Below are 72089 nucleotides of genomic sequence, written 5' to 3'. Positions count from 1 at the left end.
AAACGGTCTTGCCGAGCACACATCCGTAACGGCGAAGAAGATATACGCCAAGTAGCGTCTACACTGCCGGGGAGAAATAAGACGAGGAAGATGCAAGGCAAGATGAATGTAGAGCAGCTGGTCTCGTTGGTGTCGGAACATAAAGAACTTTATGACAAACGCCAGAGCGACTACAAAAATCTTGATAAAAGAGAATGTTATGGAGTGGTATTGCAGAGTAAATGGGCGCCATCTAATGTCAGGGAATGAATTTGCATGTTCACTCGGCTCATCGTCAGCGAAAATCGCTTGGGTGTGAACACAAAAAACGCGTTGAAAAACGCTGACGAATAACGCACGCCGATATTCGTCCCGGTGTGTACGAGCCTTAAGGTCACGGTTCGGTTTGATTCTTGATTTTTACATTTATTTTTTTAAAGCACAGGTTGCTATGCCATTTTTAGAGATTTGAGTCGGTTTCAGATTTTAGGACCCAAGAAGACCTCCACCCCACACAAGTAGGGCCAGAGGAATTCATGCATTTATGTCCATGACTTTCAATGCCCAAATGTCTGATAAATGCCTGAAAAGGTGGATTGGTCTAAATCATATTTTTTCTTTATGTATAAATAATCTAAAAGCAATTCCGTTCTTCTGATTGAAAGCAGAAATGCTGCAGTCTGACAGGGACCAGAGATCGACAGACTCTCCATCGAGCGAATGCTCAGTGGTGCTGTATAGAGGTTTAGATTATGAACCTCATCTAAAACTTCACACCGTAGCCATGGCAACGACGAGAAATCTGGCCCTTGAGGAACAGGACATTTCCAAAAAGCTGTTCTGGGGTCAGTTTTGTGCTTTAATACACAACGACACAGCCTCGAGCCGGCTGAGATTGGAAGATGCTTCGTGAATGTTGCACAGCTGCCTGAGCTGGAAAAAACGTAGATGTTCTGGTGCAACAATACACAGCATGACAACAGACCCTCTGCCTTCATCCAAAATGAAACTTTATCGCATTCATACACAAAAACAAAATGGAGGACATCTTTGTGCCTCCAGGATGGATTGATTACCACAATAAGTGGTGGAAAGACAGCAGCCAGACATTATCTTTTGGGAGTTTTTCCGACGACTCTGAAAGGCTTCTCAGACAGACGTGAAAACAGACACGAGCTCTTGCACATTTCCTGATGATCAGAAACAGCCCACATGTTTAGCAACTGCTGAGTCACCACCAACTGAGCAAGAATTCATTATTGTTCTCGCTTTATTAAAATCTCTGAAGCCTCATTCCTGAGAATGAAAAACCAGCAGGTTGTCAAAACTCATGATAAGCAGATTGACATTTTTGAAAGGCAGTTTAAAGTCAGTGTGGTGGGAATCGGGATTATTATTTTAATTTTTTAAACACATTCAACTTCCTAAATTTCCTTCCTAAAAAGCATTTTTAAAAGTCCTCATATTCAAAAGTTTGAGTTTGTAATGTTTTTGAAAGAACTCTCTTATGCTCACCATGGCTGAATTATTTGATAAAAAAATGTAATATTGTGAAAATAACGTTTTTCTATTTGAATATATTTTAAAATGTAATTTATTCCTGTGATGCAGAGCTGAATTTTCAGAAGCCTGATTTACTGATTTTGCGCTCAAGAAACTGATTTGAAAAACATTCAGGGTTCTTTGATGAACAGAAAGTTCGACAGAACATAATTTTTTTGAAAAATAAATCTTTTGTAGCATTAGAAATGTAATTTACTGTCACTTGTGATCAATTTAATGCATCCTTCCTGAATGAAATGAAAAAAAAAAAAAAACAGAAAATGCATTTAACTGAAGCACCACTAATAATTAATGTTAACGTTCATTTATATATTCAGCAGTATTGCGGTATATAGAGCATAAATGACAGAGGAAGTGAGTTTCTTTACCCAAAAAAAAAGAAAAAAAAGCACATGATTTATGGCCAATTTGACGATTTAAACGCAATTCTGCTGTAAAAAAAATGAAACACTTCAATTCAAGTGTGTAAAAGACAGATACACACCTTTCTTAGCAGTGGCCATTCTGGCATCAATCTGGACCGAACGCAGGATTAGCTTCTGTTACGACCTCATCGTAGATATCATCCGACCTCAAAACAACCCTGAGAGAGACAGAAGCAGAACGACAAAAAAGAAGTCAATAAACAGACAGAGATGATATAGAAAAAAAAAACCCAATTGTGTATAAATTGATTTTTTTAAACCAAGAGAGGGGGAATATCATACACTTCTGTTCTAACACAATTAAGAGGCTTTTGTTAAATCTGCCGCATGTTTCCATGACACTCAGCCAGCTGTAGCCTACGGACCATAATGGAACAGGACGGACACACCATAGAGTAGTGAATTATGAAGAAGAAGAAAAAACACTCAGAAAGAGAGCTGGATTAATGTCACTGAGTTGTTCTTCTGATTCTTATGCCCCGGTACACATTATATGATTTTGGGCCGTCCCAGACGAAACATGACCAATCGTGGCGATTGATCTCTGTGGTCGTGGATCCTAATCGGTGGATCTACGTCGTACAGTGAGAGAGACTCACAGTCTTGAGACCAAAGATAGCCTTGATCATTTAACACTTCATCTCAGTGTGTGTTTGCTGCTACGACCATCGTGTTCTGACTACCCAATAAACATGCAACATGAAATGGCGTATTGATCAACGCGACATGCGCTACAACTTCTTTCTTGAGGAAAACTACTTTCCTCAAGCTCCATTTGCAAGATTGACATGGTATTTCCCCAAGCCATGACCGCGTCCACATTCTCCTCTTTCGCTTCCTCTTGTTTTTCAGCGCACATTAAAACCACAATTGCCAAAGTGTGATTCATCTTGCTCTGTTTGTTCACCACTAGCTCACGCTGATGCCGTTTTATTCTTCTATTAACTTGCGTCGTAGTCTACGATTCAACAGCTGTCATCATCGTACAGTCTACATACATGTCGTACCCGAGATTATTAGATCCATGTCGTACAGTGTGATTTCGTATTGATCTTTGATTGTTATGCTTGATGCCTTCCAACTTCCAGATGCTGTTTGAACAGTCAGCGTTTTTTAAGTTTTAGTCTTTGTCTTTCAATTACTCCACCCTTATTCCTCTGGGTGATGAAAGTGCCTTTATCAGATCTCATATTTCTGTAACTCGTTAGAAAACCGCTGTGACTGGAATAAAAGAATATGGAGGGACTTTCTGAGAAACCCGCTAGCCTAATCTGCAGAAGAGAGATAGAGAGCCAAACCTGTTTAGTATCGTTCACTAAAGCCTTCAACTCTACTGTCAAACACATACTGCAAGAAGCAGGGTGTCAAGATGTTAAATGCACATCAGAGAGAAGAAAGCTTGATGATGTAATTAAGTGGCAGAGAGCTCAGATCATCATAACCACAGCAGAAATCTCATTGCTATTCTCATTATAACAAAACACTCAATAGTAGCCATTTAAGAACGATTGCTCCTGCCCGTTCATCCGAATAATGAAAAATATAGAGAGACACTGCAGAAGGTAGACAGTAGAAAACAATAAAGTAAATAATGTGTTACTTTTCTAAGCAATCATACTTACATTTTCCCCCAGGCAGACGATACAGCTGACAAACATATCATGGAGACTTGATGGGCTCTTTTAATTTTACATTTAGCAACCACATAGCAACACAGTGGCATTGTAGCAGTGACTTTTGCATGGACCGAACACCATCACATTTTCTTATGAACGTAAAATTTGTATTTATCTACTGCATTTGGTGCACACCCAGGTGAAGTTATTGTACCAAATGCAATAATTTTTTTTTGTACACCAAATGCAATAAACTTGTTTTTAATGCACCAAATGCAATAGCTAATTATTTTATGCACCAAATGCAATAAACATTTTTATGCACAAGATGCAATATTATTTTTCTGTGCAGCAAATGCAATAACTCATTTTTATCGTGCACCTATGCAATAACCATTTATGCACCAAATACTATGATTATTTTTGTGCCGTAAATGTTATAACTATTTTTGTGCACCAAATGTAATACATATTGTTATGCACTAAATGCATTAACAATATATTTTGTAAACAAACTGCAATAAACTAGTTTGTGCATCAAATGGCAAATGCAGCAACAATTATTACATTTGGTGCACAACATTTTTTGTTATTAACTAATATTTCTGTGCTCCATGCAATAATTAAATCATACTTTTCAAAGGGTGTGGTTGCTAATTCCAAAGTCCACAAAAATGCTAGCCTGGGAAAACCCAGACAACTTCTGGCAAATTTAGATTTGCTCATTCTAGCCCATTTCCAATCCGTCGAAATCGAGGCACCAATCAGAAACGTTGGGGCGGGCTTTACACGATGACGACAGCGCTGGGATTTTGAAGCAGATTTTGTAGCCTACATTACAAAGATGGATGCCACCGTCAAACATCACTCGTTCGAATCAGCTATCGCGTCTGTTTTAAAGAGGCTATATGTAACTTTTTCCCAAAAATAAACGTAACAATAGCCTTTTCATTTGACCATTTATGACTCAAATATCTCCTGATGAGCATACTGACACCTTGTCCGCTCACATTGGGTGCACCTATAAGCCTGTATTCTATTTTTCCTATTTTCTGTCGGGTCGGATTTCCCCTCGCTGTCTGCGGATGTGACGTCAGGCGCGTTCATGTTAAACGTTTCAGACCACTCTGCCACCACCGCTAGTCAGCAAGTAGCCTACACTCGCAAGCAGTGCAATGGATTTTGCGATTTTGTGACTGTTCTTACCTCTGTAAACAATGTTGACCTCCTTGCAGCAGATGACTTGTGAAGTGTGCACGTACGTACGAGCGCTGCGAGAGCGAGCAGAAAGGAAGAGCAGTTCTGTTTTTTGGCCACAGGTGTCAGTCGCGAGTTTAAATTTCAGAAAAACGCATATAGCCTCTTTAAGCGATTTGAACGTTTCCTTTTTGTTAAAAACCGAGCAAAGAAAGAACAACACTCGGAGATGTTTCTCCGCCGCTCTGCATACGTCATCTCCTTCATCGCTCTGATTGGGTTTTGGTCTATCCGCGACGTCCGTTGGTGACGCCCCTCTGGAAATGATTGGTCTATGATGCTTTGCCAGACCATAACTCAGTTACAACTGAGGTTTTAACCAGGCTACAAAAATGCTATCCTTGACTTTTTACTTTTATATTATAATAGACCCAACTAAAGTTTAAGATGCAAGGAAAAATATCCTGTAGAAACTACAGTAAAAAAAACAAAAAAAACATGCAGCTTTGGTTGGGTGTGCCCCTTAATAAATTATTCTTTCTTCCTCCCCTGTTCTATGTTCACAAATGACTTGATAATTTAGAAAAAGAAGTGCAGAAATAATAAACAATTGCACACAATCCGATATAAAAAGCACAGATTTCCCTCCATCACACACTTCTGCTGAAGTGTCAACACAAGCGCTGCAACAGATATGAAGCAGTTACAGTCTGTACTAACATGGCACATGAGAGAAAACTGGGTCAATGTCTCACATGGACTGCTTTAGCGAGGACATTTATATGCTCATGTTCACCCTTTACAACTAAAACATACTCAGCATGCATCTTAATCCTGAAAGCCATCTGGAAAAACACGAAATCCCAGGAGAATCTGCTGTGGCTTGCCGTCATGCATCCTTCGCTAATTGTACACTGTAATTATCCTGAGGCAAAATACTTTAAGAATGAGCCCTAACCTGAATTTATAGGTTGCAACTTGCAAGTAGCATATAATAAATGTAAATCAAGCTTCTTCAGTTGCATTACAAAGTGCTTGATGAAGCTTTCAACCCCAGCCTGATGTTGAGACAGAAATGCTGCTCTGTGGGACTCCACGGACAGTTAAACAATGAAACACTGACTTCTGTCGCGTTTAAAGCTGAACTGATGGAAAGAGAGCGATGCATGGATCTTCCCGAGTCCTCTTCTGGCACACAAACTTATGCAACATCGATCATTTTTAAAAGCAAATGGCTTGAAATACTCACTTGTTCTCACTGATAATGGGCTTCTGCTGTGGTTGATTACAGTCTATAACTTCTCGAGATGTTACAGAAATAAAACAGAACCTGAACCCGCAAAAAACCCAAACCTCCAGTCAGAACCACCCGACCGCTGGTCTGCGAGTGACTGATCCACTTCACACACACATACACACACACTTAACAGAGGCGTAACTTCCGCGTTAATCACGTGGTTTCTGCTGTTGCACTGTGTTAACAACGCCTGAGTTGTGACTTTAGTGCTGGGGATTTTTATTCATAACACGGTAATAACTCGGACTTTATAACGTTTGTATATCACAAAAAGGGTAATTTCCTGTTATTCGGTGCCTTTTGGGCATCATAAAATGTAGAAAATCAAACTCCGTTTTTAAAAGAGGTTTCATGATAGGGTGATGGAAAACATTTGAAAAAAATAGCTTATTTTGGTAAAGCTCGGGTAAATGGGGACTAAATGTAACTATTTAATGAACAAAATAAATGGAAGATGTCAAAAATGTGCACCCTGTTAGGGACAGATAAAAATGGCTAAAATGAATGTTTGTTTAATTTTTAAAGTACTACATTGTTGATATTATAGTAAATTTGAATTTGTCACTGAATTATTAGGTGGGGTTTTTTTGTGCTGATTTTATAAAAATTATTGTTAAAAAAACAACAACTGCTTAACAGGGTGGACAAACTGATAACAGTGTTGACAATGGTATAAAGAATAGATGGATGGATGATCTCCTATCGCTCACATACAACCAGTAACAATTTACCTTTCGTTTGAACTGGATTTAGAAGGGAAACAATATGTAAAACATTGCCAACAAACTTTAAATGCACTACTTCAACTTTCCAAAGTTTTTTTTTTTTTCACAAATTACTTTCACAATCACTATGTAAACTTTCACTGATATAACAGGGTGGACAATCAGTCCTGAAATCAGCCACTTCACCGTGTCTGAGCAAAAACAAGCTGACTTATCAAATAAAGAATTGCATTGTCTTTTAAAACTGTCATTTTAACTTTTTTCATATTGTCCTTAAAGGGGTGGACGTACCGTCAGATTTGAAAGATAAAACAAGATAAAAAAAATAAAAAAAAAATAGACAGTTATAATCGAGGTTGTTTCCCTCCAAAGAAGAGATGGCTGTTTTATGATATGATGTCATTTAATTTTCCAACGTTCATTTAAAGGGATAGTAATCAAAATTTACAGAGGGACAAGCTAAAATTATGTATAGTAAGTGTTTATGATGAAAATAGGCTACACAGGCCTGGGGGAATGGGAAAATTGTGATATATGGCGGTTCAAAATGCTGTAAAATGTTTCAAAGATATGCTTCAATATTATTGGAGTTCAAATGGTGTTAATTAAGACATTAAAATTGATATTGTACAAGATTTTAAGGCAGTAATATCATGATCTTTACTCAGGACACAAAAGGCACAGAATCCCAGGAATGACCCAAAAAGTATTTTCTTTTACTTTTTTAATAAACTCGCAATTTTTACTTTTTCAGAATTGCAACATATAATAAAAAAACTTCACAATGTAAGGACTGGGCTAAAAGGGTGAATCTGAATAACTAAATACATCCTGCTAAAGACCCAAAAAGCCTGGAATGTAAATTTACACACACACACACACACACACACACACGCATCCCCCACACGTGAAGACCACACTCAGGACAGAGCGTGGTGTCCAGTTACGAGACATTTTTATGACGGACTGGAATGTCCCAAAGAAGGTGATTCTAAAGAGAAAGAAACTTCTCTTTTTAAAAGACATTTAACCAGATATATTTGATGTGTTTTTATGTGTGTCCAGTTGCCCATGTCACATTGGAATGACTGTGATTCTATCGTAGCTTAAAGTGAATTATAAATACCTTCATTATGCATTTTAAATATAACTGTCTATTTCCATAACTTATACACATAGTTCTGGACACCTCCCGAATGCTTTCGGTGTGATCAATCAGAATACGTACAGTAATATCCAGTAAAATATAGTTTACTATGTTTTCCATCTTTGGAGTGAAAAGAGACCAAAACTAACATCACTGGTGTTCTTAGATAACAGCGTTTACGACCCAAAGGAATGTTCACAGAACTGTGGCTCTCTCTGAATTCTAACCAAGGAGGAGAAATGAATCCTGTATTCATATATATATGCTATTATATATCCACTTGAGAATTGTATGAACGATGTATCTAAGTTCCCTATTTCATGAGTTGCCTTTCTGTGGTTTGGTCTATGTTTCTCGACAACTCTAATGGGATAATGTTTCAAACTTTGCCAACTAATGTTTAACCAAATCCATTTGTGGCAAGTTTGGTCTCGATAAACTCCAATCTTCGTTCCCCATTTGTTAATTGACATTACATTTTGCTAAACTTTGTGACACATTAGTATTATAAGAATTGTGAAGATTCTTCTCTTAAACACCCAATGAAACTAGCGATTTAAATGCATGGTTATAACACAAAGGGTCATAAAAACCTCCCTCCAAAGGGACAGCTCCTGATTGGACCCTCTTCCAAAAGAAGGCGGAAACGTCAGGTCTTCAAAAGGACAAACCGCAGGCTAAAGCCCTCTCTTACTCCGCTGGGCTCCTCGTCTGCTGAACAATGTAGTCGTAGACTCGATTTCCCCTCGGGAAATCCCTTTTTGCTCTTTTGTTTCGTCTAAAAGTTTCGTCTTTTTCTTAAGTGTCCTACCAAGTTCACCTCCCAGGAAAGGAGGCGAACTTAGCCGATCTATTTTCTTTGGTAATGTTACCTCCAAGACTTTAAACCTCTGTTCAACACGCGCGCCAAGCAGCACCACGTGACGCTTCCACACGAAGGACTCCGTTCACGCATGCGGCCAGACAGGGCCGTACAGGAATGCCTCGACACAGAGAGACCATAACATAACTTGTGCAAGTATAATCTCTTTATAGAGCTTCTAAGAAGCTTTAAGATGATGTTTCGTGTTGTAATCGGAGAGGTGAATGTCTTAGGAGCAATCCTGCCAATGTTCTCTCTTTCCTCCCTTTCTCTCTCTCTCTCTCTCTCTCTCTCTCTTACTCGCTCACGCGTGTAAGTTATCCATTGTCCAAACTTTACGCATTTCTCGTTCATTGATGTCTTATTGTATTGTTCGTTGATGTCTTATTGTATTGTTCATTGATGTCTATGTGTTTGTAAATACATATATATCCCGTGTAATCGTAGTAAATACATAAGTAGTCATGCCTCTATTAAATTAATTATATATTCATTTGATTGATGTGCTGTCTCTTTGCTCAATTTCAAGTCCCTTAAGTGCAAAAGATCTTATGCTACAAGCTTACTAAAATTAAAAATACCTTAAAGAGTATGTGTTGTGTTTGTAGGGCGGGAAACCCAATTCTTCTGGCCAGATAATTGCGTTTCCTGAAATCCTATAAAGTAAGATGATATTGTGGATCCCACAAATATTATCCTGACAATTGAGCTAATTCATTTGACCTGTTTTGTGAAACGTGGTCCGTGTAATTAATTGCAATCAACTTGTGGTTAATTTCAAGGATTCACATGCATGCAGGTAAAATGACAGATCCTCCCTTATCGGGAGATTTATTAACATGTAAGACTGATCTAATCCAAACATGTATGAATAATTATTAATTACCAATTATTAATTATGATATGCAAATTCCCCACGGATTAGATCCGCCCTGAATCCTTACAACAATTACCTTTTTTATTTTTTATCCCGTGACGAAACAAGCTTCCATATTACGCCAGTAATGTGAAATGAATCATTATTTCCTCCTTTATTCATTTTGCGTAAATGCCATTCTTCCATCCTTGTATCGCAGCAGAACGACCTGAAACGAACAGCAGCTCGTTACTTAAACGCTATTGGCCTGCGCTAGTCAGTCCTTGCAAGAATCAACACTAAATTCCACTCAATTCAAAATATTTTCAAATAATTCAACCCATTTATTCATTCACTTGAACTGTGCATTTTCAACAGCACTATTGTGGTGTAAACTGTGGTTTAAGATTTTTGTGTAAGACAAACAGAACCTCGGATACTTTGATCTCCTGAGATATAGAAACCACAAACACACACTGCCATTTGTCTCCATAGAGTGAAGTTGTGGGAAAGCTTCTTTCCCTCCTGCCCTTCCTTCACATTTGTTCCTTCTCCCCCACTTCCTTTCCTTTACACATCCTTTTCTTCACTCAGTTCACTTAGAAAGATTATATAAAAATTATAATGTTCGATCTCAATAGAAGTGAATTAACAGTCATGTTTGGTATCATTTAAAATGTCTCAGTGCGACTGGAACAACGGTCTCATCTCCACAGAAGTAAACCAAATGGTAATAAGGGTTTAGAGATACTTTGCTTACTGGGTGTGCACTTTATCCCAGAGTCCTTCATCCAAATTACCTCCTGTTCCTCGACAACGTGTGAATTCCCTTTGTCTATAGTCAATGCAAATTCCTATTGTAAGTTCATTCCCCACATTGGGAGATCTTTTGCCTTGGTCTGAGTATATAAAGGAATATCTCAAGAGGCTCGGGGCAATTTTGTAGCCAGATCAACCCGTAATACTGAATGTCCTCAAGATACTCAGCATTATGTATCTTTTCAGGTCAGGTATACATCTTTTACTCTTTATCTCTGAGCATTTGATGTTATTGTATTGATTATCTTTAAATTGATTATGTAATTGTCATGATGATACATTTAACTGACCATTAAAAATTAGTTACTTTTGGATTTATTCTGACTTACTCTGAAATGATTTCCTCCAGTAGATTACGTTAAGTCCATAACACCACAATTCTACGACCAGGTTAAACGGACTGAAATCCAGCTTAGGTGGAGCAGAGGAGCACACCGACTGAAATTTCAGAGATCTGACTAACACATCAGTACAATGTCAAGTCAAGTCAAGTCATCTTCATTTATCTAGCGCTTTTAACAATGTAGATTGTTCCAAAGCGGCTGTACAGTGATAATATTAAATTAAAGTAACAGAGATTGTTTTGGCTTTATGGCAGCTCTAGAATAAAGTTATTTTCCAGCTAAAGTTAGTTTTGATTGATTCACTTCCGTCACAGAGATCATTGGTTATTAACTTAGGGCCCCTAAGTTAATAACCAATGATCTCTGTGACGGAAGTGAATCAATGCTAACATGACACCGTTTTAACAGAAAACTCTTAAGTTGTCTCTACGCAAACTTCAAAAAGGGGAAGCATGTACAGAGTGAACAGCAACAGTCCTAGTACTGAGCCTTGTGGTACGCCATACTTGTGGTATGGCCTTGTGGTACGCCATACTGAACTTGTGATCGATAAGACATCTCTTCATTTACTGCTACAAACTTCTTCTTCAGATAAGTGATTTAAACCATGCTAATGCAATTCCACTGATGCCAACATAATTTTCGATTCTATTTAAAAGAATGTTGCGGTCAATAGTATCAAATGCAGCACTAAGATTGAGTAACACCAATAGCGAGATACAACCACGATCGGATGATAAGAGCAAATCATTTGTGACTCTGATGAGAGCTGTCTCGGTACTAGTACGGTCTAAATCCTGACTGAAAATCCTCGCAGATATCAGTTCTTTCTAAAAAGGAACATAGTTGTGAGGATACTGCCTTTTAGTATCTTTGACAGAAAATGTAGATTCGAGATCGGCCTGTAATTTACTAATTCTGTAGGATCAAGTTGCGTTTTTTTAACAAGTGGTTTAATCATAGCCAGCTTTAAAGTTTTTGGTACGTATCCTAATGACAAAATGAATTAATGATATTGAGACGAGGATCTTTGACCTCTGGAAGCATCTCTTTCAGTAGCTTAGTCGGTATAGGGTCTAACATACATGTTGTCAAATTAGATGATTTAACGAGTTTAGAAAATTCTTTCTCTCCTATAGCAATGAATGAATCGAATTTTTCCTCAGTGAGACTACAATGCACCCCCTGATGCGATGCTGTAGTAGACGGTTGCATAGTTATCATTTTCTGATTCAATCTTATAAGTGAAGAAGGTCATAAAGTCATTACTGTTGTGCTGCTTGGAAACTTCTCGGCTTGAAACTTTATTTTTCGTTAGTTTAGCAACTGTTTCAAATAAATACCTCGTGTTTTGTTTATTTTCTTCTAATAGGGTTGAAAAATAAGCAGATCTAGCAGCTTTTAAGGCCTCTCTGTAAGCAATCGAGCTCTCCTTCCATGAAATGCGAAATTTAGTTTTCTTCCAGTTTCACTCCATTTTTCTGGCCGCTCTCTTAAGGGTCTGAGTGTGCTCGTTGTACCACGGCGTTGGGCTATTTTCTTTTATCTTCTTTAAGCGCAACGGAGCAACTGTGTCTGAAGTGCTGGAAAAGAGAGAGTTAAAAGTTTCTGTCGCAAAATCTAGTTCTTCTAAGCTATCTGGGATGCTGAGATGATGAAACTGATCAGGAAGATTATTAATAAAGTAATCTTTAGTGGCAGAAGTCTTGGTTTAACATTTGTAACACGGAGTTGCCTTTGCAGCCTTGGCTAAATGAAGTTTACACGAGACTAGATAATGATCTGAGATGTCATCGCTCTGCTGCAGAATTTCAACGGCATCAACATTGATTCTGTGTGATAATATTAGATCTAGAGTATGATTACGACAATAAGTAGGTCCTGACACGTGTTGTCTAACTCCAATAGAGTTAAGAATGTCTTTAAATGCCAATCCCAATGCTTCTTTTTCATTATCTACATGTATATTAGTATCACCAACAATTAGGACTTTATCTGCAGCCAGTACTAACTCTGATAGAAAGTCAGCAAAATGTAATCATAACATTAACAAAAAGTGCTTTTGAAGAAATGGATCGAATATTCAGCAACCCAAGCTTTATCATTTGTTCATTTGTATTAAATCTGTATTAACCTTAGATGGGTTTGGTAGTTTTTTGTATTTCCTAATTCAGGGAACAGACACAGTCTCTATATCAGGGATGGGCAACTTCAGTCCTGGAGGGCCATTGTCCTACAGAGTTTAGCTTCAACCCTAATCAAACACACCTGAACAAGCTAATCAAGGTCTTCAGGATTGCTAGAAGGTTACAGGCAGGTGATTTTTTCAGGGTTGGAGCTAAACTCTGCAGGACAGTGGCCCTCCAGGACCGACGTTGCCCATCCCTGCATATGATGATATCTAGGTGAAAGAGGCTCTATGTGATGGGATTTATCTGACCTTGGTGACGTGAGGCCGCTAGCAGACGGTCGGTTTAGCCAGTCTGTCTGCTTCCTGACCTGAGCCCAAGATTGTCATGTTTGAGCTCTAAGACTATGTGCCATATTACTAGAGAGAAGAGCAGCACCATCCCAGGAGGGATGAATACCATCTCTTTCCAACAGGTCAGGTCTGCCCCAAAAACTTTACCAATTGTCTATGAATTCTATATTATTTTGCGGACACCACTTAGACAACCAGCCATTGAGTGAGGACAGTCTACTAACTATCTCATCACTCCTACGAACAGGAAGGGGGCCAGAGCAAATTACAGTGCATCGTACTTGCGAGTTCACACACCTCCTTAACATTAATTTTAGTGATCTCCGACTGGCGAAGTCAAACATCATTTGTGCCAACGTGAATAATAATCTTAGAGAATTTACGATTAACATTAACCAGCACTTTTAAATTTGTGCTTAAATTTCTGGCTCCCGCCAAACATGTGTCTATGGTGGCTGGTGTCTCTATTTTCACGTTCCGTGTAATAGAATCGCCAATAACTAGGGCACATTCAACAGGATTCTCAGTGGGTGTTTCACTGAGTGGGGAGAATCTTTTTGTTATGGTAATCGGAACGGAAGAGCGGTGTTTTGTCCCGCGACTACAGCGCCTCACCGTCACCCAGTTGCCCTGCTGCACAGGCTCTACTTCAGCCAGAACCGAACAATGTAAGTTCACTAAGCTAGTCGCATCCAAGGCAGTATCTAAGGCCCTTGCACTCTTACAATTAACCTCAATTAATGTTTGGATGCGTGTATGTAGTTCTGAAATACTTGTATAATGTAGAAGCTAATAATGGGTTTTCCGTTTAGAACAACAGAGTGTTGTTACATTTATGCATTTGGCAGATGCTTTTATCCAAAGCAACTTACATTGCATTTCAAGGTACACATTGTTTTAGCCTCAATCTCTAATTATTGTATAGTATTGTTCTAATTTTAACGATTTACCGATTAACAAACATCTATTGACCTTTTTCATTTTTGGAGTCAGATGAAACAAAGAGGTAATTCAATTAATTTGCCACACTGAAAAGACAGTAACCTTTAGTAAGTAATCTTTCACCCGCTCATCGGAAACTGTTGTTGGATCGTTTGGGTGGGGGGCCTTACAATACTGTTTTTCACAATATGTCTCATGGCAAAATTAAATTAAAAAAATTCATTAAAATAAAATTGCTGAGGTAAGACTGCACATATTTATTTTACAGAATAGAGAATATACAATATCAATACAATACTTTTTACAATAACCATTTACAATGACACTGTTTTAAAGAACATAACACTTAATAATAATAACAGAATAATAAAATGATTGAGCTTAATTAACATTTCTTGTAGTGTACTTGTGTATCCGGATGGATATTCCAGGCATTATTTAGGCATGAATCAAGTTCACTGTGGTTCCTCCTCGTAGACCATAATGGTACACTGTCTCGTTCACATCCAGATATTTTCCTGAAAATAAATAATGCCAGCAATTACTGATTTGCTGGCTCACTCGTCAAACTGAAGTTTTTAAGTTTGGTGCATCAAATCAATCTCAAGAAACAATTTACGAATGCTGTGTTTACCTTCATAAACCAGAGTCATTCGCTCTGGTTTCTTCCCTGCCCTGTCACAAGCATCCTTTAGTAAAACGGAGATTTTTTCCATTGGGAAAATGTTCACTTCCATGATATTCGCAGCCCATTTTACATTAAGGTTGATCTTTTCCACTTTGGCAATTTCATCAGGATCGATGTTTGGGTAGTACTGAGACGGGATCTGATGAACTGAAACGACAATGATATAATGATATAGTAAAACAATGATATAATGACCTTGAGAACGCATTAGCACTACATCAAGATCCCAAAAGGACATAGTTCATCATAAATCAGAGTTCAGTTCAACAGGTTTGAACTGAGGCCTCTAAAAAAAGTTCAAGTCAATAAAACATGGCATTCGTAATGTGTAATATGGGACATATTTCTAAGTGATACTCAGTCTTGATTTGATCTATTGGGAATTCCTCCCAGAGTAACAGACCTGAATGTGAGTTTACGTTGGGTTGTGCGGGACTGTTCCCCTCCTGGACCACCGACACCAACACTTGAGCAGGTTTTGTGACTGGGATGTCATCTGAAAAGAGAAACTTTTAGATTCAGGATTCTGAGGATAAACCTATTTATTTGGAATAACATAAGACTGATGAATTGTACACAATAAGGCCATGAATTATGAATTCATGTCAACTTTAATACTGCAGTTTCAGGGTCTAAACTGCTGAGAAATTCAGTCCAGCATGTCCAAACCTTTGACTGGTATAGTATTATGCACAAACACAACTAACTATGAAGATAATAAGCTATAAGTGTATGGCCTAGATGTGCACCGTACGTTTGTCTGGACTCTCCGATGGCTCCGTCTGATCAGGTGTTGAACTGCTGCTTCCCCACCAGACTCGGCTGATCTTCTCCCACTTTAAAGCATATTACAAATCAAAGGTTATTTTAAAGTAATGCTTGAATGAAAAGTCTATAGGCTTCTACTTTTTCAGTAATCAATAGGCTTGGACAGAAATGTGAGAACAGATTTCAGATTTCCACAGAATTGTAGTTTTCTCTAAATTCTACACATGCCCATAACTTGTGCATCTTTGTTTTAAATACTGTTTTAAATACAGCCCACAAAGCTGTCATCATTTACTCACCCTCAAGTTGTTTCAATCCTGTATTGTATACATTTCTTTGTTCTGCTAAACACGAAGATATTGTGAAGAATGATTGCAAGTAACCAAATTTATGGGTCCCATTGACTTCCATAGTATGAAGAAAAAAAAATATGGATGTCAATGGTGCCCCACAAGTTCTGTTAGGTTACAAACATTCTTCGAAATATCTTCTTTTGTCCAGGTTTGGAACAACTTGAGGGTGAGTAAATGATGACTGAATTTTTATTTTTCGGTTAAACTCTGATCTGACAAAAGCTTTCATGATAAAAGTCTCTCATCAGAAAAACAGATTTACGTTTGTTGTCGTTTCTTTGACTGGAAACCCCGCTACCCACCAGTTAAGAAACACTGATATACTAGGGATGGGCAAATGAAGCCTCGTGAAGCACTGAGGGAAAGATTTGAAGCATCAAGAGTGTCGAAAACAGCGCCATCTTGTGGAAGGTCAAATTTATAGCAGGCATGTTTATGAGCAGCTGAGTGCGCAGCGCCGTTGTTTTATCAAATAAAAGCCTGGCAACGCTAAATGTTCAGTTTTCTGAGAATATAATTCACCTATTAAAGTGTGCCAATAAAATCAATGTAACAATTTTACTAATTATAAAAAATACCAACAGAGTTGCTTGATGCAAGTAAATGTTGGTCTAATTATTTTATGGTTTCTATGCTGTTTATGTGTCAGAATATAATGATCGTGTAACAGTCTATAGGCTTATTTATGTATATATATTTTTTAAAAATGTTAGTAAATGGACTTAAACTTTCAAAAACCTGTAGAGTAGGCTAGTGGTCTGGGTTCACACATTCAGACACGCAAAGTGAAGCATTCATGTGACTAGGAAGAAAGTGAGGCTTCATTTCTCATCGATCACGTGTTTCTCTGAAAACAATACGCGCTCCGGCACGGAACTTCGTGAGAAATTGCGCTGCGTAACATCATCATATACTTTCTATTATATTATATGATGTTTTATGACTTTTGTCATATTACACACCTTTTTTAAAAATGTAATTAAAACGTATTTTTAATCGTTACCACCATAGACTGTATAACACAAGGTTACCACCACCTAATTTTGCAAGTTGTTAGTTGTAGCTAGCTACCACTAAATACACTCAATTCTGTTCTACACATTTTACCATAGTTAAATACAATGCAAACAATCTTGTTTGAGATTCAAATGTCTTACCAGACTAGTGATAAAGCTGAAGAGTCCGTCCATGTCTTCTTATACAGTCTGATCCTCACTGCTGCACGCTGCATGCTCACCTGTATATATAGCTTTCACTTTCAACAAATTCTCCTCCTTTCAGAAAGCCCGGGAAAGCCCTTAACACGGGCTTCCCCTTAGAAATACCCTAGGATTCTTGGATTCTGCATAACTTCTTTGCATTCGTATTATGCCTGCAAATTAAATGTCTAAATGGAACAGTTTACCCAATATGATTTTATTTATTTTAGTGTATAAAAAGGATCACATATCCTTTCCATAAAACTAGTTTATAGTGACCACCACATCATTAATACTCAAAAAAGAGTTTGCAAATTGTTTTTACAGTTTCATAAAGTGAAATCATTATGTAGAGGTTTATCCTTATGGACATTTTTGTCCTTTTCAGTTTTGTGTTTTTGATCACTTAGCCTGTGTTAATGCTAACTGCATAAAATTTGGCACAGGTGTGTATTTTTATTGGAATTTTTCAATTTCACTGCCATTTTCTTAAAAAAAAAATCTTTTTTGCACTAGGTACACAAAATACTCCCTCTCAGCGCCTTTTGGACAAAAATGTCCCCATTGAAACCCATTAAAACTGCATTTTTTTAATCCCAGGTTCATTTATCTATAAAATGATGCAATCTTTGTTAAGAGGCTTTCATTTCTGTTGGCAAGGCTTCAAAATTTTAATTTTTACCATTTTTTTATCAGATGGTGCCATTTTTCCAGGTTTGGCCTATAAAGCAAATACTCGCTTTATTCCTGTTTTCTGCTTCGGCATATTATAGAGCCAATTGGATAAATTGTGCAACGATAATTGTGTGGGTGTGTTGGTATGGATGTCTGAGTGTGGTTAGTATGTGTGTTATAAAAAAAATGTGTGTGTGTGTGTGTTTGTAATATTGAGAGAAAAACTCAACTGCAAATAACACATACAATCACTGTGTGACCAGTGGAGTTTTGCTGGCACCCAATGGGGGAAATCTGTTACTGCGCCCAAACAAACTCTTACTGAAAGCTCATTTTTTGAGATATCAACCTCAAATTTGGAACACAACTTATTTAGATTTATGGCTTTGATTTTCTTGCTGTTTTAGAGTTCAGCTTGTTTTATAAAATATAGATTTTATATAAAATAATTTTATATAAAATAATCTGCCAAGGCTCTTCTTTTAAAATGATACCAAACTTATCTCTGTGCTCCCAAGCTTCACATTTGTATGACAGTTTTTCGACACGGACATTTTTGTCCTCTATGTACCTATGTGTAACTTTTTTTAATTGATGCACAAGGGTTAAGTATTCAAGATACTTTTTAAATCATCTTCATGTTTTCCATGATATATGGAATATATGGATATATGTTTTACATGATTTTCATATTTAGAGGATGTTGTTGTCCAAAAATGTGTTTTGTCCAGCCGTAGAGTGCCTGAAATAGGAGAATACGAAACAGTTTTAGTTTGAATGTCCTCACAGTTTTATATTTTTTATAAATTAATCTCCCAAACCTGAAGTTTTCAAACTGGAAGGCCTTGAGTATGTTAATTTCTATGGACATTAAAATTGTTTATACTGACATTTTGTCACCATGATAAAGGCCCAAATTCACTTTGGTATATCAATAAGGCGATTCACGCAGTATTAAAACAACACTAGCTATTGAAACAGAGAAAAATGTACGTCTTCAAAACAACACTTGCTTGATCTGTTTGGAATTCACCTAATTTTTATGACATCTTTTATGACATCTTCTCAGGTTTTACTTTCACTTCATTGTGAATTTGTTTGTCAAGGTCATTACAGCACACTAGTTTATTGTCAAGTGAGAACCCGGTTCCTTTTCTTCTGCCTGTACCTATAAGAGCTTCTGAAGTATTTAGCAATTTGTGGTTAAAAATGCTGTCTAGTTGAGGAGCTCAGGAGGTCTTTAAAAGCTTTGCGGTTAGCCCGGCCCTAGCTCAGCACGAAACTCTTCCTTGTATTGTTAATCATCCATCAACAATAAAAGGAAGAAGGAAACATATAAAAAAAAAGAGAGATAAATGTGATATATCATTCACATTTATTTTGGGATTTTGAGTTAACACAGACAGATCGTCAGCCCGGCTAGCTCAGTCGGTAGAGCATGAGACTCTTAATCTCAGGGTCGTGGGTTCGAGCCCCACGTTGGGCGCATAGTTTTAACTTCTTAGTGCATTAAACATTTGTTATGTAAACACTTAGAAGAAAAAAAACACCAATCGACCCCTATAGAGGCACATTGGCCTCAATAATAATTCCCATAAAAGATATGATGCACAATGCGCAAGGCAAATTCACATGCTTGAAACTTAATTTCATGTGCACAAAAAAAAGAGCACAAAAATCAATTCACGTGCGCAAAATACAATTATGTTCATAAAATACGTTTCACAAATGCAAAACAATTCACAGATGTACAACTGTCCACAATCCTTCATCACTCGCGAGACAAAATTACCCGAAGCCCTAAAATTATACTTACTCTATTTTTTTTGTCCAGAAAGCTTTTATTTCATTTTAATAATATTTATTTTATTTTTTATTTACCTTTAAATTACTATATTCAATCAATGAAATAAATAGTAATTTAGTCATTTAAGCACATTCCTCACATTCTTTCAACTTAAATCCAAAATAACTTACAATTTCATGCCTAAACCTTTTAATTCAGCCCTTTTAATCGAGGGTGTTTGTCGACCTCTTGTGGAAAAATAATAATATAACATGATATTTCATGACTCTTGCCACTAGATGGCCTTATAGCTCCATATGGAGCAAATGCGCCGTTTCCCCTGGGTCCTAAAGGCAGTTCTCTACAGGATGCATTCAGATACACATGTAGACAATCATACAATCATTTTTTGGTAAATGTTTGCCGTTTGAATTTTGAGCATTTTTTAGGTTTTTCTTTGTGTACTGAAGCATTCCTCGTATTACATTCATTCCTAAGGGGGTCAATGTGACCCGCGAGCGAAGGATGTTTACTTTTTTAAATTTCAACCACAAAACTCCTCAAATCCATTCAATTTTTGTTCAATCATTTTCAAAATGACCCGAGGGAAGGATGAGGGTTAAAATTTATTATTTTTAAGCTTATTATTGAACCACAAAACACCTGAATTGTTTTATGTGCATGTGAATTAGGTTTCAAATTTGGCTACGACACGTCTTTTGCGTGAATTATTATTTAGATTAATCTCGCTCCATATGCCAGTTGTTTGTAGTTGCTTGAGCGTCTGTATAAAACGAAAGCAAATAAAAAGAGTAAACAATGACATCACAGAAGAGGTTACCTGCATCTCTGGCGGTACCTGGATCAGGATTGGCTGTTTCCGTCACCCTCTCCTCATCCAATCGCTGAGCTCGCTCTCCATTCTGAGATTGGAAGGGAGCCAATCGCTGAGTAATGTGGAAATCAGTTGTGATTTTTGATGCTAAAACATAATTCACAGGCATAATAACAACAACCTTAATTTCAGGCAACAGCGGGATTCGAACCGGGAACCTTGTGATCAACTTTACTCCCATATAAATGTATAGGAATGTATATGAAAATATTTTTACGATAATTTATGATAAACGTACACTTTCAAAATCATTGGTGTGACATTAGTCCTTCTCCTTTCCTCTCCTTTCCCCTTTGTCCCCCCCCCCCCCCCCCCCAACAGACTTTCTCAGAAAAAAAAGGAAGGCATCAATAATTTATTTAACAAAAGCACAGATTCAATCACAACTATACCTGGTTAGGTTATGCCATTGAAGTCCTATCAGGACTTATGAATCAAAAGCTATGTCGTCCCTGGGTGGGCTCGAACCACCAACCTTTCGGTTAACAGCCGAACGCGCTAACCGATTGCGCCACAGAGACGGTATTGTCTCCACACTCAAAACCGAAGCAGTTCATGTGAACGTAAGCATACTAGAGGACACATGACAATGGAAAGTGTAAGTACACTGTAGCCTGAATATGATTATTATTAAGAAACTGGTACATTAAATGGTAACACTTTACAAAAAGGTTTCATTTGTTAACATATTAACTAACATGAAGTAACTATGATCAATACATTTGTTACAGTATTTATTAATCTTGCATTAACATTAGTTAATAAAAATACAGCTGTTCATTGTTTGTTCATGTTAGTTCGCAGTGCATTAACTAATGTAACTTTTGATTTTAATCATGTATTAGTAAATGTTAAAATTAACATTAACTATTAATAAACGCTGTAGAAGTGCAGTTCATTGTTAGTTCATGTTAACTAATGAAACCTTATTGTAAAGTGTCAATCATTAAACTTATTAAGCATATTTTCATGTTCTACCTTTTATGATGGCTGTATATAATGATGGCCACTCGTCGCAGTCGGGACACCTCGTCGCAGTCGGGACACTCGTCGCAGTCGGGACACTCGTCGCAGTCGGGACACTCGTCGCAGTCGGGACACTCGTCGCAGTCGGGACACCTCGTCGCAGTCGGGACACTCGTCGCAGTCGGGACACCTCGTCGCAGTCGGGACACCTCGTCGCAGTCGGGACACTCGTCGCAGTCGGGACACTCGTCGCAGTCGGGACACCTCGTCGCAGTCGGGACACTCGTCGCAGTCGGGACACCTCGTCGCAGTCGGGACACCTCGTCGCAGTCGGGACACCTCGTCGCAGTCGGGACACCTCGTCGCAGTCGGGACACTCGTCGCAGTCGGGACACTCGTCGCAGTCGGGACACCTCGTCGCAGTCGGGACACTCGTCGCAGTCGGGACACTCGTCGCAGTCGGGACACCTCGTCGCAGTCGGGACACTCGTCGCAGTCGGGACACTCGTCGCAGTCGGGACACCTCGTCGCAGTCGGGACACTCGTCGCAGTCGGGACACTCGTCGCAGTCGGGACACCTCGTCGCAGTCGGGACACCTCGTCGCAGTCGGGACACTCGTCGCAGTCGGGACACTCGTCACAGTCGGGACACCTCGTCGCAGTCGGGACACCTCGTCGCAGTCGGGACACTCGTCGCAGTCGGGACCCTCGTCGCAGTCGGGACACCTCGTCGCAGTCGGGACACCTCGTCGCAGTCGGGACACCTCGTCGCAGTCGGGACACCTCGTCGCAGTCGGGACACTCGTCGCAGTCGGGACACCTGGGGGCACATTTTTCCAACACCTGCAACGTCTGTGTTAAAATTATTTTATAGTTAGTAGTATGTTTGTTTTATCAGTACATGCAAAATATACAACAACAACAACAACAACATTTGTTGACCTTATCTCTATTTGCTTTGCATTGCATTTGATTTTATTCAAAACCCAATGAAATGGAACTGAGGTTTCTAAACGGGTTAAAACACATTAGGCTTAAAATAAATACACTGCAAAAGATTTGTTGCTCTAATTTTGGAGCTCAACCTTTTTGACTTCACTATCCACTTCACAACAATATTTGTTGTGGACAATTTCTAGTCAATAAAATATTTTAGAGCTTGGCATAACTATATTATATATCTATATTTGTTATATATAAAAAAAAACAAATAGTATGAGATATTGATTTTAAGTTGCTTTAGCTTATTATAATGCTTGTTTTGTCCTATTTTAAACAATTTGAAGTCATTGAAAGACCCATTGAAAGTTTGTTGAGAACCATTGTTCTAACTTTCATAGGCTACTCTACTCATATTTCATATCACTATTTCAGAGAAGGGTGGGTGGGTCAAAACCAGACTGTAAAGAAATGGAGAAAAAAAACTGAAACTCACGTGTGTCCTGGTTTGGACTTAAAAAATCTAGTCACATGCAAACTGGACACCTTGCTGCATATAATCACGTTAGTTCTTCTTCATTCCGTCGACCCATCGCTACTTTAGCCATACAGTAAAGTTAGTACTGAACAGTGTAATCTAACATGACTAAATTAAAAAATGTGCACATGCTTTGCTGTTAACTTAGATAAGAAAAGTAACTTGTTACATAGCTGTAGAATCGCCTCAATGAACTGCTGCAACAAACAACTCGAGATTTAAAGATGACAAGAAATTGGACGAATCCAGATTCTGAAGATTTGCCAAGAAGCAGACGTCTTGCCATCGAGTTGAAAATGTAATATTAAGTCATTAGGAACTCACCCGGTCTATTTTCTCTGAACATGTTCTGTTTGAGCGCGATAAACTAAAGTCACGTGGTTCAGCCTTGGATACCTAGCCCGGCTAGCTCAGTCGGTAGAGCATGAGACTCTTAATCTCAGGGTCGTGGGTTCGAGCCCCACGTTGGGCGATACATTTTAATTTTGCATATTAAATATTTATTGTAAATTAAATGTACACTAGTTGTAACCTTTGGCCCTCTAGCGGTTAAAAACTGTATGCATTTTGCGGAAGAACATTGTTTAGGGTGCGCTTCGGTTCTGCGTCATTGCGCCTATAGTTCTTTCTCATAAATTATTTTAAAAAAAAGAAAAAAAGAGCGAGATTATTCTACTGCTCATAAAACATTCCCTATAAGACAGTTAAAGAGATATAACCAGTTTAGATGGAAAGGATCTCAACTAGCTGAAGACGTTGCTGTATCTTTACCCATTAATACACACCTACTTTGAAAATAAATTCCAGCCAAGCGATACAACAACCATAATGAAATGAGCCTTCACAATAGAGAATGCTTCACAATTAACTCTGTTAGAGAGTTACATATGGCAATCTGCTCAATAAAATACTTTACTCACCTGGGTTTATGTTTGCGAGAATCATTTTACACCAGAGTCCAGACTGCAGTGTTAACGATCATGTAAAATGATTCGCGCAAACATAAACCCAGCTTCTCCGGAGAGATACTGGACACGGCAGTAATGAAAGGGATATTGTTACAGTTCACCAGAGTTGTTTTACGGCTATAAGGTTTATCCGTTTATTAAGAATCCCCTGAATATATTTGATGTTAGTTGTATCGAGTGTTTTTGTGTAATTCGCTGTGTGTGTGTTAATTACAATACAAGGGAGAGAGAGAGAGAGTTTATGGACTTTAATCCGCACTTATATAGGCTAGGCTACTGTGTTTACTCAGCTCTTATAGTTATTTTCTGGAGTAAAACGGACACTTCATATTTTGTGTGACGTAGGCTACAATAAACATCATAAAACTCGTCAGTAAAAATTTGGCCATCATTCGGACGGGTCCACTACTAGTGGGTAAAAGCAAAGTTATAACCGTAATTAAACTATACCTGTTCTGTCTCCATGCAGCATATATTCTCTGGCTCTGTGGGCATTTAGCCTGGGTTTCCCCATACTGATTTTATTCACGCTGCTAGGCAGTCTGGATACCATGGACCAAATTTTCGCCTCAGCGAGGGGACCAATCACAGAACGGGGAGGGAGCAGCAAGACGATGGCGACGTCTATGCAAGGGGGTAATCCATCGACCGGAAGTTGAAGCCGGACGGGTGCCGCCATGTTGTAGCAGAACTTCACTTGCGTTAGCATTTCCATTGACTCCCATTCATTTTTGCGTCACTTTGACAGCGAATAACTTTACACCTGAGGCGTTTAAAGACTCCATTTGTCCATTATTTATTTCTAAAGAAACACGACAATGTATAAAGGGCTCCATTACCTTCTATGTTACACTATGGCCCCGTAGAAACAGATTTAGTAAAAATAGGCTAACGATTGCGTCATAACCACTCGACTCTCTGTCGCGCTGTACAGAAGTTACCGTACAGGCAGCAGGAGAAGCTCGCAGGCAATCGGGGGGACGTCCCGTCAAGGGAGAAACCCATAGATAATGAGTCCATAAAAGCAACGGAATACTTACTCCTGCTCACTCACGCCAAAGAACTCTTTGCTCAAGTTCCCCGTCTCTGCAAGATTAACGTTGGCAGTTTTCACGCACAGCTACTAGAAGATTAACGTCTGTCAGACAGGTTGCTCACGTCATCAAGCTTAGTTTGAGTCGGTCTGAGTCTGCGCGTCAGGAACGGAAGTTCTCAAAAATCGCTAAAAGTGGGCTTCAACTGTCTCAACTGAGTTCCAATGAGATCGCTCTGTCCATTTCTTTTACTGTCTATGCGTCTATGCGACACACCGAAGCAGTTTGTTTATATCTATGGACCCAACATGGCACCAGACGCGAAGTTACCTTTCGATGCTTGGATATTGTTCTAAGTAGTTTAGAACGCAAATAAATCTCTGACCCATCGTCTTCTTCCTCGTCTAATTTCTGTCGCTCTACATAGGCTACGTCATCTGGTATAATTGAAACGATTGGCTAGAATACAGATGCATTTGATAGACATTCGTAGCACCCAATAAACGGCTCTGGGCATTCGTAAACCACGCCTCAAATACGAGAAAATGAACATGTGGTTCCCAGACCACGTCTCAATGTCAATGAGACGTGGTCTGACGTTAGCCAGGCTAGTAGGCATTATTGTCCGACTCCGGGTAAAACTGAACACTGCTGTGACAGTTTCTGGCCTGATATGATCATTCCTGGACCTGAGATGAGATCGTCCTGACACTGAAGCACGAGCTCTTGAAGCTCCGCCCTCTTCTCGAAACGAGGCCAAGGACACTGGAACTGAACTGAATAATACCAATACACAACACCTGAAGCCTTGTTCACACTACATGATTTTAAAACTAAAAACACTTGTTTTTCTTTTGTTTTGTTGTTTGTTATTTGTATGTACAGCACTTTGGTAAACACCTGTTGTTGTAAAAAGGTGCTTTATAAATAAACTTTGATTTGATTTGATTAACACGTCGGGCTGAACTGTGCGGTTCACACTACATGACTTGCTCTCTGTGAAATCAGGAGTGTTCAAGTTGTTGAGCTAGTTCACACCACACGACACAACGTGATTGATCCGTAACAGGAGGTAATGCACTACACGAGTTGACAACAACTCTGTCACCCAACGATTCTATCTTGTCTACAAACCACGTTTTGTCACGAAAAATCACGCGATAAAAACGAAACGGAAATGACGCGAAACAGCACGCGCACCAATACCCAGCGAAGAAGACGAAGAAGAACACAACACGCGTCGCGAACATGCCTTGCTCTGATTGGCTGTAGCTCATGACATCACGTGAGCTTGAGTCGTGCGACAGCTCTGGATATCTAGCATGCTAGATATTTTTCTGGGCTCGGCGACGCGTCTGCGAGCGTCTTTGATGCGTTGTTGGCTGTTTCATTCTAACAGATTGGCGAGCGTTCATCGCCCGCTAATCCCCCGCGATTTGCACGCGATAACACCATGACCTGTCGGCGAGCTCAACGATTTGCAAATCAGGCTTAAAATCATGTAGTGTGAACTAGGCTTGAGGCACCAGATCATTTGCATTTAAAGGGACACACACAAAAACGGCGTGTTTTGCTCACGCCCCAAAAGTGGCAATTTTAACATGTTGTAAAAAATTATCTGTTAGGTATTTTGGGCTAAATCTTCACACTACAGGGACATCAGAGACTTATTTTACATCTTATAAAAAGGTGCATACATCCGTACATCACGGAGACGTCTATTTGATGTGCATGTTTACATCTGGAAGACGTACTATTTTTTTAGAGTGTTTGCTTATCTGCAATACGTTTATAGGACGTTTCCTGTCAGATGTCAAATAGACGTTTAGAAAATGTCTTTAAGATGTAATGATATGTCTGTTAAACTGACATCTTAAAGAAGTCTATCAGATGTTAGTAAACAGGAGATGCTTTCCAGATGAAGTGATCTTTAACAGACATCTTGAAGACGTACGTGTACTATCTGGGTAAGTATTTAGACAACTGTTTTATGATGTTCAGCGACCGACAGGAATAGACTATCTAGTGATGCAAACTACTAAACTTTTTTTTAATGAAATTTCGCCATTTTGAATTGATAATATGCAAACATGATTAATGTAATTCAGAAATGTGACAAGAATTGAATTTAAAAAAGTTAATCTCCGCCTATGACACAGTCTGACAGCGCTGTGTCCGAAAACTTATGCAGTGACTTGTTGCCTCGCTGCCCTATCAGGCAATGGCTTTGCAGGTAGCGTTTGCACACACAAAACTCTAACTTTATATCACTAAAATTAAATAGGAAGCCGCTTACAGACGCTCCCATGTAAACACAACACTGACGTCTTCACTTCCAGGTTAAGAATCTGTCCATCAAAAACTCAGTAGCCAATGAGAACACACCGCTGTTAGCCCCGCCCCCATGAGAGATATGTGCCTGAATGGCGAACGAAAAATCAGAGAGAGTAAACGAAAACGTCAGGAGCGCATTTGTAAGTACAGATCAGCGACATAAAAAACAGATAAAACAGTTAGTAAAACATGCATTGTATTAAAAATAAAGTCAAAAAAATTTTTTTTCCAGTTTCAAAGACATTTTATTAAGTTTCAATTTATATTTTCATTCATTTCTTGAAAAGTTACGTTCAATTTTAAAGCTGCAGTCCACATTTTTTTCCTCTTTGTCGCCACCTCTGTTTGAAATCTGCAATTGCAGTTATTCGCTGAATTATCAACTTTAGTTGTGCCTCGGCACGGCACAGCGCGGATGAACACAATGTTTGAGGAGAGTGTGTGGCTGTCAGTCGCCGCGCCGGTGTCGATACTGTCATTCAGAATCACAGATTATTCTTTTGGAAGTATGACCAACATAAGAATTTTCACCGGAAAATGTAATCTGAACAAGTAACATCCACTTTTGTTCTGACCAACTAACTGAAAAAAGCATTGCAGTAAACAGCGCTGATTAAATCTAACGGTCGCTTATCATATCACGTCAAATTGCACAACTTATACTTTGTTGTCAAATTGTTAATGTTCAACATCAGCATTGCGTGACGACATGTAATGCCCTTCAGATAGCTTATTTATCCTTGTTTACGCATGGGCCGGTTGCAGTCTCTTTTTTACAAACTCTCAGTCCAAAGTCTTTTGCATTTTACAGCGGTTGAGTCTCCAGTTTAATTATATCAAGTGCTGTGAGAAAAGGCTATAAATCTCCACCTCCATCATCCTCACACGCAATATAGCTTATACTAGCCGAGACTCTTCTTTATGTGTACAGATGTGACGTAATGACGCAAAGACATGCTCGAATTTCCCGCGGAAATCCACCGGTACCATTGGAGTTAAATACATTATTACAAGCTTAACGTTGAATCGAGCTCAAGGCAAGCAGAGAGTCCCCCCCCCCGTCCCCTCCCCCCCCCAGCTGCCCCCCTAACTTTGATGATCCAAAAACTGTTTTTTTTTTTTATTAATTTTTTTTATTAACTGTTAATTTTTATTAAAGCCCCTCCCCCTGCCCCTCAAATAGTACGTCCCTGATTCAAACAAATAGAGGTCTCTGCAGACGGTAATAGGAGTTACCAGATCAGGGGGCGAGGCCATAAACAGAGGGGCGTTTTCAACCGCGTTACCTGATTCGCCCACGCCCATGTGGGTAGGTCTTAGGGGTGGGGTCGGGAGAAGGGCATCATTTTCATTGCATGATTTATAAACACCCACCAGTGTGAAAAAAACACCCACAAATTTAGAAACACCCATTTTTGTTCCGCAGAGACCTCCTTTAAGATGTCTTTGTTATGACATCTTGACATAAACCATAACATCATAACCTAGTGTCTTTGTCATGACAACTTGACATTAAATTAAGTTAAACTGTCATGTGGTTGGTTTTGACACTGGCTGTCATGAGGCCATTATAACTGTGTCATGAATATTTTTCGTGACCTCAACTACAGTGGTACAAAATTGAATTTGTCATTAAAAAGTTGTCATGTTTATGACAGGTTGTGTTGTCTTAGTAATGTCAAGTTGTCATGACAAAGACACTGACAGGTTATGATGTATTGGTTTATGTCAAGGTGTCATAACAAAGACATCTCAAACAATGTCATATTTGCATAAAAATGTCATAATTGAGCGAATGACACTTAATGACAGTTGTCATAAACATGCATAAAACTTCCTTCATATTCATAACATGTGTCATGTCATGATTATGAAGGTGTCATGTTAGTCTTATGCACACCCCTTCAAGTAAAGTGTTACCCTAAAAACCTTAGTGTGTAAGGGCATGATTAAACTAACTACTGTGTTTTTGTGTTTGTAAGGGATTCCCACCGTCTACCCCTGCCAAGACCTCTTGCCACCCCTTTGCCCCCCCCCCATGTAAAATTTTCTAGATCCGCCACTGGTAAAAACTAAGTGAATATTTAATGACTACCATAGTAGTCTCGCTAGAAATGACATCAAAGGTGGAAAACAAAACTGTACATTTACACAAACTGACGATCAGCCGCAACTTTCAGACGCAATCTTGATGAAGATAAAGTATCTGCAGGAAAAAGGAAATGAAACTAAGACTGCATTCCTTCCGACCTTGGAGTGCAGGATTTTTCAGTTTTCTGACGCAGCCCTTGTGTAGGCTTCTGTTGTCTATCTATAGGAAGCTTTCATCTCGGATGATGACGCCTCAACTGGCACACAACTGACAGGTGTGGCACACCTTTACACACTTAAACTTGCACCAGTGGCTGTTGATATGGCAACGGCTTTACGAGAGGAACAACCTTCCCTTTGTTGGCCACGGGGGAGCAGTGAGTAATGCACCTGTGCTCATTCTCTTCCGACCGATCAATCAAACACATCATCATTCTCTGGCACTGCCTAAGGATATATTTCACTAATAGGAAGCCTCTGGGTTCCGAGAAGGTAAGTTTATTAAGATTTACTAATCAAATATCAAGTCATTTAATTCTGTCATTTTACTTTACATTTTAGCACTCAGACCTATTGCCTAAATCAAACACTCATAAAAAGCCTTCTTTATAGGTCATTCTTTCAATTGATATTGTTTTAGAGTGATCCTGACTATTACCGTATTAATTTTACTGTATAATTTTTGAGAAAATTAAACCTATAAAAGAAAATGTTTTATAAGTTTGGTGTGAGAGCTAGAATGCACTTCTCTGTTTGAGTGATTTTGCCTTTTATTTTCTCAAAACGTATATAATAAAAATGATTTGAAAATGGATACAATAATATTCAGGGTCACTCTGAACAATGATCAATTGAAAGAAAGGAAAAAGTTGTATGAGTGTTTGAAAATGGGAAATGATGTAAGTGCTAAAATTCACTTTGATTTTTTGAGTGATTTTGCCTTCCATTTTCTCCAAAACTGTACAGTAAAATTACTTGAAAGGTGATACAGTGATAGATGGGGAAGCTCTGAACTAGAATGTCAACAAACCTCTGAAGAAAAACTTTTCATGAGTGGAGGAAATTATCTAATTATCCTTCTTTTTTTTAAGTGCAGTTAAATGACATTTTATGCAGTAATATTTTGGGTCGCCGTGAACTGCAATCCATTGAAAAAAATGTCAGCAAAAGTATAAAGGAAACTTCTCTAAGTCTTTACATCCATTTTGACCCCTCCCAGCACCCATACTCTAAATGCACGATTAGACGCGCATAAAAAATGTGCGTCTGGCTTGACTGGATTCCACCAAGGGGGTAATCCACCAGCCGGAAACTGAAGTCTCCCCGGGGGCCGCCATTGATTAGCAAGCCTTCTTCCTGCTGTTAGCATTCCATTGACTCCCATTCATTTTGGCGTCACTTTGACAGCGAATAACTTTACATCTGAGGCGTTTAAAGACTCCATTTGTCCATTGTTTATTTATTTCTAAAGCAACACGACAATGTATAACAGGCTCCATGACTTTGTATCTTACGTTATGGCCCCGTAGAAGCAGTTTTTGTAAAAATAGGCTAACGGTTGCGTCATAACCATAGACAGTAAAAGAAATGGACACAGCGACCCCCTTGATTTCAACGGAGAGAATTGAAGCCCATTAGAAGCACTCACTTCCTGATAGCCAAGCGCACTGTGCAGACTCAAACTGAGCTTGACGACGGAGATGTGACGTGAGCAACCGTTCTGACCTTCTAGCTGTGCCGAGACAAATCTGAATTGAAATCAGAAACGAATCTGTTGTTGAAATATTTTGTCCCGTTGCTTTTATGAACTCTCTATCTATGGGCTTCTCCCTTGACTTTATGCCTCCACGTCCACCCGATTGCCTCATAGACAGTAAAAGATTACCATGAGCTTCTCCTTCTGTCTATACGGTAATTTCTCTACTGTGCGACAGAGAGTCGCGTGTTATGACGCAACCGTTAGCCTATTTTTACAAAAACGGCTTCTACGGGGCCATAACGTAAGATACAAAGATACCGTATAGACAGGAGGAGAGGCTCATGGCAATCGTGGGGACGTGGAGGCATAAAGTCGAGGGAGAAGCCCATAGAGAGTCATAAAGTTGCTCCTGCTGCTCATGGACAGCTCTACTCACGCTCTCCGTCTCTGTGAGATTCGGAAGGGAATGATTCAGATTCCTCTTGGCACAGCTACTAGAAGACTTACAGCTGTCAGACAGGTTTCTCACGTCACATCTCCGTCGTCAAGCTCAGTTTGAGTCTGCGCAGTCGCTCCGCCATCAGGAAGAGATTGCTTCTAATTGGCTTCACGCTTCTCCGTTGAAGTCTATGGGGTCGCTGTGTCCATTTCTTTTACCGTCTATGGGAAGAGATGAGTCCCACCTTAGGACTCAGGCCCCGTCCACACTACTGCATTTTCGTTTAAAAACGGAGAATTCAAACGAATACGATCTCCATCCACACCAGTGTTTTATCTGCGTATTAGAATTGATCTCCATCCACATTAAAACGCCTGAAAACGCGGATCACGTGACCATTCACCAACACTGGGCATGCGCGTGCCGGTGTAAACAGGAAACGGATTGACATGTGATGGGTGGCTGACGAATCAGGGAAGGATACGTCACGACTGATGACACCCAATCATAGAGCCGAACGTGAGCCTCTGCGTCATCGTTTCTAAAGTTCTCCGTTTTGTCCCGTCTACACTAAAACGCCCTCCGGAGATTCAAAACGCAAAACGGATCGGCAGCGTTTCTAAACTTCTCCGTTTTAGGTCTTCGTTTTTTCCGTTTTAGTGTGGACGGGAGGTGCAAACGTAGCAAAAGGTCTCCGTTTTTAAACGAAAACGCAGTAGTGTGGACGGGGCCTCAAGCAATCCGATTGGTTCAAAGCACGATTTATGGGTAATCGCTAAGTAGTTTGAACTACACTATAACGACCGAAGCTATAGATTGTGAAATTAAATTTCTCGTTTTTATTAACTGATATGAAATAAGGACATACAGCAATTCCTTAATCTAGCAAGCCGAATCCTATTTTACAAGACCCTTACTAAACCAATCTGTGTACAGTCGGTTGAGGTTCATTTCGCCGCCCATTGCGTAGTTAGCTATATAGGCTACAGTCAGCTATCTTAAGGTCTAATGCTGTTTTCTTTGTGCATTATAAGGAAGGGATTGTGAAATTGCACAGATTTTATTGTTCACAGATTAGAACAACATAGAAAAAGACAATGCATTTGCTTGCATTTTCATGTACTACTCAGTCCTACATATAAACACAAACAACTACTGTGAAAGACTACGAGCCAATGAGTGTGGTTATGGGGCGGAGCGTGCGTCCCAAGTCGCCTACTAATGCCTTGTCCAAATAGACACACTTGCGGTCTTTGCACTTGGCCACTTGTCTACTTGCATGACGTATTTCCTCTATTTGGTCCAAGTGTTCAAGCAGGCGTAAAGACTGCAAGTGTGTGTAGAACTTTGTGTAGATTACTCGTTGGGACACACTTCTTGCAAAAAATGCAAGTGTTTACAGAGCTTTTATTTATTATATTTTCACTATACTTTGCATTTTAAAATAAACTTCTATGTCTGTTCAGTATGTAACTAACAGAAGACACAAATTTAAGTAATAAAAAACAGTTGCAAATGTTGTACAAAATAGGCCTACACATACCATTACTCATCTTTGCACCAATAAAATGTGCAACACTTTATGTTTTTACAACCAAGGGCACTGCACTTTTGCATTTTTAAGACATGAGACAGTCTTTACTTCCTTGTCGCGTGCATGTGCTCTCAAGTGCCAAGACCACAAGTGTAGGTATTTGGACAAGGCATTATACTATGCCCTAAAAGTATGTACTGGTTTTGTGAAGAAAATTACATACTGTTAAGTGTGTTGCAGAAGAGTAGGCAAACTTTGGGACATATCCATATATGAACAAGTGTTCAAGTCACTTTCATCGAAGCAAGATGGCGGTGTACCTTAATTCATTTCACAAAAATACAGCAAGGTTCTTAAACATATACTTTTAGAAAATGAAGAACAAAGAAATGTGCATCATGTGTTTTGCTTTTTTATGGTTTTAATTAATTTATAAAGCCACTGTAAACTTTAGATTTACATATTATATTGTTGTAATTTAATTAGTTCTGGGCAACGATTAATCGCAGCCAAAATAAAGGTCTGTGTTTACACAATATGTGTGTGTGCACTGTGTATAATTATATAAATACACACATATGCATGTGTCACGGTGTGGGTTTTGTGTTTTGTTCCTTGTTGTTGTCTGTCATGTGTTTCCCTGTCTTTTCATGTTCAGCTGTTCCTTGTTTTGTTGATTAGTTTCCCCATGTGTTTCTGATTAGCCACGCCCCTTGTTATCTTGTTTAGCTTGTTTGCCTGTGTATTTATACCCTTGTTCTTCAGTTGGTGTTTGTCGGTCGTTGTTTGATGTTGTGATGTTCCTAGTACTGTGTGTACCTTGTTCTGAGTTTACCCTGAATTACTTGTTTGTTGGATTATTAAAGTGCTTGCGATTGGATTCACTCTCTGCTTCGTCCTTGCCGCATCGTAACCGCATGTATATATGGTGTATGTATATATATATTTATGCATCATTTATATTATACTGTATATAAATATTTCATATATAAATAAAAATTCTATGCATATGTGTGTATTTATATATACAAAATAATTATACTCAGTAGTACACACACACATATGTTATGTAAACACAAACTTTTATTTTGGATGCGATTAATCGTTGCCAGCACAACTTTTAATGCTATCATATTTTGTGCTGGCAATTAGTTTAGCTTAAATAGAAAAGCCTGACAATATCACTGCTAAATACCTTTAAGTATTGTTATATGTTGCCACGTTTCTCACTGACACGCCCCCAACTCGTTAAGATCGGGGCTTAAAGAAAATCCCGAGCTTCCCACTCGTAATAACGACATTATGATTGCGTTCACTACTTTGTCACACTGCGTCTTAACCGGACAGTTCTGTCACTTATGCTGCGTTCCAGGCAGTTTTTTGAGCACGTAAATCACGACTTCAAACTACAGCCCCGTTCACACCGCCAGCGATTTTGTCGCTACATGTCGCTTGTCTCTGTACTGTGAAGTCGCTTGTGGGCGTTCGTAGTGCGCATAGGTAGTGCGTCGCTCTAATGTTATTGGTTGACTGCACGTCTGGCCATATTTCTATACAAAATACCGTCAGAAGTGACATATACAACTATATCATTTTAATTTGACTAGGAATTAGGCTAAAAAAAAACAGTATGCTGTTGGGAGAGTGTTTTTATATTACCACAGCAGTGTTCAGTGGATTAAATCATTTACTAGATTAACGATCGATCAATCAACAAATTAAACTCACTCATTCTGTCATAAATTTCTAAAACGTCATTCGAATTTGACAAATAATTAATTTTCTTGTTCCTAATAATAGTCAACATAATGCAGGGGAAACTGTAAAATGATCTGCTGCAGCAGTGCTAAACTTGCATCATAAAATTACAACACTCGAACTATATGTATATGAATTAAACTCACTGTGACTGTCGACAGTTTCTTTTCCATTCGTCATTTTATTATATCCATGTATGTGCTTACAGTCAAATCATATAAAACAGTGAAATGAAATCTCCCTCAAACTCTTCTGTCTTGCCTGCACTCGAGACGGTGACGTAAGCTCCACTGAAAGTCTTCTTTCCTATTGGTTGTCGCTCGCGAAAATCGCTTCTCATGCATAAAGTTGAAATTTCTCAACTTTTGTCGCTTGTCTCTTGACACGCCCACATTCTGTCGCCAACGGTCGCTGTCGCGCGTGTCGCCGGATGTCGCCAGCGCTCCATTGAAATGAATGGGATCATGTCGCTTTGTCGCTGCGTGTCGCTGGCGGTGTAAAGCCCCGTTCACACTACACGCGACCAAGCGACGCGATACCATTCATTTCAATGGTGAGCGGGCGACTTCCGGCGACACGCGCGACAGCGACTGTTGGCGACTAGATGGGGCGTGTCTAGCGACGCGACAAAGTTGAGAAATTTTTAACTTTATGCAAATGAAGAGCGATTTTCGCGAGCGACAACCAATAGGAGTGGAGCGCACGTGATCCTTCTCCTCAGCCCCTGGGCCTGCAGTGATGGATGGCAAGAAAGCTGATTCGCTGTCTTTTGGATGTCATACTAGTCAACCAGTAGTGGGAACGCCCACTAGCGACCTCATCGCCAGCCCCTGGCGACTTGCAGCGACAAAGTCGCGTGTAGTGTGAACAAGCCAGTCACCCAAACTACCTGAGCGCAAGGAATTGTGGTAGCTATATGTAAACAAACCATTGCTGTTTTGTATGGTTTCGTGGGCTATGTGACGTCAGAGCTTGTAACTGGGAGTACATCGATCTAGTACGAGTTCACGGGTGGGAAGTCACGGGTTTGACTGCCGTTCCAGTGCACTTTCAAGGGTATAAGGTTGGAAAAACACGGGTTACAGGTTGCCTGGAACGCGGCATAAGTTACATGCATCCTATCATTGTTACTGGTAAAATCCTCCACATTCGATTTAATTTAAGTTACTACTGTTTTGGCGAGGAATATAGTAGAACATTGATCGTGGGTCTTTCATGCGGAGAGACTCCTCGTGTGTTTGCAATTTGCATAGTGATGCATTTAAAAGTTAATGACCAAACCAGATTTATTTGCCACATAATCTTGTCACAAAAAATCTTTAAAACTGTCATATTGAGAAGAAAGGCAGTTGATTTAGAACGTGTCCCACCCACTTTTCAGATAATTCCTATGCGTCTGCTTTATTATTACACTTACACACACACACACACACACCTTTTAACATGTTGATGGACACCTGATATTGAAACACAGATGTCATGCCAATTCAAGTAAACAGGTTGCTAAGTAACTGTCAAGGGACATTATTCACCAGATCAAGTGAAGTTTCTTTGTGTTTAAGCCTGATATAATTGTAGGTTTCCACTGAATGTAGCCTTAGCTTGACGCTTTATCCACTTCCTTCGTCCACATCCACTTGAATAAATACACAGGACAACTCGTGAAAAATATATCCATGAAAAATATATATATATGGTCATCAACAAAAACATCAGCACAGGAATATTACAGAAAATAAAAAACGACACAAAAGGGAAGCGAGAAAGAGAAAGAAAGGTAAAGGGGAAAAAAACGGCTTCACTCTCTGCTTGCCTGACTGTTCACACAGATAACTTCACTAACTCTCACTCACTAATTCTCGCGAGAGTATTCCCAGCACTTAAAGGTTTTTTTTACTTTTTTATTTTTTTATTGAACAATATCAATTTACAAAACCAAATAGGGAACAATATTACAAAATATACACTTTTCCAAACATATCTCCTTCCAACACTTAAAGGTGCATGCAGTTAAAGATAAAAATGCGATAACAATCCTCTATTCCCAATAAACCACCAATGTAATATAAATACACTCTAAATCATCCACACACATTTTAGATAATTACACAATTAACTCCTTGCATTACTGTAAATATTCCCATTAATTTTCTCCACATAAAATGAACCATGCAAATTACTGTTTAACGCATAAATTAAATTATTTATCAATTAACTGCATTTAGACTCCTACAATAATGTATTTATGATAATGAGGTTTAAAAACATGATGGCTAGTTGCATAAACCACTAAGACTATAGTCTTACAAGTTAGTCATCAATTTTTTTTCTTTGAATGTTCATAACTTTTTTAAGTCAACAACCATAGATTGGTCTAATATTTTGATGCAGAAAAGTAAGACTGACTTCCCCATGACTAACTTCTAGTGGGTCATGCTAGATCTTAAGACTATCTTAACATAATGGCTATCCCTGCGTCTCTCAATGTCCATACTATCCGTCCTAAATAGTATGAGATTAAAATAAGTGTGTCCCAAAGCATAGTATGTTGAAAAGAGTGTGTCAGAAGTCCCCGGATGGTCTACTATTTCCGGTGGATTTTCGAAGTGTGGATCTGTGCTAATATTGCACACAACCCATTGCGCTTTGGAGGAGGAACTACAAACACGAGTAGAAAGTGTTAAAAAAAACTACAAAACATGGCGGAGATGCGCGACCGACGGTGAGAGGTTTAGATAAAGGTTTGAGTGACTAATCAAAGTTTGACCTAATAAAAAAAATATTAATTTAATGTTATCCGTGTTATATTTCATCTGCAATAACAATGTGGACTTTTATAAAGATCCGTTTGGCCATTAACTTTTAAATGCATCATTATGCATTAATATGAGGAGAGTCTCCGCATGAAAGACCTGCAACTAGTGCTTCTGCATTTCTCTCGGATATGGTAGGAAATTAAATTAAATGAAATGTGGAGGATTTTAACGGTGACAAGATGATTGACAGGCCAGTTTACTGTGACAGGAGAGCAACTGTTAAAGACACAATTGTATGATGTGATAGTATGTCCTAAAGCTTGTGTACTCTTTTGCTACACAATCAAATGTATCTTCTTTTTCCTCACAAAATGAGTACATACTTTTAGGGCGTAGTATAAGTAGGCGAATTGAGACACAGCATATGTTTATGCACCTTATAAAAGTGAATTTTGTATAATAGGTCCCTCCCCCCTTTAACACATTTTTTCCCTTACTATTTGCCAAGTATGTCTCCTTGTCCTTAAGTGCCTAATGACTTGATTTGTGTTTCCAAACAGGACGCACATGGAGACCTCAGAGAGTGACTCTGCTAGCAGCAGCAACACCGAGGTTAATCACGCCGAGACCGTTTGCAAAACCCTCTTTGAAACTCTGGAGTCTGAGTCTGATTTTGATCTGCAACTATGCAAGAAAGATATTGAACAACTTTTGACTACCAATCCAAATGTCTTTAAACACTGTAAACTTGAAATAGAAAGACACGACCAGGCGTGTGCCAGGCCTCTTGATGAACCAATGCTCTCTATCAAAATCTATGGAAGAGAAAATGTGGGCAGATCTTTTCCTGGAGATGAAGTCTGTGTAGAGATCTTGAGCAGAGAAATGTGTCCGCGGCAAGGTAAAGTGATAAAAGGGAGGGTCGTTGGATTAATAAATAGAAATGAAAACTCATTAAGCTTCATCTGTAAGATGGTGGAAGACAATCCTGCATATGTTATACCCATTAACAAATGCATGACCATAATACGTACAGTTCAAAAGAAGGACATGGGCAAAATTGAAGTACGACACTACAATAGCGTACGCTGGGTTAGAAAGGAGTTTGTAGACATAGCTGAGAATCAATTGTTAGTTGTCAAGGTTTTAAAATGGGACAATCTGAAAACATTCCCTCTTGGTGTGGTTACAAAAGTAATTCCAGTGAGTAGTGCGTTGCGTGAAATGCTATGCATTGAACTTGGCTCTAAAGACACACCACCACCATTCAAACTACAAGAACCTGAAGATGATGAGGCTTTAGAAAGGGAGGATTTGTGTGACATTATCACTTTCACCATTGACCCAACTACAGCTGAGGACCTGGATGACGGCTTTAGCGTGACTGAGCTTCAACCGGGTGATTCCTACCAGATTGGTGTTCACATCACAGACGTCGCAAGTTACATCACCAAAGATAGCGAGCACGACAAATTCGCTAGAGAGCGCGGCAGAACAATTTACACTTCAGAGAAGGAAGACGTGGGCTTCATGTTCTCAAGAGATCTGAGCAATGACTACTTGAGTTTGACGCCAAGTAAACCTCGGAAAGCCATATCCTTGCTGATAGACGTTGACAAGAAAACGAGCGTAATACTAAACAGCCGGTTTGCTCTAACCCGCATTAAGTCTGACAGACGGATGTCGTATGAAGAGGCAGACCAAATTATTGAGAAGTACCTCTACTCGGATGACACAAAGCCTCTGCGGGTCTCATGTGTGGAGGATTGTGTAGCTATTGCTTACCGTTTCTCCGAGGTGCACCGAAAATGCAGACTGGAAGGCGAATGGCCATATGGGAGGCGGGCAGGGCAAGGTTACTCTCACCCCATGGTGGAGGAACTAATGAATCTCTACAATAGTGCCGCCGCTGAAGAACTCATATCTACAGACGTCACACAAGATCTCACACCACTGAGGTGCCAACGCGAGCCGGACCCAGAAAAACTGAAACAGTTTAGAGAGAAATACATGAACCTAATTCCCATGTCACTTTACTTTTCAAATATCTGCGAAGTAGATAGTGAAAATAGTGCAGAGGATGTTTGGTCCAATGCAGAATGTGACAATATGGAGCATGCAGGAATATCATTGAACATTTTCACCTCCATATTTCACAAGATGGAAGCGTTTGCACAGAGAAAAGACTACTATAATCTGATGCAGTTGATTTTTTCAGATGAAATCCATCCGACATTTATCCCGATGGTGCGGGAGTTTCGTGAGATTCAGAAGAAAGCCTTCATACTTCGCTCGTGCTCCTCGGTAGATTCCAGGTTGGGCCACTATGATTTACAGCTTAACGCATACACCTGGGCGTCATCTCCTATGAGGCGTTATCTGGACCTCATCTTGCAGAGACTTCTGCACACTGTGCTCTCTAAGAAAATCCTTATGCAAACTGACTACACGCAAGTTGAAATCAACAGGTTTTGTCAGTCTGGAATGGATGCAGAAGAGGAGGATGCCCAGCTGTTGAGACTGATAAATGTTCAGTTTGAACCCAAAGATGTGGTCAAGCTCGCAGTAGTGGACCAGATCACTCCGCAGGGGCATGAATTCACAATATCGTTCCCTCTGCATCCTATGTTAGCGGTGATTACTATCATGTACAAGCATCTCAAAGTTGTGGATCAGCCAAGATACAATGAGGACGAGAACTCCATGACTCTTCATTGGAAGAGGAGAGTGTATTCGTTCAGCAAATCATTCAAGACTTCAGACCCTTCAAAGCCCATGAAGAATGTGACTCCAGTGTCAAGTATACTGTGGAAAAGACTGGGATCTGCCGTAAAACAGCAGGATTGGGTTAAGACCGAGCAATGCCTCCGAGACATGAAAAGAGGGGAGAATGAGAATGAAGAAAATAAAAGGGTGGAAAGTGAGGCTAGTTCAGTGGAGCAACAACACTATAAGAAACAAACTATGGAGTTGGAGTTAGGCACGGTTGTTCAGGTGCAACTTGGGCCCGAACTTAAAGATGGCTTACCAGTTCCTGTAGTTCTGCTGCTCAGCATTAATGAATGCTTTGAGATCTGTTTGGAGCACACGAGAAACCCCACTGTGTGCTTCTCAAAACCGGACTGCATTGCGTCTAAGACTATCTATAACAACTACAAGGAGTACCAGGAAATCTGGATACGACTATGCCAGATAGACACCGCTTACAATGCTTTGGAAGAAAACAATAATGTCATCTTAGAGGATGTGCGGATAAAATGGAGCGGGGATGAAACAAATCTCCAAGGGTCTTTTTATATAACCAAGACTCAAAAAAAGGAATGGTCTCTGGAGTTTGACCTTAGGAACTGCTTCTTGTGCATCAGACTAAGACACCAGAAACCACAGAACGATAACGCAAAACAGTCGCATGGTTCTGCAGTTTCAGATCTGCAGGGTTCCCTGCCTTTCACATGGGTTGCACACGCAGTAACCAGCAAACCAAAGAAACAGAAGGCTACAGACAATAACGACCGGATTCATTTTCAGATCACACAAAGATCTATGAGTTACATCCCACCCGAGGTTAATGCCGAGGGAACCAAATTCACCATTGAGGTCATTCCCAAAAAAATTCCATTTGTGTGAGTGATCATTCATCCAGCTGATATATTACAGATTTATTCACAAATATATACATGTTTTGTAACGAATGCAATATTTTTTGCAGGCTCAGGGAACAAGCGATTGCAGACCTAAAACTGGCTAATAACCTGGTGAAAAATGTCGCCACTAGACAGCACCTTGAAGAACTGAATGATGGTGAGTGAAGCAAAATGGCAACTTTATTCAAAGCAGATGGTTTAATGCAAATCATATCCATCTATGTAGTACAAAGGTCTCAAGCTATTTGCGATTGAAATTCAAAAATGATTAGCCAGACAATTAAAACATGAGTCCTTGCAGCCGAACAAATGCATGCCTGAGGAAAACAGGGGGTCTAAAGTCACTAGTCGTAACTGTTCCCATAAGTTACACCATTTTCTAATGGTGAATTAAATTATGTAAGAGGACATTTTATTGTACACTATGAAGCACCGGTGTCCAAAGTCTGCCGTCTGGTGATGCATTTCAAACTTGTCTATTAAAATATATGAATGTGGCCCGCCACGCATAATATATAAATCATGCAATTTCACGATCAACACACGGTCACAGCACTAGATTTTAGGCCTGGGGCTCCAGTGTCCACAAGCTGTGTACATCCATCCATCCAGCATTTAAATAAAATGGAAATGATCTGGCTGCGTCTGTGTTCTTTAATTTGCATAGATCATCCGCAGAATATCTCCCATCAGGGCTTTTCTGGGATTGCACTCTCATGCTAATTTTCATTTTTGTTAATTTATGAATATAGGCTATGCTTTCGTTTGATGTTAGATTGTGTTAGTTCTTAATGATGCTACATCATTGATTTTAACACAAATTAATTAGTATATGTAAAGATACACATACTTTAAAAGTATTGTTGATGTATTGTTGGTCTGAGTTCATGTTCACTGTTGTGTAATGGTAATGTATACACAACCTTATTGCAGTGTTTTACCGATACATTAAATAAGCAGCAATCCCATGATGCTTCCATAGATTAGACCACCCTAGAATCTCATGCACTTTTCCAACTAATCCTAAACTAACTCTCTTTACTAAATAGTAAGACATTGCCCTGTTTGTTCTTTCTCTGGCTCATGTCTTGAATGCATTGTCTGAGCAGCTGATAGTATGAGATGCGGTAGAAAGAAATGTTACGCAATTTACTCGGTTTGATTTTCTAATGACAAACTGATGCGAGTGCTAAACGATGAGTGACAGAACTAGGCTGTGTCCGAATCGCCCCCTATATCCTTAAAAATGGCACTGTTTGAGGGGACAGCCATTTCTAGTGGTGTCCGAAACCGTAGTGGATGTTATTAAGTGCACTCATTCATTCCCATAATGCACCGCAATAACGAGCTAGAGAATGCCCTTGACTAATATTTTTTCCTCCAAGCGAATTCTTGAGAATTTGTTTTGTAGACAAATATAAATGGCATTGCAATATTCTGCCTACATGTGAATTTCTTATACAAAAACTACAATTAATAAAAAAAAATGGATGAGTTTGGCAAGAATAAAAAGCATAAAATACATGCACTTGGTGCTTTTGAGACGTTCATCTGTCCTGGATGTAGTAGAAATTAATTCTGATGCCAGATGTTGAAGACTTTCTGTACATTTGTAATGGGGACACCTTGAATAAACTATTTCCATGCCTTGTCTATGAATATCTCATGTATGTGTTAACGTGGTCAAAACCTTCTTGTGTTGAATTAGATGCTGATGTAGAAAATTTCGACTTGTACGATGTGGACGAGAGCCTGAACCTGCCAGTTCTGAATAAGAGCCAGCAGAAAGCTGTTGAGGAAGCTATGAAGAAACCTTTCACTGTGATTCAAGGCCCACCAGGTATTAAAATACTCTACAACGTGTGTCCTCCAGTATTTCTGTCGTATATTTGAAATGGCAAATCATGAACAATTCAATCTAAACGATTCATTCATTCTGAGTCGGTTATTTCCCCCAAAGGGGTTTGCAGTTCACTGAATCGTTTGGAAGTTGGTACGGTTTCTCAGTCAGTATCAGTAGTCAATACAGTGCTGAATAAAGTGGATATGTACAATCACTTGAAGTAAAAATCTGCTTTTATTTGAGAAACTTCAACTGCTGTATCGTGTAAATAAGGTGCATTCACACTTAAAGTGTTTGTGTGTGTGCTGCACTTTTTAAAAATGGTTTTCAAATTGATGTTTTTGACGACTGCACCTCGTTCACTGTTTTTACTCTTCAAACAGGAGTTACTCTTCTAATGCCGAGTGAAATTGAAAAGAACTTAGTTAAAAACGTGCATCGAAACAAATTTGATCTATACTTCTATTGGTGATCCGTTGTGTTGCATCTTGCATTATTTGGATATAGCCAACACTGAATGCTACTGTACATGTACAGTACTCAAGAAAATGAAAGATGCTTATCTCAGGTGTAAATTCACCATTTTGGTGCTTATTTATTTATTTTGAAATATAAATCTCCAGGAACAGCAATGCCCTGAATCTCCCCTACACAATATTACAGGGTACATTTCTTTAGTTTGTTGGAAAAACATTTCAGTATTAAGGAATTCTGCATTTTATATTGTCATCTTTTGTTGCAAATTGTCTGAATCGATATTTGATTTCACCATTGCAGACTCATTTTGTTCCTAAATGATGTGAGTTGTGTTTACACTAACATTATTGCTCATATTTGAGGGTTAGCAATTGTATGTCTAAGTGTTTTTATATGGACATGAATGAATGAATCAATAAATCCAATGTCATGGCAGTAGTCATATACAACTCTAAAATATATCATTTCTAATGGACTGATTTGCAGTCTTGACAAAGAAGGTGAAAAATGCAAACGAATTTTTTTGGAAAATGCTGAATCCGTGTCATGTTTTCATCTACAGGGACAGGGAAAACAGTGGTTGGTATTCACATTGTTTACCAGTTTTTCATGAAGAACAAAGACTTTCTGGCCACTTCTGAATCCTCCAAATCAACCCCTGATCAGAAACCCCCCAAAAAGCCTGCTATCCTGTACTGTGGACCTTCGAACAAGTCTGTGGACATTGTTGCAGGTGAATTGTGTATGCTGGTCTTTTTTATATATATAGATAGCAGACCCTAGTCTGATTACAAATACAAATCTAGCTCTAGAGTTTTTATAAGGGAGCCAGAAAAACATACAGTATGCAAGTGTGCAAATGCAAATGTTTGGGAATGATAGCATTACAGTCGTGCCAGTGATTGTGGTGTTATTCAGGTTGCTAGCTATAAACGTCGACAATTGTTGAATGTGTGCTGTATTTACTAAAAGAGAAAACTGAGCATGAAAAGAGACAGTTTACTTTCATGAATTGGATTCTGGCTCTTTTCAGGATGCAATGGCGAATCAAATCAAACTTGTGTGAAGCATTGGCATTCACTTGCTAGAGTGGTAGAGTATGTTTCAGGCTCTATTTTACTTGTTAAACGGTGTGTACTCACATTACCCATTGATCTTGTGTCCCAGAGCAGCTGCTAAAACTCAGGGGAGTCCTAAAGCCTCTGAGAATCTACTGTGATCAGATGGAAATGCGTGAATTTCCATATCTGGGCAGTGACCTGAAGCTTTGCCGCAGATCCCTCCGTGATGACAAACCGAACGAGGAGCTCAGGTAAGATCTTCCTGTAAAGGAAGCATAAAAGTTGGACAAAAATGGGAGTGAAAAAACAAGACAATGCAAGCATGTACAGGGTGAAAAGCAACGGTCCTAGTACTGAGCCTTGAGGTACTCCATACTGAACTTGTGATTAATTTACTACTACAAATTGGTAACGTTCAGATATGTACAATTTGAACCATGCCAATGCAATTCCAATAATGCCAATGTAATTTCGAGTCTATTTAAAAGAATGTTGTGGTCAATTAATATCAAATGCTGTGCTAAGATCAAGTAACACTAATATGGAGATACAATCACGATCAGATGATAAATGCAAATCATTTGTAACTCTGATGAGAGGAGTCTCAGTACTATGATATGGTCTAAATCCTGACTGGAAGTCTGCAGACAATGATAATAGTAGTATAATATAGTGTTGTCACATGACCGTGTCACATGATGTGTACGTGGGGCACTTTACAACAGGTGGTGTGTGAATAAACCCATTCAACTTCTAATTCTGTTGCAGGGATATTAATCTGATGTACCTCGTCCGTGAACCTGACAATCCTTTTTCAAAAAAAATTAAAACCTTGGAAGAGAGCTTAACAGAGGATGAAATAGATGCGTGAGTAAGACTAAAGTTTACATAAATGCCTGTGATGTTGGTAAAGAGTATGCTTTCTTTCAGTGGGTGTAAGTTTAGTACACTGTTCTTGTATTTATTTACTGCCACCATGAGGCCATTTAAAAAAATACTCCAGTGAAATAAAATCTAGTAATATTAATTAATGAATTAATCTGTAGGATGGCAAGTCATGATTACTCAAATGTGAAACAGAGGTAAGATATTATGTGATTAAAAGCTGTGTCAGGCACAATGTTCAGTGGGAAAATATAGAAGATATAAAGTCACTAGAAAATACAGTCCCAGTCATATAAAATAAAATATGGTTAGAACACAATTTAACATTCAGAATAGAAATTGTTATGTTATATGTGGTGTTTTGTGTTATCTTTTCACAAGCTTCCATTTCTAGGCATGCTATCTAGCATCTCAACGACGATAAACTTTCATGTTAAGTAAAGGTTTTCTTAACTTTTTGGTGCAGGTTTGAATGGCAAGTGTATGTCAACAATATCTTAATAGTCCAGTGTTACTCAATCCTGGAAGCATGAAGATAGAATAATAAGATAGAATCAGATGTGTCTAATAAGGGAAAATGTGTTGTGTAGTGGAATTAAGAAACTTTGGTGATTTAATAAAAAAAAAAAATTCCTGTGAATTTGGATGGACCAAACAAATCCGTTTGCGTATGTGTTGTTGTACACAAATATGCATGACTAACAAAATGCGTCTACAGGTACAGGAAAATGTTGAAGGAAGCTCATCAGCATGAGATCAGGAAGTGTGATGTAGTTCTGTGCACCTGCGCTTCAGCACTGAAACCCGAGATCCGGGAGGTCATGGATTTCCGGCAGATACTCATTGATGAATGTGCCATGGCGACAGAGCCAGAGGCCTTCATCCCTTTAGTTTCCTACAAACCACAGCAGGTGAGCTCGGGAATTACATCATCATCATCATCATCGGTTTCTGTTTTAATAATAATAATAATAATAATAATAATAATAATACATTTTATTTAAAAAGGCGCCTTTCTGACACTCAAGGTAACCGTACAGGCATACATGAAAAGTAATACAATAAACAAATAATAAAGTTATACCAAAAGTTGATTAAAATCAATTTAAAATCAAGTAAAATTGCAGATGAATGGGTGCTACAACGAATAGGCTTGTTTAAACAGAAAGGTTTTAAGTCCAGTTTTGAAATGAGGGAAAGAATCCATGTTTTTGAGATGAAGTGGAAGGGAATTCCAAAGGCGGGGAGCAGAACGGCTGAATGCTCTGCTCCCCATTGTGGTGAAACGGGCAGGTGGGACAGACAGATGTAATGTGGTGGAGGATCTGAGAAAACGAGATGGAGTGGAAACATGTAGGAGATCAGACAAATAGGGGGGAGAGAGGTTATGGATGGCTTTGAATGTCAGCAAGAGGACCTTGAACTGAATACAGAACTGGATAGGGAGCCAGTGAAGCTGCTGGAGGACTGGAGTGATGTGATGGATGAAGAGGGGTTTGAGTAATGATTCGGGCAGCAGAATTTTGGACTAGTTGAAGTTTACGGAGGGATTTGTGAGGGAGGCCCAAAAGAAGTGTATTACAGTAGTCTAGGCGGGAGGTGACAAGGCTGTGGACCAGAATGGCAGCAGTGTGGGGGTGAGGGAGGGGCGAAGACAATTAATGTTACGTAAGTGGAAGTAGGCTGACCGGGTGATGTTATTGATGTGTGGTTAGAATGATAGTGTGCTGTCAAGGATGACACCCAGACTCTTAACCTGGGAAGGTGAGATGGAGGAATTATCAATTTTGATGGAGAAACTGTTAGTTTTGGCTAATGTGGATTTGGTACCAATGAGGAGAACCTCGGTTTTACCACTGTTAAGTTTAAGAAAGTTGAGAGTAAGCCAGGATTTTATTTCTGCAATGCAATCAGTGAAGGTAGTGAATGGAAGAGTGGATGTGGGTTTTGTTTCAGTGAAAATTAACATTGAATTTACGGAGAATATTTCCAAGGGGAAGCAGGTAGATAATAAAAAAGAAGGGGCCCCAGGACAGAGCCCAGGGGCACACCTGTAGTGACGGGAGAGGAAGTGGATTTGAATGACTTAAAGGATGATTCCGGTATTTAACACTTTGAGTCTATTTTGTAGTTTGTTTTGGATGAACTAGAGTGGTGGACTAAGAAATTTTGACGATGGGTCCTGTCTCGACTTTTTGACTATTTTAGAATCGCCTCTGAGTGCTTCAGAGTGGATGTCTATGGGCATGCTCAAACATGTCCTTAAAACAACCCTTAACGTTCGTTTTCAAAACTGTGCAACTCACCGAGTGGTTAGTGGTGTTCGTTGATGTTCCAAAACAAGTGACAAACTAGTGAGTGGAAGAGTGGATGTGGGTTTTGTGGTGAGGTAAAGCTGGATGTCATCCGCGTAGCAGTGAAAATTAACATTGAATTTACGGAGAATATTTCCAAGGGGAAGCAGGTAGATAATAAAAAGAAGGGGCCGCAGGACAGAGCCCAGGGGCACACCTGTAGTGACGGGAGAGGAAGTGGATTTGAATGACTTAAGCTGGATGAACTGAGTGCGGCCAGAGAGGTAGGATGTGAGCCAGTTTAGTGAAGTGTGGGTATACCAATGGATGACAATCTTTTGAGGAGGGTGATATGACAGATGGTGTCAAAGGCCGCACTCAGGTCAAGGAGGATGAGGATAGTGAGTAGTCCAGAGTCAGCTGCCATGAGAAAGTCATTGGTGATTTTTATTTGTGCTGTTTCTGTGCTGTGGAGTGGGCGGAAACCAGACTTTAAACAAAACAAAAGACACAAAAGACTCTGGCAGGTGGAGAAGACTTGTGATTTGCAACATGTTGTCTCTAATTCTGTCCAAAATCGCCCCATTCCCTAAAAAAAGTGCAAAAAAGATTTCATTCCCTATATATTTTTCGAATTATTATTATTATGCACGATGCATTTTGATTTATAGTTTCCTGTCTATTTCAGATGCACAAATATTAACATGTCTTTCTTGACTCGGACAAGATTGGATTGTAAATGCAAAATAACTGTTTTTATTTCCGAGATTCAAGAGTTAAACATGCATATAATGAGGTTATCTGACAACAATGCAGAATACTACAAATTGTAATATTTTACCATGCATAATGCTTTTTTAAACAATATTTTTAAAACTAGTTGGCAGTAAACATTATATACTAGGGGTGTAACAATATCGTGTCACAATATATCGCGATACAAAAATGCAACAATATGTATTGTGCATAGTTCATCCAAAATAAAAATTACTGTGTGAGAAAAAAAAAAATCAAGTTTACAGAGTTTTAGTGTCAGTACTACATTAAACTACTATATATAATGTTAAATATAATAGGGGAATATTTGTGGGTCCTGATAATGCCGAATGTCTTATGCTACCAGTAAAAAGTGGCCTACATTATTTTAAATACATCTAGTCAGTGAAAGAGTACAAGCATATTCGTTTAAAATAATTCTGTATTTTCAGCTTCTGAATCATGAATATTTTTATTCGGGTGTCACTATTGTCCTGTGCATTGGGTTTCCAGCACTAAGCCTATTCATTTACACCCACAGTAATATCAAATTTAGCATTTTAATCAACAGTACATATTTAGTATCACAATAATATCGCATAATATCGTGATGTGTATGGAATCATTACAGCTCCCTATTATATACTACGCATTTTTAGTAATTCTCAGCGTATAGCCACAATCATATGCATCTTCACATCGAATGAAAATCTCTGGTTTCCTTTACAGATTGTTTTGCTGGGTGACCACAAACAGATTCGGCCGATAGTGCAGTGTGCCCTAGTGAAAAAGATGGGCATGAGGCAGTCTCTGTTTGAACGCTACATGGATCTGGCCATAATGTTGGACACTCAGTACAGAATGGTAGGAAACAATCAACAGAATCTGAACAATCGTTTTCATTTTGCTTTGATGTTTAACAAATGCACATGTGTGTTAGAAAGAAGAAATTTGCAGGTTTCCTTCAGAAGAGTTTTATGATGGCAAACTGAAAACAAGAGCTGAACGAGGACCCCCCGTCCTTCTTAACAAGAGAGGACTGCCGACGCCCATCTTGTTTGGCCACGTCCAAGGAGAAGAAGTCAGTTTAGTGGTGTCTACAAAAAAGGGCAACGAGAACTCAATGGCCAACACTGAGGAGGCAGAGCAGGCTGTGAGTCCAACACCGCCTTCAGTTCACGAGCGCTTAAGAAAAACCACAGCAATGTCAGAATTCTCCAATAGGAATTTCATTAAGCTCCTCCTCGTGTGTTGATTAATGAATCATGAAGAAAGCAAGTTGATATTGATCCTAAGTTAGTTAAAGGCAGGGTAGGCGATTTGTTCCAGAAACATTTTTTGTTATGCTGGTTGAAAGTCATTAAAGGGTTAGTTCACCCAAAAATGAAAATATTTGTGTTTTCCAGGTTGATGTGGCAGATCTGTTGATCAAAGCACACGTGCCACCTCAGAATATTGCAATTCTGACCCCTTACAACGCACAGATGTCAGAGATCAAAAAGACAATGCAGAAGAGAGATATTACAAATGTCACCGTTTGCACAATTATGAAGAGCCAAGGTGTGTTATTCTGATTGCATCAATCGAGTTTTCAATTCAATTCTGCATGAATTTATGCTCAGTCTCTGAATTGAATTGAATTTTTTTTTAAATTCATCGATAGCTTTGATTTTATTATCTTACTGTTTATTTTTAATTGTTTTCCTTTTCTCTGTGTAAGCGCCTTTGGTAAAGCTCGCTTTAAAGGCACTATATAAAATAAAGTTATTATTATGTGGGGGATAATGTAGGACATTCAAGACTCGCTGTCTTTCCCCTTTTTGTTTCTGAGATTAACGAGTGTCATTAAAAAACCCAAACTGAACCCTTTAAAGGGTTAGTTCACCCAAAAATGAAAATGATGTCATTAATGACTCGCCCTCATGTCGTCCCAAGCCCGTAAGACCTCCGTTCATCTTCGGGACACAGTTTAAGATATTTTAGATTTAGTCCGAGAGCTTTCTGTCCCTCCATTGGAAATGTATGTACGACATGAGGGCGAGTCATTAATGACATCATTTTCATTTTTGGGTGAACTAACGCTTTAAGTGTAAACCGCTGTGTGTGTGCAGGAAGCGAGTGGCCGTATGTGATCCTCTCCACTGTTCGCTCCTGCCCCGTGTCTGACATAGAAAGCTACACACCAAGTAATGTCTGGCTAGGGAAAAGACTCGGATTCATCACTGATCCAAATCAGGTCAATGTTGCCATAACTCGTGCACAGGATGGACTGTGCATTCTGGGTAAGCAGTGAAGAATACATAAAGTGATGACAAATTTTGTTTAAAAAAATTGTTGTTTACACTTTATTTTAATGTGTAAGTACAGAGTAATATTAATTAACAGCATGTACTTAGTGTAGGGTTAGGGTTTGGCTGAGTTGCATTTCTACCAGTCAAACGTTTTGGATCGGTAAGATTTTTAATGTTTTTATAAGAAGTCTCTTCTGCTCACCATGGCTGCATTTATTTGATTAAAAATACAAATAAAACCAGTAATATTGTGAAATATTATTACAAGTTAAATCAACTGTTTTCTATGTGAATATATAGTGATGTGTAATTTATTCCTGTGATCAAAGCTGTATTTTCAGCATCATTACTCCAGTCTTCAGAGTCACATGATCCTTCAGGAATCAGTCTAATATGATGATTTGCTGCACAAGAAACATTTATTATTATTATCGATGTTGAAAACAGTTATTTATCTGAAATAGAAAGCTTTTCGAACACTAAACACTACCGTTGAAACGTTTGGGGTCAGTAAGAAGTTTTTTTTGGTGAAAGAAATAAAAGAAATCAATACTTTGATTTATCAAGGATGAATTAAATTGATCAAAAGTTACAGTGAAGACATTTATAATGTTACACAAGATTCAATTTCTTTCTATTCATCAAAAAATCCTGAAATAAAAATGTAAATAACTGTTTTCAACATTGATAATATGTGATGATTGAGCATCGAATCATCATATTAGAGTGATTTCTGAAGGATCATGTGACACTGAAGACTGGAGTAATGATGCTGAAAATACAGCTTTGATCACAGGAATAAATTACATTTTAAAATATATTAAAATAGAAAACAGTTAGGCTATTTTAAATTGTCATAATATTTAACATTAATGTTGTTTTTTTTATCAAATAAATGCAGCCTTGGTGAGCAGAAGAGACTTCTTTAAAAGAAAACATTAAAAATCTTACCGATTCAAAACTTTTGATTTATAGTGTCTATTGTAAGTACAGAGTAATATTAATTAACAGCATGTACTTTCTATAGGGTTAGGGTTTGGTTTAGGGTTAGTTGCATGTAATTATGCATAATTTACTGTTAATACTATGGTAAACACATGTAACAAGGACACTGTAAAATAAAGTGTAACCAAATTGTTTTATAATTTCAAATTATATTTTATTAACTTTCAAATTTCATTTTGTGTATATGTTGAAAAGTGTGCCTGTGCTGTTTTCGTTTAAAGCCAATGCCAGTTGGTTTTGTATTTTGTTATGTAATGCAATGACTTTCAGTATTGTTTTGTGGCTGAAGTGTCCACATGTAGGCCTATTTGTGGCCTGTGTGTACAAGTGGTCACTGTATTGTCTGTATCTTTTACATTCACGCACACAAATCTATATATATAGCCGATTGCTCATGTAATATCCCCATTTCTGTTATCTCTTAGGTAACAGTGAGCTGTTGAGATGCTGTAAACTTTGGGAGAGACTCCTGGATCACTATAACAAACAGAGCTGTGTGGTGAATCCAGCGAGTGACATCCAGGTCAAAGCGCTGCCGAAAAGAAGACGGAAACAGAAAAACCTCTGAGTGTCATGGCAGGGGATAAAGTATGGAAGCTTTTTTCCGCCACTGAATAAAAAAATAATAATAATAATTGCGACTTTTTATCTCACAATTGCGAGATATGAAGTCAGAATTGTGAGAAATAAAGTCGCAATTGCGAGATATAAAGTCGCAATTCTGATAAATAAAGTTGCAATTGCGAGATATAAAGTCGCAATTCTGAGAAATAAAGTCGCAATTGCAAGATATACACTCACCAGCCACTTTATTAGGTACCCCATGCTAGTAACGGGTTGGACCCCCTTTTGCCTTCAGAACTGCCTCAATTCTTCGTGGCATAGATTCAACAAGGTGCTGGAAGCATTCCTCAGGGAGTTTGGTCCATATTGACATGATGGCATCACACAGTTGCCGCAGATTTGTCGGCTGCACATCCATGATGCGAATCTCCCGTTCCACCACATCCCAAAGATGCTCTATTGGGTTGAGATCTGGTGACTGTGGAGGCCATTTTAGTACAGTGAACTCATTGTCATGTTCAAGAAACCAATTTGAAATGATTCCAGCTTTATGACATGGCGCATTATCCTGCTGAAAGTAGCCATCAGAAGTTGGGTACATTGTGGTCATAAAGGGATGGACATGGTCAGCAACAATACTCAGGTAGGCTGTGGCGTTGCAACGATGCTCAATTGGTACCAAGGGGCCCAAAGAGTGCCAAGAAAATATTCCCCACACCATGACACCACCACCACCAGCCTGAACCGTTGATACAAGGCAGGATGGATCCATGCTTTCATGTTGTAGACGCCAAATTCTGACCCTACCATCCGAATGTCGCAGCAGAAATCGAGACTCATCAGACCAGGCAACGTTTTTCCAATCTTCTATTGTCCAATTTCGATGAGCTTGTGCAAATTGTAGCCTCAGTTTCCTGTTCTTAGCTGAAAGGAGTGGCACCCGGTGGGGTCTTCTACTCCTGTAGCCCATCTGCCTCAAAGTTCGACGTACTGTGCGTTCAGAGATGCTCTTCTGCCCACCTTGGTTGTAACGGGTGGTTATTTGAGTCACTGTTGCCCTTCTATCAGCTCGAACCAGTCTGGCCATTCTCCTCTGACCTCTGGCATCAACAAGGCATTTCCGCCCACAGAACTGCCGCTCACTGGATGTTTTTTCTTTTTCTGACCATTCTCTGTAAACCCTAGAGATGGTTGTGCGTGAAAATCCCAGTAGATTAGCAGTTTCTGAAATACTCAAGACCAGCCCTTCTGGCACCAACAATCATGCCACGTTCAAAGTCACTCAAATCACCTTTCTTCCCCATACTGATGCTCGGTTTGAACTCCAGGAGATTGTCTTGACCATGTCTACATGCCTAAATGCACTGAGTTTCCGCCATGTGATTGGCTGCTTAGAAATTAAGTGTTAACGAGCAGTTGGACAGGTGTACCTAATAAAGTGGCCGGTGAGTGTATAGTCGCAATTCTGAGAAATAAAGTCGCAATTGCGAGATATAAAGACTCTCACAATTCTGACTTTTTTTCTCACAATTGCGAGTTTACATCTCGCAATTTTGACTTTATAACACATAATTGCGAGTTTACATCTCGAAATTCTGACATCTTTTCTCAGAATTGTGAGCTCGCAATTGCGAGTTATCAGGCCAATTCTAAGGGGGAAAAAAGACTAACTTTTTTCCCCTCAGAATAGTTTATATCTCACAATTCTGACTTTACAACACGCAATTGCGGCTTTATATCAATCAATTCTGACTTTATATCTCGCAAGTCTTTTTTATTTTTCATTCTGTGGCGGAAACAAGCTTCCATAATAAAGTGGATAAGGTCCTTAAAGGACAAAAATGGCAAAAAAAAACTGTCATAAAAAAAAAAGTCTCATTTTAAAGAAGACCCTCGCCCGAAGTTTAAAAACAAAAGTAAAAATATTTAATTTTTGTACATTATTTTATATTAAAAAAATATATATAATACAATATGTTGAACTTAAAACTGCTAGAAAATCAAAGCCATAAATCTAAACAAGTTGTGTTTCACATTTGAGCTTGACGTCTCCAAAGAATTTTCCCCATTAGATGCCAGTAAAATAATTTATCCAACTATAATATGCATAATAAGTAGAAAACAAGAAATAAAGCGAGTATTTGCTCACACCTATTACCCACTAACTTTTACATTCTTACAATTAAACTGTAGGAAATTGCATCAGCTGACCATAAATACGTAAAATAATAAAATACTAATGGATCAGGAGGGATCTGTGGAACATAATTCCTGTGAAATTCATAAGGTTAAATTTGAATAGAATTAGATCATTTTAAAATCTCAACCTCAAAATCCTTGTCAGGTCAATCATTTAACATGACTACAGAAAAAAAGTGCATTTCATATCATTTTATTTTTCTTTTATTTAAAAAACAGCTATTTTTGATGCTACGGTTATTTCATATTTTAATAAAAATTATGCAGACAATATAAAATATATCCTTAAAGGGACAGTTCACCCAAAAATGAAAATTCTTTTATAATTCACTCGCCTTCATGTTGTTCCAAAACTTCTATGTATGACTTAATAAACTTTTTATTTAAAATGTCATTTTTTCCTGTTTTTTGTTGTTGTTGTCAAAATCAGTGCTTTTGTCTTTCTTTGCCGACAGGCTTACCGTACGAGTGCACAGTGATAATAGCTAGATAAAAGCCACTTGAAAAGGATCATCTTTCTGTTTGTAGTTTCTCTGGAAATAAGAGGGAGTGTCACTATTCTTCAACACAGTGTGTGTGGTCACAGGGATTTGCTGGTTGCTGCAGTTTCATACTTTGTGTTGGCTACAAATCAATTGTGTTTCTGTATATCAGTCGGCCCTTCCAGATTCCCCGTGATAATTTCAGCGTCTCATTAAACACGAGTTCTGTTGAGTTGACTCTGTCGGGCGAGCATGTTATATTAAGAATGATATTTATGAAAAGAAATTCACATACAAGAAACAAAACAGTTTTAATCAGTTTAATATATATATATATAAATCTACATTTGGCAATTTGTCTATAGAGAAAATAAAAAAATAAAACCGTTATTTGTTCAGAAAAAAATATTGGCCTCGTTAAACAAGTAGGCTATAGGTATGAATATAGAAATAACTTCTTAACAGATTTCCTGACGACTACGTAACTTCAACAGAACAGCAGGTGTTGCTCTCCGGGGAGCTCGAGGTTAAAGGTCACTGGTATCCCGGAGGCTGGTAGCCCATATTGACGGCTTGAGTCGGCTGGTTGAAGGCTTGAGGCTGCTGGTGGATCGTGTGTACGGTGGAGTTGATGACCACCAGATTCTGTCGACGAGCCTTCAGCTCTCTGGCCATCTGACACCAGACACACACCGTGCAGCAGGTCACCGCGCAGCAGTCGTCCTGAATCGAACCCTTCATGAGAGAAAACACAATAAATCTAATGCAGTGTTTCTCAAACTTTTTCTGCCATTCCCCACTTTGAAGGTAGGGAAGGGTTCGTGCCCCACCTGCCCTCATGCAATCGCCCCAACAAAATGTTAATAAACTAGGCTTTAATGCAATTGTGTTTGTATTTTGCCTCTGATAACATCAAATTCCGAAACGGAGAAAATAAAAGTGTGGACTAGTTGTGCTTTGCTTTACTATTTTTGTCCCTGCAAACTGCATGCAAAAAGAACAAACAAAATTGAAAAAAAATAAAATAATAATATCTCAGGGTTTTTCCTGGTTCAAAACGAGGCGGAGGTGGTAAAAACCTAATGTACGTATTTTAGGTATATTTTATAATAATAATTGTATTTTTCGAAGACTATCATATAAGCTTCTGTGTTTCTCACAGTATTTTGCGTGTGGTGTGGACCTCTGCACCCCTAGGGGGGTCCGGGGGCATGCTCCCCCGGAAAAAAAGTTAGTACGTTTTAAAGATAAATTCATAAATCTGGTGCACTTTGAAAGTTCAACATTAAGTGATTAACTAATTTAGTGTCTGCAATGAGCCTGTTTTGTAGTATGCTATATTTTCTGAGCCAGAGACAGAGAGCGCTCACCGCTTGACATCACAACTATTCAGTGTTTTCAACCACATAATGTTTATTTTAGGTTTCAGACATTTAAATTCACATAAGTACTAAAAAAGCAATACATTTAGAGTTTGTCAAATACACACTTTCTATGGAAGCGGCAATAATAATTATTTACATTATAATTAGACGACACGTATTATTCATATCAAATACACATCGTGTAAGTAACTTTCAAGTTTACTCTATGCTTCTCCCAGTTCACCGGCCACTTACTCTCATGTATTTCGGGAGAAGTGGATAAATTGACGTGTTAAATCCAACAGATCCGATTCTCTAAAATCTGGCATAAACTAACGCCCATCGCGTATAGCTCAACTAAGGTGTTTAAACAACAAAACGCATGCTCATATTTGACAATCGGAATATCAGATATTTCCTGCTATAGCCAACAAATTTGTGAAGTAAAAGTAGATAATCAGTCATTGATTCAGCGCTATTGTGGCTGCGGTGTGACAAGCAATGACGCGTCACCAACGAAACCATAAAGGGATATGATCTAAATAACGGGCGCCTCTAAAAACTTTTAAACTTACGTGTGAAAAGGTTAAGTAAGGCTTACATTGAAATGTGTCGTTGTTTTGTTTTGAGTTTATGCTCAATAAATAGAGGAATTAATAGAGATGGGCACAAAAATTACCACATTTTCTCCCGTTTGTCGCGCCCCACTTGTCATGTTTCCATTCCCCACCAGTGGGGCGCGCCCCACACTTTGAGAAACGCTGATCTAATGTGACGTGAAACTGAGGCCTTGTTTACTCCTGGTATTAAGATGAGTTTGGGTCGATCGGATCACAAGTGGACGAGGGAGACATATTCCCGTTTACTGGTGTTTTAATCCGTCTCTTCTGTCCACTTTCAACCACTTCTGTCCTGATTTCCTCGAGGGGAGGGTCTATGGGCGGGTAAATGTGTGGGTTTTTTTTCAGATCTTGTGATCTAATGGCAATTGCGCAATTTACAAATGAACACGACCGGAGATGATGGAAAAACACACAGAGAGCATCAGCTTTAGTTCTGCTCTGACAGTCACAACACCAGCCGAACGCTGTGAGTGTGTGTTAGAAATCAGGAATGGTGAGAGAACATTGTGCTTGGTACATTTTTCATCTTCAAACTAAACTTGGGTCTCCAGCCGACAAAGTTTAAATCTGTCTGTCTAGCCGCTTCCCATAATGTTGCGCATGAGGTCAGGAGACGGAGAGAAGACGGTCTTTTGTGGCTGTTTGAACACATTCGATCACATGAGCGTTTACACTGCGAAAGCAATCCGGTTTGGCAATAGCTTGATAAAGCTATTCAGTTTGTATTCCTTGAACTTGGAGAGAATGAGAATTTTTGAGGAATTTCCTTTTCGATTTATAGGTAAAATAAGGTCTTACTTGAAAAGACTTTCGTGTTTTGTTCTACAACACAAGATGTATTCAGTCAAACCTCAAATGTAAATTTTAAAGCCTGTGTTTTTTTTAAAAAGCACGTTTTTATATAAGTTGTTATATAAGCACTGCGACGTTTTTTTCCAATTCGTAACAAATAAAGTCACATCATTGTGGCAATTTAATACATTTTATAGTAGTTTTATTCATCAAAGAATCCCGATTTTTTTTAAATCACGGTTTCCATTAAGCAGCTCAATTGTTTTCAACATCGATAATAATCAGAAATGTTTCTTGAGCAGCAAATCACCATGTTAGAATGATTTCTGAAGGATCATTGTGATCGTCTGGGAGTAATGATGATGCTGGAAATTAATTTATATTAAACAGTAATAATTGTATTACAACATAGCAATTACCCTGATCTGGTATCTCTCTCTCATACTGCTCCTCATGGCGAATGTGATTGGATGCAAAATGCCTCCGAAGCAAATCTCCAGCATGGGGAGACAGAGACACTCTCCAAAGTTCTCACTGGTCTGACACATGAGGCAGTATGTGCACCATAAACCACAGCAACCTGCCACAGGAACACAGATGGCAAACACATAGAATTGGTTACGCTTTCGGTTCATACGAAATCTCAAGTCCTCAAACCCCAGACAGCAACATAGTGTCGGCCCATATCCGGCCCCCATGCGCCAACACTATGTTGTTGTCTGGGACGCAAATATATGTTTATTTTCATCATTCCTCACACACTAACATATGCTTAACTCTACAGTAGCCTATACTATTCCTCTCTCTCTCTCTCTCTCTCTCTCTCTCTCTCTCTCTCTCTCTCTCTCTCTCTCTCTCTCTCTCTCTCTCTCTCTCTCTCTCTCTCTCTCTCTCTCTCCACCGAACACTTACAGATGCCCATGTCGTCGCAGCAGTCACACACTCCTGTGCTCCACATGTTTTGCTTGAAGTTATCAGGGGCCAGAATCATGGCTGGCTGGACACTTACAGTTGAATGAGCCATGATTATCACTCCAGTGAGCTGGAAAAACACATGGAAAAATCCAGACAAGTGAGAATCAACAACTTGTCTTCAACGTACGCTTCTAATAAATACATATTCATAGATTGGTATTTATTTATAGAGGAATGTGTTTAAGCACATGTAGATTTATATTTTTAATGTTAATACTACTACTAATAATAATTAGTAGTATTAGTTGGGGAGCAGTAAGCAATAATTAAGGTACGAACAGCGGTGCTGTATGTGAATAATCGCGGATGAAGGGCGAGAATTGTAAGTTAAATTGACTTGTAAATACAACATTCAGCACGGTCTCTCGTACCCTTATTGCTTTTATAAAACGGTTACCACATAACACAAATATTTAAACCGAAAATATATTTATTATAATGTTCTCTTTTTAAAGTAAAATAAGTCAACCCCATCCTTCCGCCATAAAAAGTAGTCCCTCCCTCCCTAACAGTCACAGAAACGGCAAGAGTGTTCCTTATAATGCCTCAAATTTATTGTATATATATAATATATATATGAACTCTACATATGATTTTTCCTCACACACATACATATGCTTATCTCTCTGCATGTTAAAACGTTCGTTTCCGTCATGTAAATTAGTTTAAATCAGACCTGTTCACTGTACAGATTGAGTTCGTCTAAGAAGCGCCATTAACCAGTATTACTCGATGAACATACAGTACCATACCTGAAAAAGAAAACTTTAAAATTATATTCCCTCTGTACTTCAGAAACTGTGGGCTTTCTTCATTCGGTGGGGACGGTGGGTACTACGCGCAGACGCGGCCTTACCTATGTAAGTTTCACCCGTTTCAATAGAGGGTATGCGCATGACGTCACCGTCGGCCGGAGTGAATGCGGTCACGCCCACAAGTGGCAAAAAGACTGAGCGGCAGCATTTGTTTTCAGCGTGAATGCCGTGAAAACCACACAAAACACATCTAAAACGGGAAAGAGCTTTGCGATTGACTGTACAACTAGATTTGACCAGAAATCTGAGGTACTGTATATTTTTACAGACTGCAAAAAGCTACAGAACAGACTATATTCTGCATAATTGGATGTTTTTAAATAAACACTGACAAAAAACTATACAAGTTTTAGGGCTACACGATATGATGATATACAGTATAACATTAATGTAAGTGATCACTCAGATTTAGACCTATCTATATTGTATTTATATAAAACGTTTACAGGCAAATTGTCTTCATTTATTTCCCCGGCGTCGAAATCAGGCACATATAAATGTCAGGAAACACGATTCCTGGCTGCATGTCAATATCCATGGATCACTGGATCTTTGATAAGTTGTAAGGAACACTATATCGAGTCCAACTTTTAGTTTAAACTGATAATAGTTTGTTTTACTCGCGTTAACGCAGTTTCCCCTATTAACTCCAGTCACGCAGCAGCTCTTCTGCCACTCAGTCCCGCTGAGGGGGGCGTGTTCCGGCGGGGAAGTGACGTTAATGCATTCCCTCTATAGAGGGAAAACCTTGAGCTCAATTTAGCCATTCTGCTGCTGCGCAATACACGCTTCTCTGTTCATAACACATGAGAACCGTGGGGAGTCAAACCCTATTAACTCCAGCATCCGTCTAATCCTATACAGCGAGTACCCAGTCGACTACGGCATCCGTCTAATCCTATACAGCGAGTCTCCAGTCGACTACAGCATCCGTCTAATCCTATACTGCAAGTCTTCTGTCGACTATAGCATCCGTCTAATCCTATACAGCGAGTCTCCAGTCGACTACAGCATCCGTCTAATCCTATACAGCGAGTCTCCAGTCGACTACAGCATCCGTCTAATCCTATACAGCGAGTCTCCAGTCGACTACAGCATCCGTCTAATCCTATACAGCGAGTCTACAGTCGACTACAGCATCCGTCTAATCCTATACAGCGAGTCTCCAGTCGACTACAGCATCCGTCTAATCCTATACAGTGAGTCTCCAGTCGACAACAGCATCCGTCTAATCCTATACAGCGAGTCTCCAGTCGACTACAGCATTCGTCTAATCCTATACAGCGAGTCTCCTGTCGACTACAGCATCCGTCTAATCCTATACAGCGAGTCTCCTGTCGACTACAGCATCCGTCTAATCCTATACAGCGAGTCTCCAGTCGACAACAGCATCCGTCTAATCCTATACAGCGAGTCTCCAGTCGACTACAGCATCCGTCTAATCCTATACAGCGAGTCTCCAGTCGACTACAGCATTCGTCTAGTCCTATACAGCGAGTCTACAGTCGACTACAGCTTTCGTCTAATCCTATACAGCGAGTCTCCAGTCGACTACGGCATCCGTCTAATCCTATACAGCGAGTCTCCTGTCGACTACAGCATCCGTCTAATCCTATACAGCGAGTCTACAGTCGACTACAGCATCCATCTAATCCTATACAGTGAGTCTACAGTCGACTACAGCATCCGTCTAATCCTATACAGCGAGTCTCCAGTCGACTACGGCATCCGTCTAATCCTATACAGCGAGTCTCCTGTCGACTACAGCATCCGTCTAATCCTATACAGCGAGTCTACAGTCGACTACAGCATCCGTCTAATCCTATACAGCGAGTCTCCAGTCGACTACAGCATCCGTCTAATCCTATACAGCGAGTCTCCAGTCCACTACAGCATTCGTCTAATCCTATACAGCGAGTCTACAGTCGACTACAGCATCCGTCTAATCCTATACAGCGAGTCTCCCGTCGACTACAGCATTCGTCTAATCCTATACAGCGAGTCTCCAGTCGACTACAGCATCCGTCTAATCCTATACAGCGAGTCTCCTGTCGACTACAGCATCCGTCTAATCCTATACAGCGAGTCTACAGTCGACTACAGCATCCGTCTAATCCTATACAGCGAGTCTCCAGTCGACTACAGCATCCGTCTAATCCTATACAGCGAGTCTCCAGTCCACTACAGCATTCGTCTAATCCTATACAGCGAGTCTACAGTCGACTACAGCTTTCGTCTAATCCTATACAGCGAGTCTCCAGTCGACTACAGCATCCGTCTAATCCTATACAGCGAGTCTCCAGTCGACTACAGCATCCGTCTAATCCTATACAGCGAGTCTCCAGTCCACTACAGCATTCGTCTAATCCTATACAGCGAGTCTACAGTCGACTACAGCTTTCGTCTAATCCTATACAGCGAGTCTACAGTCGACTACAGCTTTCGTCTAATCCTATACAGCGAGTCTACAGTCGACTACAGCATCCGTCTAATCCTATACAGCGAGTCTCCAGTCGACTACAGCATCCATCTAATCCTATACAGCGAGTCTCCAGTCGACTACATCATCCGTCTAATCCTATACAGCGAGTCTCCAGTCGACTACAGCATCCATCTAATCCTATACAGTAGGCCTGTAGCGGCGCGTCGATGACGTCGACGCTTCGACGTCAAAAATTCGTCGACGTCATATTTTTTTGTCGACGCTTCTTTATTTATTTATGTATTTATTTTTTTGCACCGTTCCCGGCGGCACAGCTCGCCACACACACGTGGGAGACCGAAACATTGCAGAATCGAGGACGAAACAGCAACCTCTTCACAGAATTCACAACAAAGCCATGCAAAAGTCCCAACAAAAGAAAAAGTCCTAAAAAACCCCAGCTCGCACTAAATCATCGAAGGTATGGGAATACTTCAAATTTAGTCCCAAACGTAAAGGTGTCGTTATTTGCGCTCTTTGTCAAATGGAGTTGACATCCCAAGTCTCCCGCATAGTGATAGCGGCTCCCTGATGACCGCAAATTAGTTAAAATCTCCCGGAATCTAGAGCTCGCGAGCTCCAAACCGTGTAGCGCGCGCAGCGAGGGAGAGAGCGAGAGACCTTGCGCGTGTGTGTGCAAATGTGCGTGTGTGCCTTATAAAGCGCATGTAAACCCCACCCCCGTCAACAAAACCGAAAAATCAGTCCGGATGTTTTTTATGAGCACTGAAAACATTAAAATGAGCACCACATCCAAGTGTGATAGGGCTCATTTGAGTAGCCTACCAAACATTTTACAGTGTAGATACTCTGTAAGAACCAGATCAAAATTGTTGTGCATTGAATGTGCACTCCTGCAATTTCCATGTTACAAAAAAGAGTCGTTCAATTAGTCGTTAGATTAGTCGACTAATCGATAAAATAATCGACAGACTAATCGTTTAATTAATAATCGTTTACCCCAGCCCTACTATACAGCGAGTCTCCAGTCGACTACAGCATCCGTCTAATCCTATACAGCTAGTCTCCAGTCGACTACAGCATTCGTCCAATCCTATACAGCGAGTCTCCAGTCGACTACAGCATTCGTCTAATCCTATACAGCGAGTCTACAGTCGACTACAGCTTTCGTCTAATCCTATACAGTGAGTCTCCAGTCGACTACAGCATCCGTCTAATCCTATACAGCGAGTCTACAGTCGACTACAGCATCCGTCTAATCCTATACAGCGAGTCTCCTGTCGACTACAGCATCCATCTAATCCTATACAGCGAGTCTCCAGTCGACTACAGCATCCGTCTAATCCTATACAGCGAGTCTCCAGTCGACTACGGCATCCGTCTAATCCTATACAGCGAGTCTCCTGTCGACTATAGCATCCGTCTAATCCTATACAGCGAGTCTACAGTCGACTACAGCATCCGTCTAATCCTATACAGCGAGTCTTCTGTCGACTACAGCATACGTCTTATCCTATACAGCGAGTCTCCAGTCGACTACAGCATTCGTCTAATCCTATACAGCGAGTCTCCAGTCGACTACAGCATTCGTCTAATCCTATACAGCGAGTCTCCAGTCGACTACAGCATCCATCTAATCCTATACAGCGAGTCTCCAGTCGACTACAGCATTCGTCTTATCCTATACAGCGAGTCTCCTGTCGACTACAGCATTCGTCTAATCCTATACAGCGAGTCTCCAGTCGACTGCAGCATCCATCTAATCCTATACAGCGAGTCTCCAGTCGACTACAGCATCCGTCTAATCCTATACAGCGAGTCTCCAGTCGACTACAGCATCCGTCTAATCCTATACAGCGAGTCTCCAGTCGACTACAGCATTCGTCTAATCCTATACAGCGAGTCTACAGTTGACTACAGCTTTCGTCTAATCCTATACAGCGAGTCTCCAGTCGACTACAGCATCCGTCTAATCCTATACAGCGAGTCTCCAGTCGACTACAGCATTCGTCTAATCCTATACAGCGAGTCTCGAGTCGACTACAGCATTCGTCTAATCCTATACAGCGAGTCTCCAGTCGACTACGGCATCCATCTAATCCTATACAGCGAGTCTCCAGTCGACTACGGCATCCATCTAATCCTATACAGCGAGTCTCCAGTCGACTACACCATTCGTATAATCCTATACAGCGAGTCTACAGTCGACTACAGCATCTGTCTAATCCAATACAGCGAGTCTCCTGTCGACTACAGCATCTGTCTAATCCTATACAGCGAGTCTCCAGTCGACTACGGCATCCATCTAATCCTATACAGCGAGTCTCCAGTCGACTACAGCATTCGTCTAATCCTATACAGCGAGTCTCCTGTCGACTACAGCATCCGTCTAATCCTATACAGCGAGTCTCCAGTCGACTACGGCATCCGTCTAATCCTATACAGCGAGTCTCCAGTCGACTACAGCATCCGTCTAATCCTATACTGCGAGTCTTCTGTCGACTACAGCATTCGTCTAATCCTATACAGCGAGTCTCCTGTCGACTACAGCATCCGTCTAATCCTATACAGCGAGTCTCCTGTCGACTACAGCATCCGTCTAATCCTGTACAGCGAGTCTCCTGTCGACTACAGCATCCGTCTAATCCTATACAGCGAGTCTCCTGTCGACTACAGCATCCGTCTAATCCTATACAGCGAGTCTCCAGTCGACTACAGCATTCGTCTAATCCTATACAGCTAGTCTACAGTCGACTACAGCTTTCGTCTAATCCTATACAGCGAGTCTACAGTCGACTACAGCTTTCGTCTAATCCTATACAGCTAGTCTACAGTCGACTACAGCATTCGTCTAATCCTATACAGCGAGTCTCCAGTCGACTACAGCTTTCGTCTAATCCTATACAGCGAGTCTCCAGTCGACTACAGCTTTCGTCTAATCCTATACAGCTAGTCTACAGTCGACTACAGCATTCGTCTAATCCTATACAGCGAGTCTACAGTCGACTACAGCTTTCGTCTAATCCTATACAGCTAGTCTACAGTCGACTACAGCTTTCGTCTAATCCTATACAGCTAGTCTACAGTCGACTACAGCCAAGTTGATAATTCTAATTTACTTGTTTTCTTGCTGCGCACCTTAAATTACAGATATACTTGCGTAATTGTCCTTTAAATGCTCTTTATTACGGCCGGGAGTTCTCGAGCAGTTCTCAGAGAATCTCCCAAAAAGAAGCAATAAGCATGGCCGGAGGATCTCAGACAAATCACATTAAGAATCCCACCAGTAAACACAAATACAACAGTTTTTATAGAAAAGGAGAATGGGGGAAAATGACATGATGCATTACATAATTTCCCTACAATTTGATTGGTTCTTCATTACTTCATAATCACAAGTTTTCAGACTGTCTATTTTCATTTCCCAAACTATGTTATTTACACACACACACACACACACACACACGCACAATTCAAACCAAACTGACGACCATGGCTATATATAAAGCCCATGAGAACCGTGGGGAGTCAAACCACAGCCGCTCCGCTGGCCGCTGCCCTGCTGAAAATGTGAAGCAGAAACGCTTAATGTCAGATAACGTCCATAATAAGATTTTTTTTTACCATTTTCAGTGGTTATGAGGAGCAATATGAGAGAAATTTAGTAATCATTGTTTAGGTACATTAAACCACATCATGTCATATTGTCAACATGGTACTTGAAGCAGAATAGTGGGTCATATGTCTAATGCTTTTTGTCGGAATAGTGGGTCATATGTCTAATGCTTTTAGTCGGACATCCTCACATTTTTGTATACATTTTTATTTATTTACATTAGTAAGCTACAAAACCAACCAACATTAGAGCAGTGATGTGTGAACTAAATTTGGTGTGTTATAAGTTATTGAATATATTTTTTATAATATAAAATGTGCAAAAGCAGTGTAGTATGACTAGTGGGCCACCATTGATGTGTAAACTGAATGACTATTTTTATATTTTTGACTATGAGTTGATGCTGTCGTTTGTGTTTTAACAACGTTTAGCTCAAGAATATTGAACCGGGAAGTTCGAATAGCCTATGTAAATATATTGCCAACTTCACTGATCTCCTTGAGTTAAGCATTGACCGCATTTCTTTATATTTGAGTCCAAGTTCAAACACTATGAAACGCTCCATTAACGTACGGAGCTGAAACACTGCCAGAGGGACATTAAACAGGAAGTGTCTGTCCGAGCTCCCAACAGGTTTTGCGAGGGAACACAAAAGATTAGGAAAAAAAAAAATCTCCCATCCTAATTTTTTTTCCACCCCACGTAGGATTGTAAATGCATGCAACAGACTTTTAAAAAAAAATAATTATTAATTTGCATTTATTCATTTTTGCATTTAGTAATGTATGTATATTATAAACACTTTAAGTGGGCCATTTAAAAAAAAGTGTCATTAATATGTGGAATTGTATTTTTTTTTTTTTTTTACCTTCATCCTTCCCTCGCACTTTGTAACATATCTTTCCTTTGGACCAAAAATTATTATTATTATTTTTTTTTTTTTCAGAAAGCTTGTTTTATTTCAGTTCGATAATTCTTTTCTATTTTTTTAATGCAATTTTGGGGGGTTCTTTTGCAGATTTTTTTTTTTTTTTTTTACCTTTAAATTGCTAGATTTGATCAATAAATAATAAATAATTAAGTCATTTAAGCACATTCCTCACATTCTTTTAACTTAATTTCAAAATAGCTCACAATTTCATGCATAACCCTTTTAAATCAGCTCAAAATTTCTTACATTGGGTGTCTTTGCCGACCTCTTGTGGAAAAGAAAATTGGCCTTATATCACTATTTGAAGCAAATGAGCTGTTTCGCTGGGTCTTATTAAAGTCAGTTTCTCTTCATTATGCATTCAGATACACATGTAGACATTATAAAATACTTTTATGGTAAAGTTTTAGCATTTTTAAGTTGTTATGTGTATGTACTGAAGCACTCCTCAGGGATTTATTCATAAGGGGGTCAGATTGACCCGCGAGGGAAGGGTTTGTTACTTTTTTAAAAGGTGTTGTGGCAGGTTTATTGTGTGTTCATGTTTATTTCCTGTCGCTGTGCAGGCTATTTATTGTATATGACTGATTAAACAGCTCAATAACCCTTTAATTTAAACATTAATTTATGTCCCGTAGACCGGTCCATTGCATTACGATTGCAAGCATTATCAATATATCTCAAAAATGTGATGTGCAGTCAAAAGTCCCGATGTTTATAGGCCTATGCTGTTTATTCGAGTGTTCTCCTATAAACGAATATCTCGTAGCACCCCAAATCTACAACATCTCCCCAAGCCCCATTTAGCAAACAAATACTACTCTATTTTTCCTTTCTATGGCAGAAATTGTAAGAGTATGTGGTTCTGAATTCAGCATTTATTTGATGGGGAGAAGGGTGTGGCCTCAAAATGAAAGGTGCATGACTTAACTTAAATAAAGTTAAATTAATAAACAGTTACGTTTGCTGAAATGCATAATTCATGGAACAGTTTTGACAGATTGCGGAGGGCTTAAACTCGTCAATTGCCAAATCCCCTTCTCAGACTGCATTTCACCTGCTGTCTGTTTATAATGTTAATCAAAAAAAAGAGGACAAAGAAAAACTGAATAACTTTAGTAACTTAAAGCTGCAGTCCGCAGTTTTTCCTCTTTGTCGCCCCCTCTGTTTGAAATCTGCAATTGCAGTTATTCACTGAATTATCAACTTTAGTTGTGCCTCGACACGGCACAGCGCGGATGAACACAATGTTTGAGGAGGGTGTGAGGCTGTCAGTCGCCGCGCCGGTGTCGATACTGGCATTCAGAATCACAGATTATTCTTTTTGGAAGTATGACCAACATAATACTTTTCACCCTAAAATGTAATCTGAACAAGTAACATCCACTTTTGTTCTTCTGACCAACTAACTGAAAAATACCATTGCAGTAAACAGCGCTGATTAAATCTAACGATCGATTATCATATCACGTCAAATCGCACAAATTATACTTTGTTGTCAAATTGTTAATGTTCAACGTCAGCATTGCGTGACGACATGTAAAGCCCTTCAGATAGCCTATTTATCCTTGTTTTCGCATGGGCCGGTTGCAGTCTCTTTTTCCAAACTCTCAGTCCAAAGACTTTTGCATTTTACAACGGGTGAATCTGTTCTCACTAGTGATTGTCGTTTGAACCTTTCTGGATCCGCCATCAAATTGATAAGTTTAATTATATCAAGTGTGAGAAAAGGCTATAAATCTCCACCTCCAGCATCCTCACACTCATAGCCTACTAGCCAAGACTCCTTCTTTATGTGTACAGATGTGTGTGTGTGTGTGTGTGTGTACAGATGGATGTGTGTGTGTGTGTGTGTAGAGATGTGTGTACAGATGTGTGTGTACAGAAGTGTGTAAAGATGTGACGTAATGACGCAAAGACATGCTCGAATTTCTCGTGAAAATCCACCAGTAGCACTGGAATTAAAAACATCATTACAAGCTTACCGCTTTGAATCGAGCTACGGCAAGCAGAGAGTTTTGAACACAGGCTGGTTATGTACTTGCTCAATTGGTCATTTTTAACCCAAACAAGTTATGGACTGGAGCTTTAAATAAGGATTAATCTGAACCTCCTAGGGCTTAGTGGCCACGTACGTGGACAGCACATTTTTGCTCTTATGTCCACAATTGTGTTCACTGCTGAATTGGTGGTGTTATGGACACGTATGGGGGTACTTATACTGCCATCTGGTAGTGTCAGAAATTTATAACACACTATGGTCAAAATTCAAAATGGCGGCAAACACAAGGACAGATTCAAGTGGTAGCTCCATACACAAACGTCGACCAGTTAAGAAGTTCTGTCATATTTCATGGCTTATTCTGATTTAGATATTTATAAAAGCCTTGTATATTTGTCATGACATGCAAATTTGGAGAAAAAAAAGTGCAAAACTACCAACTTTGTAGGTCGCTAAACATGAAGTGCACGTATGTGTACTTATGGACTGAAGCTCCTCGAAACAGCTAATATGCTAGTAAACATGCACATAAAATGGGAAAAAAGCTAGCTCTGATGCAGCTAAAAAGGTGCACATGGTCCCAATGACATAAATAACAATTAAATCACTAAATACATACGTACATACTTAAATTAGTTGGGTTGAAAATGTTAGTAAAAATGTAATATGCTAGTAAAAATGTGCACATGTAAATTAGCTTGTATATTATCCCATTGGAATAAATAACAAATAAATAATGCAAACCTACATAAATTAAATTAATTTGTATTTGATTTTATCATGTTTTTATTTCCAGTGCGTTTTTCTGTGCAAAGAGCATTGGAGCTACTTTGGGTTAATTGATGGAGATAACACAGATTTGGATGTGTCTGATAACGATGATCCCTTAGAGATGTCTTATTGATCACAAGTTCAGTATGGTGTACCACAAGGCAGAAGGCTCAGTACTAGGACCGTTGCTGTTCACTCTATACATGCTCCCCTTGGGAGATATCATTAGGAAGCATGGCATTAGTTTTCACTGTTATGCTGATGATACTCAGCTCTATATTTCTTCACGCCCCGACGAAACTTGCCAATACAAAAAAAACTAATGCATTGCTGATATAAAATCTGGATGACTAGCAATTACCAACTTTAAAACTAAAAAATCTAAATTACTTCATGTGCTTTCAATGAAAAATGTGGAACAGTTAGTTCATTACATCAAGGCTAGATCATTGTAATGCTCTACTGGGTGGTTGCCCTGCACGCTTAATAAACAAACCTCAGCTGGTTCAAAACGCAGCCACTAGAGTTCTTACCAGAACCAGGAAGTATGACCATATTGCCCGGTTATGTCAACATTGCATTGGCTCCCTATTAACCATCGTATACATTTTTAAATATTGCAATGTTTCCATGTTGTTTTTACTCTCTGATAGTCAAAACATGTTAAAAAATATGTGTGTATGTGTTATTAATACATTAAAAAACAGTCAGGAAAAAAACTGCTGTGTTCAAGGCAGAAATAAAGGGTTTTTCATTCTATTACACAAAGGTGACTTTATTGTGTTTTATGGAAATTCGGACCATGAGTCCACATATGTGGACATCATTTTTCTCTAAAAGTACATCATATCAAAAGATGATTCTTAGTTTTTATTTTAATTAGGTTCCAATAAGCCCAAATAGCAAAGAGAATTAAAAAATGCATGTAAAAAATCAGCTTGGGCCTTAAGAGGTTAATTTATACAGTGAAGACTATCCAGTTATTTTACATTTGGTTATTCAATGTCTATATCTGACAACTATCCGTTTTATAATCATTATTATTATACTTTAGTGTAATATTTAATTTAATTCTTATTCGCAAGGGTTTTCCAGTTTCAATGTAACCTGAACACGTCACATAAAACGGGACACTTTTTAAACCTGTTCTGATGAATTACTATTTTGTGTTATTATCATGGCCTAAACCTATACAACAGTTAATGATATTTCTACTGTAAATATACTTACTGCTAGCACAGACATTAGGTTACATAGACTTTCTAACCCATCTAAAGTTGTTTTACATAATTTTAAATACAAGTCTATAAGCTTAAAATCACTGCCCCATTTTATAAGACAAAGCAAACCGAATGAATAGCAGAGCTAAACTGTGTTGAAAGAGCAATAACATTAAAATCACACTTGTTTTAAAGGTTATTGCATCACAAAAAAGCCTCAAAGGCCGAGAGTACAAACGGTTATCTGTGAATCTACCAAAACCTGTCCCATTTTTGGATAGCTCACAAAATAATAAGTATTTATTGAGCAAATTTTTAGGCTTCTGAGCCAGTTGTAAAGCAAGTCTTGACAGGTTTGTGAACAGATAAATTGCATCACATTATATGGATATATAACGAAGAGCTTCAGACTTCAGTTTGATCTATTATATCCACTACAAAATCAGAGATCACGGTGAAACTCAAACCAGATCGAAATCCCTTCTCCACCCGCAGGGACGGTCCCTCCCTCGCCACGGCACAGAGAAACACAATGCAAATTTCCACACCTGTTATTCTGGTAAAGAATATCATAGCATGATGACGAGGAAGAAAAACATTATGGAAAATCATACAGCAGAATGGCTGCCAATGACCACAGAACAACATTAAATGAAAGGACGTGAGGAAGGTCAGGGAAACTGGTTTTTCATATATTTCCCCCCTCATTTTACTTGTAAATACCCTCCAGCTTCCCCAGGATGTAAAACATTCAGCATAAAGCTAGACACAGCTGTAAAAACAAGTGCTATATCGAAACCCTGGAGGATGTGACTAAGTATTAATAAGTGCTACTGTCATTTACAATTAAAGCCGCAGTGCCTGTACATGCGCAAACTAACACTAAATGAGAAACTTTACATTTATAGACAACTTTGTTGATGTGTAAAAGCTCGTTTAAAAGCAAAAAAGTACTAAAACAGGAAAAATATTCTAACAAAAAAGTCATCAGGAACAGTTCAGAAATGGATTACCACAGAAAACAAGTGAAGCAGAAGTGTAGAAAACGGTGTACTTGCCTGAAGCCTGGTCTTCAGAGGGTGTGTGTGTGTGTGTGTGTGTGTGTGTGTGATGCTCTGCTGTTCACGGGGGGGAGGAAACCAAAAAGCCATCGTGACCACAGGTGAGCACGTCACACAACCCTTCCTTCAGCATCACCAGCGCAGCGCAATAGCAGAAAAACAGGTGCATTTCTGTTTCAGGGAATTAAAGACACTGACAATCATTAGAATAATCATCCTGAATACAAACCAGTTAACAATGACATTTGGAAAACTTGATATTATGATCATATGAAACGCAATTTGTTAAAGGTATTATTTG

At 39.2% G+C, this 72089-nt stretch overlaps 3 protein-coding genes and 3 non-coding genes across 9 annotated transcripts in view; 3 read left to right on the top strand and 3 right to left on the bottom strand.

The window, feature by feature from the left end:
• Positions 1–6149, bottom strand: part of LOC130070388 (adipose secreted signaling protein) — a 20606-nt gene extending 14457 nt beyond the window's left edge. Inside the window, exons 1-2 of one of the 2 annotated variants that reach the window (XM_056234762.1) lie at positions 6026–6149; positions 2027–2125 (exon numbers count right to left, since the gene is read on the bottom strand). In XM_056234762.1, coding sequence (XP_056090737.1) covers positions 2027–2045 — 19 coding nt within the window. In that variant the 5' untranslated portion in view covers positions 2046–2125; positions 6026–6149. The remainder of the gene's footprint in view (positions 1–2026; positions 2126–6025) is intronic. The other variant, XM_056234760.1, reaches the window with a different exon arrangement.
• Positions 6150–19350: 13201 nt separating this feature from the next.
• Positions 19351–19423, top strand: trnak-cuu (transfer RNA lysine (anticodon CUU)). The gene has a single exon. It is a non-coding gene; the product is annotated as a tRNA-Lys (tRNA).
• A 1642-nt stretch (positions 19424–21065) lies between these two features.
• trnan-guu (transfer RNA asparagine (anticodon GUU)) lies at positions 21066–21139 on the bottom strand. The gene has a single exon. It is a non-coding gene; the product is annotated as a tRNA-Asn (tRNA).
• Positions 21140–23460: 2321 nt separating this feature from the next.
• Positions 23461–23533, top strand: trnak-cuu (transfer RNA lysine (anticodon CUU)). Its single transcript has one exon. It is a non-coding gene; the product is annotated as a tRNA-Lys (tRNA).
• Positions 23534–38362: 14829 nt separating this feature from the next.
• helz2c (helicase with zinc finger 2c) lies at positions 38363–52681 on the top strand. Its single transcript, XM_056234753.1, has 12 exons — positions 38363–41297; positions 41384–41475; positions 43027–43158; positions 44201–44371; positions 44806–44950; positions 45468–45566; positions 46303–46495; positions 49364–49498; positions 49575–49787; positions 50041–50194; positions 50746–50916; positions 52356–52681. Exons 1-12 carry the CDS (start codon positions 38473–38475, stop codon positions 52496–52498), a joined length of 4473 nt encoding a protein of 1490 aa, XP_056090728.1. The 5' UTR covers positions 38363–38472; the 3' UTR covers positions 52499–52681.
• Positions 52682–55481: 2800 nt separating this feature from the next.
• Positions 55482–71832, bottom strand: ponzr6 (plac8 onzin related protein 6). 3 transcript variants are annotated; one of them, XM_056234781.1, is made up of 4 exons: positions 71741–71832; positions 58867–58996; positions 58374–58534; positions 55482–55910 (listed from the first exon to the last, which is right to left on the bottom strand). In XM_056234781.1, exons 2-4 carry the CDS (start codon positions 58976–58978, stop codon positions 55710–55712), a joined length of 474 nt encoding a protein of 157 aa, XP_056090756.1. In that variant the 5' UTR covers positions 58979–58996; positions 71741–71832; the 3' UTR covers positions 55482–55709. The 3 variants fall into 3 exon arrangements, with proteins under 3 accessions (XP_056090756.1, XP_056090757.1, XP_056090759.1); XM_056234782.1 differs by lacking the exon at positions 71741–71832 and adding an exon at positions 59682–59736; XM_056234784.1 differs by lacking the exon at positions 71741–71832 and adding an exon at positions 59606–59686.
• Positions 71833–72089: the final 257 nt, after the last annotated feature.

Source organism: Rhinichthys klamathensis, unplaced genomic scaffold, assembly GCF_029890125.1.
Source record: "Rhinichthys klamathensis goyatoka isolate OS25496 unplaced genomic scaffold, OSU_Roscu_1.1 h1tg000405l_1, whole genome shotgun sequence".
NCBI lineage: Eukaryota > Metazoa > Chordata > Actinopteri > Cypriniformes > Leuciscidae > Rhinichthys > Rhinichthys klamathensis.
Note: the sequence above shows the minus strand (reverse complement) of the source record. Positions and strands in the feature narration are given on the sequence as shown.

Coding starts and splice junctions, on each gene's coding strand:
- helz2c (XM_056234753.1), top strand. CDS start 38,473: ATGCTCTCTATCAAAATCTATGGAAGAGAAAATGTGGGCAGATCTTTT. Junction 41,298..41,383: donor CCCAAAAAAATTCCATTTGT/GTGAGTGATCAT, acceptor TATTTTTTGCAG/GCTCAGGGAACAAGCGATTG. Junction 41,476..43,026: donor CCTTGAAGAACTGAATGATG/GTGAGTGAAGCA, acceptor GTGTTGAATTAG/ATGCTGATGTAGAAAATTTC.
- ponzr6 (XM_056234781.1), bottom strand. CDS start 58,978: ATGGCTCATTCAACTGTAAGTGTCCAGCCAGCCATGATTCTGGCCCCT. Junction 58,535..58,866: donor CTGCGACGACATGGGCATCT/GTAAGTGTTCGG, acceptor TTCCTGTGGCAG/GTTGCTGTGGTTTATGGTGC. Junction 55,911..58,373: donor GAGAGAGATACCAGATCAGG/GTAATTGCTATG, acceptor TCTCTCATGAAG/GGTTCGATTCAGGACGACTG.